The sequence below is a fragment of the Xenopus laevis genome, chromosome 2L, assembly GCF_017654675.1.
Source record: "Xenopus laevis strain J_2021 chromosome 2L, Xenopus_laevis_v10.1, whole genome shotgun sequence".
Classification (NCBI taxonomy): domain Eukaryota; kingdom Metazoa; phylum Chordata; class Amphibia; order Anura; family Pipidae; genus Xenopus; species Xenopus laevis.
The window spans coordinates 116080976-116153064 of record NC_054373.1 but is presented as its reverse complement, the minus strand read 5'-3'; the positions used below and the strand labels follow the sequence as shown (position 1 = coordinate 116153064).

The 72089-nt window shown below is 38.2% G+C and overlaps 3 protein-coding genes across 3 annotated transcripts in view; 1 reads left to right on the top strand and 2 right to left on the bottom strand.

Moving 5' to 3' along the window:
- Positions 1-1420, top strand: part of tgfbrap1.L (transforming growth factor beta receptor associated protein 1 L homeolog) — a 15998-nt gene extending 14578 nt beyond the window's left edge. Inside the window, exon 12 of the mRNA XM_018247086.2 lies at positions 1-1420. This exon is cut by the window's left edge and continues 1565 nt beyond it. The gene's annotated coding sequence lies outside the window, so the exon portion shown is untranslated.
- Positions 1421-11527: 10107 nt separating this feature from the next.
- On the bottom strand, positions 11528-16898 carry gpr45.L (G protein-coupled receptor 45 L homeolog; the record flags this gene model as incomplete). The annotated part of the gene is given in 2 exon segments (NM_001085814.1): positions 11528-12924; positions 16880-16898. A coding segment is annotated over 1 exon segment (1119 nt). The 5' UTR covers positions 12839-12924; positions 16880-16898.
- Positions 16899-20525: 3627 nt separating this feature from the next.
- Positions 20526-67527, bottom strand: mrps9.L (mitochondrial ribosomal protein S9 L homeolog). The gene is given in 11 exon segments (NM_001097048.1): positions 20526-20732; positions 21638-21807; positions 23458-23566; positions 25663-25831; positions 29054-29129; positions 29450-29535; positions 35724-35803; positions 39696-39726; positions 41329-41391; positions 53475-53654; positions 67412-67527. Coding segments are annotated over 11 exon segments (1155 nt in total). The 5' UTR covers positions 67511-67527; the 3' UTR covers positions 20526-20640.
- Between the last annotated feature and the right edge of the window lie 4562 nt (positions 67528-72089).

Genomic DNA, 72089 nt, shown 5'->3' with positions numbered 1-72089 from the left:
AAAAAAACTAAACATAATTCTATTAATATAGAAATCTTCACAAGGCAAGCTTTTAAGACTCCTTTTTAAGTTTGCTTTGTGTATTTCTTTCGGACACTTCTTCTTTGTTCTTCCACCCGATTGCAAAATTACATTTTTTTTTATTTACATTTAATTTTTTATTTTTTTTTTGAGTAGAAAATGTCTATATATCAATCAAGTTTCCTGAGGCCTCCTTTACCTTATAAAGTCAACATGGCCTCACCCATGTGAAACATGACTACTTAAATTACAGCTAGGAGTACAGATACCCACAAGCATAACTATTTTAACTTTTCTACTAGGGATGCACTGAATCCACTATTTGGGATCCATTGTGAATGATTCGGCTGAACCGAATCCTAATTTGCGAGATTGAAAATATTTTTTCCCTTGTTTTTCATGACAAAAAGTCACATGATTTCCCTTCCCGCCCTAATTTACATATGCAGATTAGGATTAGGTTCAGCCAGGCACAAGGATTCGTCCCAATCCAAATCCTGCTGAAAAAAGGCAAAAAAGATTCGTTGTATACCTGGAACTGGAATGTAGTATTTTGTCTTAGAAATATAGTGCACATGATATATAGTGAGTAAAGTACCCCCTAGTGTGAAATATAAGGATATTATAAATCACAGAGGCGTCCCATAACCACACAAGTGCTTTTATAAGGGTCATGCAACGCTGAGGTGACTTCTAATATGCCCATATTTAACAACAGGTGATACATTATTATAATACACAAGTTTCCGTGAGTCATTTGACAGCAATAACATCACTAAGCAACAATTATAGTTGATGACATCAGTTATAATTCAATTAAAGGATATAATTTACAGGCTATATAAAAGGCTATATGAATGGCTTTTGTGTATAATATTAGTATAATTATCATGGATGGGGAGTCAGAGGAGACTGGCAGCTGAGATGGACTCTGTAAAGACATGTTGCAGCTGTTGACTGGAACACTCCCATAAATTAGATAATTTCTCTATGGTGGGGGAAATTGTTCTCAACCCCCCCCCCCCCCATCGGTTTGAAACAAGTGCATCATTTTATTAAATATAAGTAACTTATTTATTTAGAACCCAATGGGAAATGTATAAGGACATATCGTGCTCCTGTTCTATTCGATTATTACACTTCATTGATTTGTTTTTCTGTGTATGTAAATGCTGTTTTTGTCACAGTTGATAAGATCTATTCCAATGGTAAGGCAATTTAGATAATAGGCATCCCGTCCATAATCTGTTAAAATAAAATCTGTTATAAAAAAAAATATGATATACATGATAATAATATAAATTCTCAGTCCCAGTCTCTGGATTTTGTATGTGCTTTCAGCTGGGTCACATAAAACAAACCAAAAAAAGCAATTGTTGTAATTAAACAATGTATCCAACTTTTGTGTCTATTTCACTATTGGATGAAAAAAGTACAATTGTGAATCTCATACAAATTCATGATTATGTGCCTTATTTTGGCCTTCAAATAGGAGATGTTTAAGAAAAACGAAAGTTTGACTGAGTTATAGATCCAGTAATGCCACACAAACAAACGTGCCAGCTTTAAAACAAAACTATACTCCACAAATGAATACTTTTTTTATAAACAGATAGTTTATAGTTTAGATAGTTTATATCAAATTAAGTGGCATATTAAAGAATCTTACCAAACTGGATTATATATATATTTTGCCTTGAGCAACCATTTCGTGATGGTCTCTGTGCTGCCTCAGAGATCACCTGACCAGAAATACTGCAACTCTAACTGTAACAGGAAGAAGTGTGGAAGCAAAAGACACAACTCTGTCTGTTAATTGGCTCATGTGACCTAACAAGTATAGTTTGTTTGGTTTGTTTGTGTGCGCAATGAATCGTACAATTCCAGGGGGTGGCCCTTATTTTTTAAAATAGCAATTTACTATTTATGATTACCCAATGGCACATACTACTAGAAATTATTATAAAAATGGTTTATTTCCATGAAGCAGGGTTTTACATATGAGCTGTTTTATGCAATTTCTTTTTATAGAGACCTACATTGTTTGAGGGTATAGTTTACTTTAAGAAAGAGTGCAACCAAATCCCTCAGCAAACTCATGGCATTTCATAACCACCTAACCCGTTGTTTAGCTAGTCCTGCTTTTTTCGGTACATGCCGTAGATCTGGAGTAAGTATTTTAAAGGAGAATTCAACCCTTTAGCAAAAAAAATAAATAAAAAACCCTACCCCCCAACCCATGTTTTTTTTCACCATGTCCCTTTCTGCCTTTCATTGCCCTCCATAAAGATCTGCCTAAAGGAGATGATGACTGGTGGCCTATGACTACAACATACTGAATGAGAGTATGTGAACTTTGTACAATCAGTCATTGCCATGTTTCCCATATTATTCTATAAAAAGGAGTGAGAGGCTAATAGGGGAATCCTAACTTCTGCTGGTTTCCCTTATTACAGCTAAAACACCGCATGCCTTTACCCCAAGAGTTAATTTTTGTAATAAATGACAACCAAAGAATCACTACTGGTGATTACATAGTTATATCTAAGATTGGAATGGTGGCAAATGTGTGAGTTCAATATCTATAAACCCATAGTCATGAACCTAGCCAGGCATGTATTATCCTCTTTCCTGTTAAAGTTTTCCATTTGTTTGAGGTGCCCCACATATCAGAAGGAAACATTCTTGGATATAATATCAGCATTCTTAAATGAAGCCTTAGTAAGCTCAGGACTACCTGAGATAAGATATCCGCTTCCAAGGTTACATTCACTTTGTCCCTAACCTGTCCCTTGCAAAATGATATTCTAGACCCATTATTATTTTTACTCACACATAATATTCTGCAGCTCTGTACAAAGTATACACAGTACATACATCATACAGATTACATGCAAAAAAATACAAATCGTGGAGGCAAATAGGGCCCTGCTCAGTGGAGCTTACAGTCTGGAGCCTTACACCAGGAGCCATGCACACACAGCTCTAAAATTCTCTTGCATTATTTACCTGATACAATGACTTAGTAAAAGCTAAAATCTCTAAAAAAAAAATACTGGCAATTAAAAATAATAAAAATTAAATTGTCAGAGTTGCTGACTCCTTAATATTGTCATATGACTCTGCTAAGGTAAAAAACAGCAGGTTTTGGGATGTTTTGCACAGCCACAATAAATGCCCTATTTCTCATAGTTCCAATATTTCTTTTGGCTTCTCGCATCCTATACCTATACTATTCCATGTGGTATTTTTTTTAATTTCATTGTGCTCCCCAAGTCCTGTATCTTCTGAACTGGTCATTTACTATGTTCAAGGCAGAGAGCAAAGTGCAAAAAAGTGCAGGAATAATACACCATGGGACGCATTTACTAAAAAGCAAATTGTGTTTTTCTGACGAAATTTCACTAAAAGACAAGCAACACACAACTAGCAAATTACCTTGTCGCTTTTGCTGTGTTTCGCCAGGGTCGAAAATCTGCTAAATCTGTTTGAAAATTTCAATTTGGTTACCCTTTTCACCAAAATCTATTTTGCCAGGTTCTGGCGAAATAATACAATGAAGCTACATCCTCAACAGTTTTATGTCCATGACATCATATCCTGTATTCCTAAAAAAGCCATAAGCAAAAGTCAAAACGCTGGCGTTATTTCATATTTAAAGTGGGATTATTCTTACAAGTTGGTGGGCTCATGGCCTAGGACAATAGAGGATCTCCGTCTTCCTTCTGCTTCCTTGGACATTTTTAATAAGAAGTGGCCACTTCCAGCAATTTCACCACCAGCACAAATAAACACACACAAATGACCATTTATATACCCACTGAATTTAAATTGATGTAGGTTAACAAAGTTTAGCTAGGAAGGAATGCTAGAGAAAATTCTTCATGGAATTTTAACTTAGTTGCACAAAGTCTGGTGGAGACTTCAGAAGCAAAAATTTGCACGTAGGCAAATATGCCCTCGGTGTGTTTTGCACTTTGCACACTGACTTGTATGTAAATGGATTGCGTGGGTCACTGTGCTCCATTTTTTAGAGCAGAGAAACCTGCGTGTTTTCCATGAATACAGTGGCGCAGTCATGTTCATGATGGGTGGGTTGGGGGAAGAACATAGACATCCTCGTTCATACACACAAGTTATGGAACACTTGCAGACATAGGCTGGAAAAGTTCCCCTTAACTTACTGCTTGCCCTATGTCAGACAGTAAGGACAGAGCTGCTTTTGGAAGATGTATTCTAGTTCATAAATATTGCTTACTCAATGACGATTAACAAAACTATGTAGACTTTACACAAGGGACAGGAACAATCGTTTCATACCATGAAAGGTAAGTTTAATGGTGACCTAGACAATGCACTTAATTTGTTTTAAGTTAAAAATTGTGTGTTTTCAGTCCAGAGCATTTATTTTGCCCATGCCTAGAGATGCGGCCCATTTATTTGGGCAGTAACAGGGCACACATGCATTGCACTTGGGTATAGAAATGCTGATTGCCGTCCAGCGAGGAAACAAAAAATAGGTGCATCCAATAGCAACAGGAAATTCAAAGCACACTTGTGTCCTAAACAGAACAGACATTCCCAAAGATACAGTTGCAAGATACGGGGGACATTATATTCATTAATATTGTAGATACCTGTTATAATTATATATACTTTTATTTTGTTGTCATGTAATTGAGTTCTGTACTTTTACTAAGTGAGCCATTATTGATTTGATGGAAAAAATTGAAGATCGTGGATGCAAAAAGTCCCCATAATGTGCAATTTAATTTTTCTTACTGTGAAGAACAGCTACCTTTTATACATGGTAACTTTCCAGCGTTTTTCCATTGTTCGTCTTTAACCTTAACGTTGGTGATGTGAGGAAGCTGCTGGCTGTGTCGAAGCAGTCATTTTATCATGTGTCCAGCTGTGCTAGCTCGCCTGTTCATCTTGTGCCTGGTTATATAGCCTAACACTTATCTTCTAGTACAATGGAATGTAAAAATGTAAATATATTGATTTTATTAAAATACATTGCTCTGTAGTTAATCTGTGTCATTTTTGGTATGTTGTTGGAGATGCCAACCGTATTTTTGTCTCATTCAGAAATATAATCACCATTTTACATTTTTTTACACTTTTTAGAGCAATAGATACTTTTGTCCATATAGTATATAGAAACTTCATCTAAAATGACATACTCTGTTGGGATAAAAACTAACTCTCTAGGAACAATATCAACACAAAGTTTGGGGGTTTTTGGGCTTAATCAAGGGCGAAAAAAACATCATCTTGTAGCGATGTACATTGAACATATAAGTTTACATACACAGTAGCCAATAACTGATAGAAAAGGTAAAGAGGACCCTGTCCAATAGAGCTTACAATCTCAAGATTACCGTGACCAGTGCCTGGCTGGATTGGTCACCACCATTGAACTCTGGAGTGATAAATAGCATTTTACCATCTGATAGTTTGCCAAACCCAGACTTTGCTGTCACATACCAGAACACATTTCACTTATAGGGGTTGTTTGCCTTTAAATTAACTTTTAGTATGATGCAGAGAGTGATATTCTGAAAAAAATTGCAATTGGTTTTCATTTTCAAAGTAGCAATAACAATACATTTGTAGCCTTAAAAAGCATTTGTTTTTTTTAGATGGGGTCAGTGACCTCCATTTAAAAGGTGGAAAGAGTCATAAGAAGATGGCAAATAATTTATAAATTATAAAAAGTAACCAATGAAAAATTGAAAAGTTACTAAGCATTAGCTTACTCTATAACATACTAAAAATTAACTTAAAGGAGGACTAAACCTTAAAAATGAATATGCCATATTTTTATATACTGAATTTATTGCACCAGCCTAAAGTTTCATCTTCTCAATAGCAGCAATGATCCAGGACTTCAAACTTGTCACGGGGGGTCACCATCTTGGAAAATGTCTGTGACACTCACATGCTCAGTGGGCTCTGATCAGCTGTTGAGAAGCTAAGCTTAGGGGTTGTTGCAAATTATCAAGCAGAAAATGAGGTTGGTCTGTAATAAAAGCTGATGCTACAAGGCTAATTACATTCTCATGCCAATTGCACTGGTTTCTGTGCTGCCATGTAGTAATTATCTGTATTAATTACTAATCAGCCTTATATTGTGACATTTCTATTCTATGTGTACTGTATATTGTTAGTGGGTCCCTCAGCTCAGTAAGTGACAGCAGCACAGAGCATGTGCATTGAATCAGCAGAAAAGAAGATGGGGAGCTACTGGGGCATCTTTGGAGGCACAAATCTTTACTGCTGAAGGACTGTGGTTGCCTTGGGCTGGCACAGAGGCCCAAAACATTTCCAGCCTACTTCTTTAGTTCTCTTTTAAATGTGAACCACCACTTTAATGTCAAAGATAAAGTTTTGTAAAGGGGTGATATTTGGTCTAGGGATGGATCCAGCGGTTTGGCTAGGGCGTCGGCTTCCAGTGACTGCAAAATAAGGCTGCAGTGCAAAATTCAGTGTTCTCTGCTTTGTAGCAATAGTTTGTGTGAAGTCTATTTGCATCTTTTTAACATAAATTGTCTCCCATGTGCAGCACGAAAACTATGGGACATTACCACTAACCAAAGCAAATTGGAACAAAGACTCTTTGTTGAAGCTGTAACACAGCTGAAACACAATAATATGAAGAGTGGGAACTTCCATGCAAGTAAACTTTGGGAAGTGATTTCTATTAACAGCATAAAAATTAGAACGGACCTATGACAGTCGTGTTGTATAAACGCTGCAACAACATCCGACATTGCTATTTCTTACCTTTTTTTTCGTTGCATCCGACTTGACACCAGCGTTTTGGCGCGTCGGAAACGCACCAAAGTCGCCCATGAAGGTCTACCCTTAAGGTCTGGTGATCCACATTATGGAAAGATCAAATATCTGAAAAAATCCCTGGTGCTAGTCATACTGTATAATTTCCTGAACCTGTAGTAATCACGCTACTGTGGGGCAATCGACCCATTGGCTAATGCAATCTCACACAGTGGTTCCCTACCATAAATATACTTACTCCATTCGAGCACAAAACCTGTCTGTTTTCAGTATTTGAATTGCTTTTAAAGGAGAACGAAAGCATATCTAATAAAGTGTGGCAAGAAAATTCTAATTATTTTTTTAGGCTTTGGTACTATACCAAGGTAACCACAGCCCTTTAGCAGTAAAATCAGTGTCTCCAAAACCTAACCTTGTAGCCCCCTATCTTCCTTTCTGCACATTCACTGCACATGCACAATTAGCATCAAAATGTAATCAGACCTCTAGTATTGCTTTTTAACAGGTGGCCATTAAATTCTACCTGCTGATTGGTTGTTACAGGTTACTTCTCCTGGGCAAAACGTAGTGCCTTTTATTACATAACTCCTTTAGTTTGCTTAGGAGCAGTAACCCATACCAACCAATCAGCAGGAAGCGTTACCTGGTCACCTGTATAAAAGTAAACATCTTATTGTTAGCTATTGGTTACTGGGGCAACTTTTACCCTTTTATTACATATACATACATTAATGTGCTATGGCGGCAATAACCTAGGCCACCAAAAAAGCATTTCATTACCTTATGAAAGCTTCTTATTTTCATTTGTTTTCAGCAATGTTTGGGAGAACAAACAGCCATTCACCTCTAATCAATCTAACTGGAATTCATCCTGGCCCCCCTCATCATTGGATTTATTTAATCTATCCTTTTCATGTTGGCTGCATGACATAATGTTTAATTTTTTTAAGTCTGTGTCTTTCTCTCCTTTCCAATTTGTGTGTGTGCAATGATCTTTGATCTTGCTTCACAGTGGTACACAGCAAGCCTGGCCATTTAAAGGAGAACTAACCCCCTTTAGCCAAAAGTCCTCACTGGCCGCCCTCCCTACTGTACAGTATTACACCAGAATTGTGTCCCCTCTGGAAATACTGACCGCACATGCAGAGTCAGCGCAGCGGAGCTCACGGACGCCATCTTTGAGTCTTCTTCCTTCCCTTCAGCAATTCCCGTTACTTTCAGTCGCAAACTGGAAGAATGCTCCAACTGTGCATGCACAAATACGTTGCTTACTTTATGAAAAGCTGCCGACAGATAAAAGTCTGCAATTTATTGGGCATTGTATGGGGCCCTCAAAAGGCTTTCCCCAATCGATATCTGGCAAAAAATCAGGCAGATGTTGATTGGGCGGGTTTAAAAATCCCGTCGGATTGAGGACAGTAATTATAATATAATGTACTGTTGCTCTTCACTGGTAAAACTGGCGTGTTTGCTTCAGATAGACTACTATAGTTTATATAAACTATAGTAGTCTATCTGAAGCAAACACGCTAGTTTTACCAGTGAAGAGCAACAGTACATTATATTTTAATTACTTTAATCAGTTTTGGTGTTACTGTTCCTTTAATGTACTAATGTAATTTCCATGTTGATTGATAGAAGTTAAGTCCACAACATACAAGCCATTTTATCACTGCTAAAACTCAAAAATATTACCAAAGGAAAACTACATAAACCAAACATAACTGTAAAAACCTAAAACCACTTATATTTTAACTGAGCATATATCTGTAGTATAGCTGTTACATACAATACAAAATGAACTAAAGTATTGTTCTTAGAAAAAGAAATGTTTATACCTTAATATCTCATTTGATTATTTTCAGTGCTTGTATTTAAAGTTATTGGGAGTCGAACATTTCTGGTGACTCCGACTCCAGATAACCCAACATTGCTTACAACTCCACGACACTGACTCCACAGCTCTGCATACGATATAAAGAAAGGGAAATAAAGAGAGAGGAAACTTTGCAGCATTGACCTCAATGGACAAAAGCATTATCATTATCCTTTATTTCATATAGTACATTCCGTAGTGTTTACAAAGATATTTCAGTGGAGTGACGAGTGACATTTGCTTTATGCCCGGATTCTGACAGTTAGTTAAACACAAGAAAATGTCAAAGGCACATTGTGAATCATGAAAGACAAAAACGTAGTGGTGAATTAAGGTGCAGAAAACTGGCTATGCATCTGTATTTATTGCATGTTTTTTAACATTCAAAACAAATTGCTATTGCTGAATTTTACATTTTATTAACATAAAAATGTAAAAACAAGTTGGAATGGTGGCTTTGAAGGCATAAATGGCAGGGCTGATCTAGTTGAGCCACACCTTTGAGTCACAGGTTGATTGCTCCTCCTGGGAATTGGAAATCCAGCTCCTCATAGCTGGAACAATTCTGTAAGTGACATATGGACTACAAAAGAAAGTGACCTCTTCCAGCTACTGTACTACTACTACTGTAAAGCAAAATGATACAATCAATGATACAAACATATTCCATTCTGTATTAAGTCAGTGGGACTGTAACTCACGGACTGATAAACTAATAAAGTAATGCTCTGTGCACACAATAATGAAGGTTGCCACACAATACTGGCTATTAAATGATAATACATTGTGGGATAGTGTGTGGAACATCACTAATGAATCTTTTTGACCATATTACTTTGACATCATAAGATAAAAGTTGGCACACATAAGGGCCAAGCAAACAAAAACAGCTGTCTAGTTTCTTTTACTTTTACAATAAGTGTAACTTATTTCTATGGCCATGGTAATCCCAAAAAGGTTTTTCTTATGCCATTATTATTATGCCAGTGCCAGTCTGATGTCTTGTCTAATACTGTATACACAGTTGAATGCATATGTTTGAGCATCTCTTGCCAAATTACACATTTTGTTAATTTTGTAAGTGAAAAAGTAGGAAACAACCACTGTAGGATACTTGAAAATGTTTTACATTGGAATCCAAAATTTTCTGATATTTAGTGGAATTTGTTATTTCGTTTATATTTGCTTTCAAAAAGTAATGGCAGATATTATCAAAACTTTGTGAGAAATTAATTTATTGGTAAACCCAGCAAGCATCCCAATAGTTTCATTATTTTATAGGGTGCCTTTTTAAATACAGTATGTTTACTATACTTAAAAGTTCTGTTATTTACAGTGGCCAGAGGTTCAGGTGCTTGGGAACTCATACTTTAACTATACTAATAGGGCAGCATGTATAGCAGCACTTCATACAATTAATAATATAGAAGAGAGAAAGGCAGCAGAACTTGCCATTAGTGTTTGCAGTCAGCAGAAAAATACATTCTACAGCAATCAAGGCCCTTAGAAGCAGGGAAAACCAAAATAATTCCCACTTACTGAGGCTGTAGACTCAACAACAAAAATAAATTAAAGGAATGGTCCAATGAAAGAACACACAAATATACCTTAATTTTCCACTGGAATACAACTTAACATTTATTATCCAATATGTAAACAGTAGTGGCTGACCAGCAACAACACATAGGTTTATGCCTGATCTCAGCCTGCACAAAAGCATAGGCCAAGAATCAGCCCCAACACTGACTTTGGCTTTCTTATTTGCCTGTACCTGGAACTCTCACATTTTTGCACCGAAATCTACTGTGTATGCCTGTACCTGGGCCAATGCAATGGTTCCAAGCACAAGAAAAAAAGAAAGCTGTCAGCATTGATCTATGAGGTGGCTATCCCAGCTGTAATTAACATACTATAATGTAAAAAAATTGTCTGTAGAAGGCTAGCCAGACACTATTTTTGTACATTAGATATTTAATAAGAGATGCTGTATATATTGGTACTTTTCAGAGACTTATTGAGATACTGTAGTACTGGAATAGCCATTAGGAACAGAATTGCAAATAAATGGGCAGATCCGGCCATCAATAGGTAGACTGACCAAAGCATAAACTTGAAGTAATGAAAGTGAGATTTATCAAAGGTCGGATTGTAGTGGTTTTAGAGGTTTTTTGAAAACAGAACTAAATTCACTAACTAACATTTATTAAAAATCCTGAATTAAAAAAAAAAATATGAACGGAAAATTACGCTGAACAAAGTGCTAAAAAATACGAATACATCCAAAGATTCGAGTTTTTCTGACAATTCCTAGTGGAAAAAAAACCTCTAAACTCCCATTGACTTTTATAGGACCTCAACAACTTTGACTTGTTGAAGTTTTGTATTAGGGGTTTTTGTGGTTTGTAATAAATTTCTAATTTTAGAGCTTTTTAAAAAAAAATAGGAAACACCAATTATTTAGGGATTCGTGGAAAAAAAATTTAATTTAGTTAGTAAATGAGCCCCTTAGTGTGGCAGCCAGAGGTGGTCATCTCCCACTTACTGAACAACATTGCACACGGACAGTCGCACACAAACACAAACATACTCAAGCACAACTCAGTCTCTCTCAAACACAGGCAAAATCACAGACCCAACCAAATTGCTCTCACACACACTGAAATGGAATCAGCGACCCCACTTGCTTCCTGGCATGGACACATTTTGATTTCTGGAAGCATTAGAACATAATGATTAATTACTATATTATTTCAGGCAACAACTGAGGTGGAGAGCTACTTGTAGTATATTTTGTTGGTGTTATTCAGTAACCATGATGGCAATGCCCGTCTGCTACACACCTTACCATTATCATCCCAAAACTGTGCATTGTTATGAAATACAAAACAAGAACGTGACCTAATAAGACCTGTGATTTATAATCAGTTATTAAAAACCAAAAAAACATGAAAATGTAAACCTTTTTAAAATGGCAAACCACACTGTTTGTGCTCGTTTTACAAATTTCCTTGAAGAGGTTTCTTAAACAGCTGACTGATGTTCCCCACACACATAAATTGTGCTTGGACGAATCCGCCGTCTTGTCCTTCCTCGTACATTTGGAAGGATCTTAAATGTTTTGGGCATGAACTCCAGACAGGCCTCACGGAACTTCTTGATCCTCCAGCAATATATAACAGGGTTGAAGACAGACTTCAGGTAAGTGAGCCACAAGATACACGTGCTGATGCTGTAAAATGAAGAGCTGTAGTAAAATGTCCTGCTGAATACTGAGAGTAAGCTGAATACTGAGTGAGGAAGCCAGCAGAGTGAAAACCCAATGAAGAGAATCAAAATAGTGGTGAAGGCCCTGGTTTTGAAACTCATGTCCACATTCATTTGGTGTGGCCTCTGAAGTCCCATAAGTCCCAATTTGCTTACTTGGCTGAGACACAAGCTGTCGGCATGAGTGTGAATTCTGACAGCATTTCTTCTAACAGTGTTCAGGATACACAAATACGAGTACAACATTACACTGAATGGAATGAAGAAGACTGCTACTATGAGCATGACTGCATAAACTCTGTCAGCAGAAAATTCTGTATAACCGAGAACACACTGTGGAGCACGTGTAGGCACCTCCACTAACGTCCACCCAACCACCGACGGTAAGGAGATACAAAAAGACAGTACCCAAGAAGCAGCAATCATGATCTTGGCACGATGTGGGTTCAGTTTGTCCTGCCTCTGTACAATAATAAGGAAACGATCCACGCTGATGATAAGTAGAATGGCCACGCCTTCTAACACGAAAAACCAGTACAGCATGGCTGATATCTGGCAAAACTGAGTTCCAAAGAGCCAGCTCCCAGTTATTATTGTTACTGCGGTAAAGGGCATACAGAAAAGGGACAACATGATGTCAGAGAATGCCAGTGTTGCTAGGAGAAGATTGATTGCTGAACGCATGGCTGGCTTCTGATAAACAATAAGGCAAACTATTGCATTGCCCAAAAAAGCAATAGCAATCATCAGTATCATTATTATTGCCAACAACATCCTGAGTGGGGTGGAAAATGCAAACCTCGAGTCTAGAGGAGCAGTAGCAATGCTGAGATTGGGAAGCATGCAATTGTCTAGGGCAGTATTATTGCAGCCCATTGTTAGAAGCCTGTTAGCATGGTTCTTCTCGCGATGCCTTCACTGTGCAGGATGCATTGATCCTTTCTTCCCACATCTTGAAAGATCTAGAAAACAAGAGAGCGTAAAACAAAAATATAAATGTGGGAAGCATTGAAAAACTTTACTTTCTTGCAGGTCAAATGCAAAAGTTCTGAAATGAACCTCTTGTGTTATGTGACCAATCAGCCTGCGAGCCAAACGGACAGATAGAGCACGATGGGCCAGACATGGTATAGCTACCTTTGTATTGTTCCAATTCTTTGGGCAGGCAGGTGGATTAGAACTCAGGAAATGATGAAGAGCTGCAGCTCCCCTATGATATTATTATTCCGTATTTATATAGCAGTGATACATTCCCTAGCCATTTACAGTGTATCATTCACATGACAAGCATAGTAGGGATGCACAGAATCCAGGATTCTTTTGAGATTTGTCCTTTTTGAGGAAGTTTAGGCCGAATCCAGGTGGCTGGCCAAACCGAATCCGACAAATCACGTGACTTTGTCACACAAACAAGGAAGTCAAAAATGTTGAGTTCAGAAGTTCTCTTTCCCCCTTGTTTTTCTAATTTACATAAGCAAATTAGGGTGGGATTTGGTTCGGTATGGAGCCAAGTCATAAAATAGTGGATTTAGAAAATCCCTTATGCATAGTGACTATATTAGGTTACATTCCCAGTCAAAGTTGCTCATCTTTAGAAATCTATTTTAAAATCCCAAACATTATCTGTATTATGTTTCAGTCTCGCTTTTTTATATATAAAATAGATTTGTAAAGGGAAAATACTAGAGTGTAATGAATGTATAGAGTTTAATGAATACATAGAGTGTAATGAATGTATAGAGTGTAATGAATGTATAGAGTGTAATGAATGTATAGAGTGTAATGATTGTATAGAGTGTAATGAATGTATAGAGTGTAATGAATGTATAGAGTGTAATGAATGTATAGAGTGTAATGATTGTATAGTGTAATGAATGTATAGAGTGTAATGAATGTATAGAGTGTAATGATTGTATAGTGTAATGATTGTATAGAGTGTAATGTATAGAGTGTAATGAATGAATGTATAGAGTGTAATGAATGAATGTATAGAGTGTAATGAATGTATAGAGTGTAATGATTGTATAGAGTGTAATGTATAGAGTGTAATGAATGAATGTATAGAGTGTAATGAATGAATGTATAGAGTGTAATGAATGAATGTATAGAGTGTAATGAATGTATAGAGTGTAATGATTGTATAGAGTGTAATGTATAGAGTGTAATGAATGAATGTATAGAGTGTAATGAATGAATGTATAGAGTGTAATGAATGAATGTATAGAGTGTAATGAATGAATGTATAGAGTGTAATGAATGTATAGAGTGTAATGTATAGAGTGTAATGAATATATAGAGTGTAATGAATGTATAGAGTGTAATGAATGTATAGAGTGTAATGAATGTATAGAGTGTAATGAATGTATAGAGTGTAATGTATAGAGTGTAATGAATGAATGTATAGAGTGTAATGAATGTATAGAGTGTAATGTCTAGAGTGTAATGAATGATTGTATAGGTGAGGAGTGGAGAGGGATAGTCGGAGCCAGTTAAGTTAGATGTAGCCTTTAGCCCGCAGGTTGGTAATATTCTAAATGAACAAAAAAGACAACAAACAGCTACACTGAATACTGGAGAGTGACACACCCATCCAGATCAGCTGCAGCCAGCCAACCAGTTCAAGCAAAGGTTGCTACAAAGTATTAAAATATAACTTTTAATTCAAACTATTTAAAAAGTATTGTTCGTTTGGCCACACCAGCATACACACTCACAGCGTGAAAAAAACGCTACGCCGTGCGGGACCATGTCCCTAAAATAACACACAATTAAAAACTCAAAGCGTAGGTAGGAAAGGTGGTGGGTATGTACAAAGTATTTAGTAGCAGGTTTAAATACCCATTGTCAGTACCTGCTCAATAGGAATAATCATCAGTATACCACCAAAAAGTACTGGTTCCCACCCTTCCCCCAGCAGAAGCGAGCTGCTTGTCAGCGAAACGCGTAGGGCGGCGTAGGTGGAAGGTGGTGTGAATAGCTCCCACTCTTCCCAACGTAGCTAGGTAGAAGATTCTGCTGGGGGAAGGGTGGGAACCAGTACTTTTTGGTGGTATACTGATGATTATTCCTATTGAGCAGGTACTGACAATGGGTATTTAAACCTGCTACTAAATACTTTGTACATACCCACCACCTTTCCTACCTACGCTTTGAGTTTTTAATTGTGTGTTATTTTAGGGACATGGTCCCGCACGGCGTAGCGTTTTTTTCACGCTGTGAGTGTGTATGCTGGTGTGGCCAAACGAACAATACTTTTTAAATAGTTTGAATTAAAAGTTATATTTTAATACTTTGTAGCAACCTTTGCTTGAACTGGTTGGCTGGCTGCAGCTGATCTGGATGGGTGTGTCACTCTCCAGTATTCAGTGTAGCTGTTTGTTGTCTTTTTTGTTCATGAGGAGTGGAGAGGGCCTGCAATGTACCAGTGCAGCAGATGAACTCGTATAAATATAATGTACATATGTATGCAGGGCCGGACTGGGAGTATAAAGCAGCCCGGGCAAAAAAATCAAAGCAGCCCACATGGAAACGCGATGATAGCCACGCCTATATATTGGGTTAACCCTTTAAGCATCACAGATCGTAGCATCTACGATCTGCGGATAAAGGGACTCAAGTGCCACAGATTGTAGATTTTACGATCTGCTGCACTTCTGGGTTGGGGAGCAGAGGCATGATCACAATGGGCTGTAAGGCAGCAGGCACATAAAATCTACCTAATCAAGCAAGAAGACAGATGCCTTCTCTTCATGGGACCCGAACAGCCCCCCACCCCCCAAAAAAAAAATAACAACAATGATAATAATAAGAACTCCAGCAAAATCATGTGATAGCTCCACAAAAAAAGTCTAAAACACACAGTCCAGCCCAGGGACTGTGCCAGTCAGCATGCCTACCAGTTATCTCAGGCACAAAAAGGTTGTATGGGGACACATACACACAGAGACAGACAGACAGACACATAGACAAACAGACACACAGAGACACAAACAGACAGACACACACACAGAGAGACAGACAGACACACACACACACACAGACAGACAGACAGACACACACAGACAGACAGACAGACACACAGACAGACACACACACAGAGACACACACAGACAGACAGACAGACAGACAGACACACAGACAGAGACACTCACAGACAGACACACACAGACAGAGACATTCACAGAGTGACACACACAGACCTCTCTTAGAGAAAAACTTTCTCCATGCACTCGCACCTGCAGTGTAATGTTTCAGGGACGCCCCTCCCCTAATGTAGAAGCAGCTCCATATGTCATGTCAGGCTGCGTGCCTGGCCGGGAAGGAGAATGATTATACAAGGAAGGGGGTGGAGAGAACGAAGAGAGAAAAAAAAACCCACTGCGAGGCTCTCTGTGCTTCCAGCACTTCCTACTAAATCAAATGAAATGACGGACTTCCTGCCCCCTGCTTGCTCTCCCCAACGTAGCCTGGAGACGGAAGAAGCAAGCAGGAGCTGAAGTCTAAAGCTACGATTGGAGCGGAGGCGGAGCCAATATTGCGAGCGAGCCGGCCCATTTTAACCATGAGATGAACGGCCCATCGGGCAATTGCCCGAACATGTACATTGCCAGTCCGGGCCTGTATGTATGTATCTAGCACAAAGCAATTGTAAACAGATTCAGGCTGCACAAATGTAAGAAATACATGGTGTGTATACAGTATATATATAACAGGAATGGGCAGAGGCTGAAGGTTTGCATTTATAGACGCCTCCTCCTGGGGACACATCTGTAGGAAAGTGAGAGCATGGAACGGACTGGGAAATGGTTTCTGTGGGGATGAAAGAAGCAGGACACACACGGGATGGAAGCTAACAGGGAGGCTTTCTGCCTCCTTCATGACTGGGAACTAGGAAGAAGCCACTCGGGGCTACATTACCTTCCAGCCGGATGCAGCGGTCCGTGCCGATGAAGGAATAGGATACGGATGGGACCCCCCTCCCGACACCACAGATGTGAAGCCGCCCATAGCGGGAAGATGTCACCGGCGGCTCCTACAGTGACCGCAGCTTTAACACACACACGGCCGCCTTACATCTCACCCCCTTCCCTACTGCCGTGTACCCGCGTCGACCACTAGCCTCAAGGGGAGGGACCACCTCACTAGTCACTGCTTAACCCTTACGACGCCTTTCTGGAACACCCAGAGGTGCACCCCATGCGGGAGCTGAACGAATAGACTCGTGTAGGCCCACACCTGACCTCCTTTTCCCTGCAAGGCGTTACTTATACATATGTCAATGGGCTCTGGGCAACTGCTGCATTTGTGTTCCATGCGATTATAAGGGACCGAGCGCAGAATAAGTGTAAGCATTTTATGGGGTTTGAGGGACAGTGCTCCCCTCAAGATGCTGAGTAGAAAATGTGGCATGAGCGGGCAATAAAGAGGTAGGAGTAGACTTCAGTCCAAGCACAGCTGTTTGAGCTGTGAAACAAGGTGAGAACATTGCCTCAGAGCAGTGTCGGGGACACCAGGGGCCCACCAAAAATTCTTACACCAGGGGCCCACTCACAGTACTGTTTTTCTTCCTCTCCTCACTCAACCTTTATTCTCCTAGTCTCTTTTATTTACATACAATAATCTATTGTTCCATCTTTATAGCCTCTTTGTTCTCATAAAAATAGGGAATGGTCATGAAACAGGCCAAATGTTTAGAAGCAGGAGGGCCTACTGACACCTGGGCCCACCAGGAGTTTTCTTGGTATCCAGGTCCAGTGGCGTAATTAGATGTTACTGGTCCCCACAGCAAATTCATTTTAGGGCCCCCAACATATCCAGAGGTTGTCCTGTTTTACCAATATATATTGAAATTGCTTTTAATTAGGTCTTCATGGGGCCCACTTGCATCCGCAGGGTCTGCTTCCTCTGCTAGGGTTGCCACCTGGCCGGTATTTTACTGGCCTGTAAAAATGATGGTTGATCCCACTGTTATTATTAGGGACAAAAGAAAAATATATAGGAAGTAGGGATGCACCAAATCCACTATTTTGGATTCAGCCGAATCCTTTGCGAAAGATTAGTCCGAATATCGAACCGATTCCTAATTTGCATATGCAAATTAGGGGTGGGAAGGGGAAAACATTTTTTATTTCCTTGTTTTGTGACAAAAAGTCACGCGATTTCCCTGCCCGTTCCTAATTTGCATATGCAAATTAGGATTTGGATTCGGTTCGCCTGGGCAGAAGGATTCGGCCGAATCTGAATCCTGCTGAAAAAGGCCGAATCATGGATTCGGTGCATCCCTAATAGGAAGGCCGGTATTTTTTCCAGAAAAGGTGTCAACCCTAGCCCCTGCCCCAGACTGAGTTTTACCAGAGTTGGAATTACATTTGGTATAAACCAGAAATGTGTCTCCCTTAGCGCAAATTCACTCTCTACCCTAGCTAGGGTTGCCACCTTTTCTGGAAAAAAATACCGGCCTTCCTATATTCTTGCTGTTTTTTCCTATTAATAACATTGGCATCAAGCATCATTTTTACCGGCCAGGCCGGTAAAATACCGACCAGGTGGCAACCTTAACCTTGTCCCACAGTTACACACTCTAAGCACATGGTGCATTGGGTCTGCAGTCTCAGGCAAACTGTGTGATACTACTGGGGCCAGAAATCACTTGGTTGCACAACTTACTTGCTAAGAGCTGTACCACCCTTACTGCATTCACCAGTGCAGGAGGTGGGCAGTACTGTTCATAGGTATTTTTGCCCGACTGGTGGGACATGGCACAAGCAAGGCTTTAGATTTGAAGCTAATGATTAAGGGATCCATTCCTGAAACGCGTAAGGCGATTGTGATCCTCAGGACCCTGCAATAAACCTGCTTTTTTCCTGGAGTGCCGTCCTTTGGTTGTGGAAATTGTGTGGACAATGTGGACGCTGTGGACAGAGCACCCAGACATTTATGGGGGAGCAGCTACAGGAGCGTGAATTTTTAAGCGGTGCCCATTGTTTCTTTTAGATCAGTGATCCCCAACCAGTGGCTCACAAGCAACATGCTACTCACCAACCCCTTTGATGTTGCTCCTAGTGGCCTCAAAGTAGGTGCCTATTTTTATATTTCTGGCTTGAAAGCATAAAGATGCAGTTTTATTCCAAGCAGAGCTGTCTGCAGACTAGCAGTTAACTACCAATTAGCCAATCACACCCCTTATTTGGCATCTATATGATACTTGTTTCATACTTGTGTGGTGGCTCAGCAAGAGTTTTCACATCTGAGTGTGGTTCAAGAGTAAAAAGGGTTGGGGGAACCTTGCACTTTACTGGGCCTTGTGATCCTGACAGCATTAGAGATGTACCCTGTGCCAGCTTTTAATCTAAGACAAGGTTCAGTTTGCACTTTAAATAAAACCAAAGATAAACAACGTGAGTTGTCTTTGTGCTTACAATATAGTTCTAATAGTAAAGAAAGCCAATGTGGCTGAAGTAACAGAGTCCCACAACTAAACCCCAGTCTATGGATTGGCCAACCTATGGCATGTTTCTATTGGTTAGGTGGATTTTTTTGCAGCGGTTTATATTTATTTAACTGGATAATGTATTCTTTCTTTTGATTGGCTACAGCACAGATAAAGAGTCTGTACGGGGGGGGGGGGGGGGGGTGAACACTAGCCAATGTGTAAGTGCCCACATTAGGCTATGTCCTAATAAAAAATAATAAAAAGGTTTTTTTTTTTGCCCTATAATTGGCAAACATGCTTGCTTGGGTAATTGGAGAGGTATAGAAAAAGAGAGAACTACAAAAATAAAGAGCAACTGAAAAATTAGCACCACTTCTCAATACCATTTGATGAACAGTGGCTTGCCAGCTTGGGTTTAATGACAGGAAAAATGCCTTTTGATCAGGCTATTCGCCAGGCTGATTTATGTATTAGATGCTATGACTGCATGACAATTTAAAAAAAATATTTCTTATAATGTAGAATTCAATTAAGATGCTTGTGTGTATATTGTAATTTTGTTACCATACAGAGATGTAATATTGTCTTGAAAATATAACTAGAAGATACTATAAATTGAATATTCAACAGGCTCAGAGGACATTGAATAAGTTTAGTTTCTGTCTGACTAGTACTGTACAAGGTTTCCATCTAGTGGCCAAATTCTGCAACTGCATTCAAACTAATCCCCTGGCAAGCTGCATCTCCTCCACCATTCTCCATCTCTCCAAAAGCAGTCTTTTAAAATCTTAAAAAAGTATTCAATCTGGAAAAATGGGAACAATTATTCAATATGCCTTTTTTTGCTATAAATAATGCCATGGGGCATGTAGGGTGTATTTTACAACAAGAATAAGATTTTAATTCTCTTGCTGTATCAGACTAAAGAAAGTGCAATTGGGTTCGAGTATCTCAGGCCCTGATATAACTGACTTTTAAGAACGTGAAAGTGCTCTAGCTTGTAAGCTTCACTGCCCAATCAGTAACGTAAGCCCTGTAAAGGTCTGTGGTATATGTCAGTGATGTATAAAGAATAACCTAAAGTGCCAGAACACTGGATGAGCTGTTTACAGAAATGCAACTAGAGCTATCACTGATTTAATGAATAATTTTATTATAAAAAAAAAAAACAGCACTGTGCAAACAACAGATAATGTTATCTTCTCAGGAAAGCAGGCGGATTTACATTGCAGTACAGTTGTGTAGCCTAACGTTTCTTCCATGTAAACTTCCTGCGAGCTCCTTCCTGGCCAGGTTTTTTCCGTTCTTTCACACGTGGATCTGTAGTGAGCAGTCCAGCTGGAAGACAATACATGGTCACAAGTGTTAGTTTTTCACTTGGGAGAGTATTAAATTGTTCATACATCTATAATAAAATGGATCTTTGCCAAATATATAACACATGGACTACATACACATGGGCAGATGTGTCAGTCACAAAGATTTTCTACAACCTGGACTTGATAACTAAATTAACCTAATTAAATGGCATTTGGAAAATTATTCTCATTTTCGTCTTGCAAGAATCTTTGGGCTGCCATTCAGTCAAGAAAGAGCAAATAAGCAGCCTGTGTAATGGACACTTTAAAACAAAGTCTCTTTCATGCTGCCTCTTGTACCAGGAGGTTTTCCTTCTGAATAATTAATACTGATGTTCTTGTTCATTACTGTATTATGATATTAGTTTGTCTTTAACACAAATCATTTGGAATATAAATTATTTTCAATATGGCCTCCTACACAGAACAGACTTGTTTAGATTTGAGCCAGTTGATCTTTTCTTTTGTGACTAAATTTGATGCATCAAAATATTTATGCCACTGAATTCTAATTGCAAAAATCTCTATTGATTGAGGCCTTAATCAAAATAGTTATCAGATTTAATCAGGCCAAGCATTTTCTCTTGTGCTACACAAAACATTTTTAAATTCACAGACAAGTAAGCTGTTGAGCAGTGGTGGTGCAATCAGTGGTAAACATCAGTCTGGAATAAAGTTTAGATTTATATCTTGGTAACACTACTAGGAAGCTTGATCCAAAGCTCTAAATTTGAATGTTGGCATCATATTCATTGATTATTATTGACAATACTCCAATATCTAATTTCATAGCTTCTAACTTTTTCCATTCACGTTCAGAGAAAACCTATAAACCATATCAGAATATAAACTTGGATAGGGTTTGTACTGAACCACCTAACTTACCTTGCCTCATGGCTTCAATTTCATTCTCAGATACAAAGCTCAGCAAGGCTCTAGCCGTGGCCAGGCGGATGGCACCAGCCTGTGATGACTTCCCTCCTCCAGCCACAGTGCACTCTAAGTTATGCTTTCCAAGCCGGTTGAGGAATTGGATTGGGAACATTAGCTGCTCTCTGGAAAGTAAAAGCAGAAAGGTACCTCTGTCAGTATGTCTGTACAAGCATTTTTCAGCGTTACTGTGTTTCAGTGTAACACGCCAAATAAAAACATTAAACCTGTATCAGTCTAGGAGGCTGATGGGTAATGGATAGGTGTTTCTTTTAACACCCCTTTCAAGTATGTTCCCTACAATTTATGTTACTTTTTGTATTTGCAAGAACAATTAACGATTCATTATTCTGCTTGGAAATAATAATGTCATATTTATATCCCTATTAACACTAAGCTAGAACCCTGCAATGCTTTGGGTACTCACAGGGTTAATGCCTTCACAAATGCAGGTAGAATTTGTGGGTGCTAGTACAATTCGGAAGGTCAGTGGGTTGCAATATAATCATAACTCACTTCTTTTTTATCTTGCCATGCCTTGGCTTTTAAAGGAGAACTGAAGCTTAAATAAAGAAGTAGCTAGAAATGCTGTACATTATGTTTTGGGCTTCTGTACAGAACAAATACAAGAGTCCTCTGCACTCAACCCATTATCAATATATTTAAGACAGAGACATTTTGTGCATACTGCTACTGAAAAATGCCTTACCCTTTAAACAAAACAGGGATTGTTTGTCCATATATTGCAATATATTTAAGCTGGCCAACTACGTCAAAGTCATCCCATATCTGGCCAGTCCTATGCTCAAATTTCGTACTATAGTCAGGTGATCCCACTGGTGTCTAATAAAAGGGCAACCAAGTTTGGGAGTTTTACTTTGAAAGCAGCTAGTAAGTTGCAGGTAAAACTTAGTCCCTTTGTAAAATGTATAATGAAGCAATTGAATTCTTAATGAATCAGATGAAATTTGAGCATAGGACTGGCCAGATATGGGATGACTTTGACGTAGTTGGCCAGCTTAAATATATTGCAATATATGGACAAACAATCCCTGTTTTGTTTAAAGGGTAAGGCATTTTTTAGTAGCAGTATGCACAAAATGTCTCTGTCTTAAATATATTGATAATGGGTTGAGTGCAGAGGACTCTTGTATTTGTCTATATGTATTTTGTGGTCACACCCTCATTGCACCCCCGCCTAATGTTTTTAAAAATTAGTGGTGAGCACAACTTTCCCTTGTCTGTTCTGTACAGAACAAGGCAACCCCTGCCTCCAAAGAAACCCCAGTAGTTCCCCATCTTCTTTTCTGCTGGTGCATTACATTCAGTATATAAAATGTAGCATTTTTAGCCATATTCACTATTAGGGTTTAGTTCTCCTTTAAACGGAAAACCATTTTAAAGCTTGAATTCATGTGCCTTGGAAAGCTGTTTATTATTACACCGTCTTTTGTGATGCAAAGAAAATGTGTTATTCCTGTTACAGGAAGAAAGTGAATATGTTGGCACTACACATCCCATGCATTTAGACTTGCTTTAGACTGTGCAGCCATATGATGACAAGCAGTACACAAAGAAATCTTTACCCATATTCCCAGTAGGGGATGCTACAGACACACTTACAAACAGCAGTACAAGGTATTTAATAGACTTATTTTTTTTTATTGCTACTGCAGCTGAGTTTTAAATAGATTTTTTTATACCAAAACAGTAGTAGGTGTAGCAAGATATAATCAAAGGATGCCATAGTTCATTAGACAGTAAGTGGTATTTACCTGTCCTGGAGTACGGTGAAATATTCTGAATAATTTACTCCATTCACGACTACTGTTCCATTCCCAGTTTCATGAAGCATCACAGTTGCCTGTGCAGTTTTCCTCTTACCTTCAGGGGAAAAAGAGGTTTTAGGGTTTATATAAATAACAAGTGGTCTAAGATATGGAATTCTGCAGAAGGATATGGACAATATTTTTTTTTTTAACTTTATTGATGGAATCACTTTTCCACATGTAAATAAGCAAATAATATAATCTGATGGATTCAGAATGAGGCAATGGTTCTGAATTAAATTTATATTCAGTTTCAGTTATATTACTCTAAATGGTATTAGAGGATCGCCCAAATAATTTGTGAGATTCTTAAGGCCCCCATACACGGGCCGATAAAAGCTGCAGACAGACCGATGGGCTTCCCCAATCGATATCTGGCCCTCTTGATCGGCAGGTTAAAAAATCCCATTGGATTGCGGCCGCATGTGTGCGTTTATGCGGTCCCGCGATCCGACCACCCGTTTCGGATCCATTATGATCTGATCGTTGGGCCCTAGGGCCCACGACCGGATCAGCCCGATATCGCCCCCTTCATGTGGGCATAGGATCTCTACGTCTATGGCCACCTTTAGTCTAATAATTGTTCTCCTTCTGCAAATCCCTCAGTCATGCTGTGAGTCTGATTCCCCTTGTTTAAAAGATGATTCCAGCACAAATCAGCAGTTGTTTCTTGCAGCAGGGAACATAAGATGGGCAGAGGGAGTGCAAGAATAAATGGTTTCTATCTTTAAGAAAATATCCTATAGTTTGGCTTTCAATTTTATGACTTTCCCAGCACTGATAGTCATGCGTTTTTCATTCACACAAATTGTATTGTCTACATCCAACATTGCAAATGACAAGGGTGAGATTTGCAATGTTGTCATAGTAACCCTGCCTAAACTTACTGTCCAATGCTTTAGCAAGAAGAGGGAAAGGATGTCTTTCACACATTTGCAGATGTACATGAGCTGCAATTCTTGGACCCAGGAGCAAGATCTCTTATGTAAACCTTAGTTTTAATGGCTTTTGAACATGGGGAGGCACATTTATCAAAGGTTGAATTTATGCAAGTTTTTTTAAAACTCCCATGAACTCTAAATTCGACCAATCGAAATTTATTAGAAAAATCAATTTTTTTCAACTCAGGTGAATAGGATGGACCCAAAAACTCAAATCGAATTTGAATCGAATTCTATTCGAATTTTAAAAACTCAATTCAAGTTTGTTCTCCAGAAAAAAAATCGAATGTCAGGAAGGCTGCAAACAAATCCAAAATGATCCCTGGACGTCTTCCATTGACTTAAACAGCAATTCAGCAGGTTTTAGGTGTCGAATGGTTGAATTTGAGTTCTTAAAGGGCCAGAGTATGATAAATCTAGAAAACGGAATTTTAATCTTTTGAAAAACACGAATAGAATTTGAATAACTCCCTAGTTTTGACCATAAAAAAAAGCTTGAAAATTCGAATTTGCTATTCGACCCTTGATAAATCTGCCCCGTGATGTGTGGTTATAAAAGTTCACTTAATATTTTTCAGTAAAGAGAAAGTCCTCTGCACTCAACCCAATATCAATATATTAAGGACACAAACATTTTGTACAGCTAATAAAAATGTCCTCCCCTTTATACAAAACAGGGATTGTTTGTTCATATATTGCAATATATTTAAGGTGGCCAACTATGTCAAAGTCATCCCTGGTATGGCCAGTCCTACACTCCACTTTCATCTGATTCATTAAAAATTCTACTACTTCATTATAGATTTTACACAGGGACTAAGTTTTACCTGCAACTTACTAGCTGTTAAGGTTAAATCTCACAAACATGGTTGCCCTTTTATTGGCCACAACTGGGCTCACAGTAGACACGATTCCTATACAGCGCACACTCAATGGATCAGCAGACGGCAGTAGGTTTAAAACATCTTTATTCACCTGCTCACCTGACTACAGTGGCCAATAAAAGGGCATCACCTGTCTGTAGTCATGTGATCCCAGTGGTGGCCAATAAAAGGGGGACCATTTGGGAGTTTTAACCTCGAAAGACAGTAAATTGCAGGTAAAACTTAGTCCCTGTGTAAAATGTATAATGAAGCAGTAAAATTCTTAATGAATCAGATGAAAGTGAGACAAAAGTGAGTACACCCCAAGGGTGTACTGAAATGTTTACCTTCTCCAGTACTGAATGCCCTTCCATGTTCATCATACTGCAAAGGGTTAACAACCTGCTTCTTGGACTGAACCTCGAGATTCTTACGGAATTTAAGCACATATTCTTCCTCTATGCTGCAGTATGGTAGAATCAATAAACGTTCCAGCATCTGTAGAAAATGCAGGTACTGCAGGAAAAAAAAAAAAAAAAACTCATTAGGATGTGTTGGTGTAATTGCCTTTGCTACAGTCGGAAGCAGGAGCCAGGCAGTGCATGTCTCTCATTGACATTCCCAGTCAGACTGACACCTTGGCATACGGACATTCTTTTTCAAACACTGGAAGACAATACACTGCTATGCTCCACCACATTTCCCAGACCTGCTCGAAAGACAACAATGAATCAGAGGCAGTTAAGCTACTCCTGAGAAATGTAACGGATCTAGCTACAAACCAGTGCAAATGATATAAGCCCGTCGAATTTATCTTCAGGAGCCAGATGATTACATTTGCATTCTCTTTCTGACACATGCTACAAATATTGCGTATAATAAATCCTCACTGTGAAGACTGTATTATACTTTTATGTCCTTGAGAAAGAATATGATTTTCTTTGGGAATGCCAGCACTGCGTCCAATGCAACTGCCCCAAAGAGAATCAAATGAAACAAAATGCCTTAAGCCTTATAGTTGTGCAGTTCAGTGTTGTAATATATGTAGTAATATGTCCCAAAATAGAACTATTAAAAGATACATGTGCAAAATACATTAATTTTGCAGTAGTCTGTGTCAATAAACATGGCTCTAGAATTTCACCTGACACTAAAATCTCAGCAAAGTACACTGGGAAGCGTGGAAATGCATGTTGTGAAAATTCAAATCAATCTCTTAATGCTTATCATAATCAAGAGAAGGACATACGATGAGCCTGAAATCGGAGTTACGTTAATATTTATTATCTCCTCTACAAAGAGACAATCAGGCCTTTTAAAAAGATAAGAGACACTTGGTGCAAAGGGCAGCCTCTTGAAATAAATGATCTTTCCCCACTTCATGTTTTTGCTCTACATGCGCCTGAACAACTAATTGGTATACATCTCAGTGAAGCCGGGTGGTAGCATTCTGCATTATGGGAATAAAGGCTCTGTTAAAACTTATGCTGACTGGGTCAGGCCAACATTAACCCCTTTATAAGGGGCTGAAACTGATCACAAATACCCATACCTTGCAACCTCAACAGCCACAGCATCCAGCAAACTGGATATTTTTCATTTATAAAGGGGTTCTGCAGTTTGTTTCTATCTACACTTGATTTTACAAGCATAGTTTCAGTGATAAACCTTTATTACAGACTGGACACATGCCTATTTACATCTTGTATTGGCGTTTCATATGTAAATGAGAAATGGCCTATCCGTTATCAAATTCACTGTCATTCTGCATCATCCAACCACTCCCATGTGAACACTCCCAAAGTGCTAACTTTACTAGTTTTGTGTATCACACATTAGTATGCTTTATAAGCAAACATGCTTTATTACAGAACTCACAATTATGCTTTACAAAGACCACCTAGTCATGTTTATACTACAGAGATGAAACTATGATGCTTATCTCTAGAGACTAGTGGCAGTATAAACACTCAGGTTCTATAATAATGAAAGGATTACAATATGTACAGTAAATGCCAGATAACAGATTTATTTTAATCTGTCATAATGTATTTAGTATATAATCTATATATTGGAGAACCACACAATAAACTCTTGCGTGCCTTATCATCAGTAGATCTTTACAGAGGACAAGTGGGCATTGCTTGAGATCAGAAGAGGTTTCATCTTCAAATGTGAAAAGGAGTTTTTTTTTATAGTGAAAAAGGTGAAGTGCAATTCTCTCTCTAAAGAGCAGGTACTGTCTAAAACATTAGCTAATTTCAAGAAAGTACTCAATGCAAGTGAGAAAATACAGGTTTTCTATACTGCAAGCTTTATTGAGCAGGACCCTTTATACCTCTTGTACCAGTTGGCGATGTTTTAATCTGAATGTATAGGGTACACACACTTGAACAGTGATGTGGAATTGGTTGGTGCATTATAAATATGCATGAATTATATTTCAATATCTTGGTACATTGTTAATCCCTGTACTGGTCAGCTTTGCCTTTTGCAGCCACAAAAAGTCTTTCCCCCATTCTGAGAAAAACTGGACACAGCTTCAGATGCATCCTTTCATCTTCCTCTGGATCATCTAGGAGTTTGGGCAACTTTTCTTGGACAAACTTGAGGTTGAAAACAGACATTTTTTCATTAAGTTCAATCAAGTGCTATGCCATTAACTATGTAGCAGGAACAAGAACACCGCAGCACCTCTTTGTTGAAAAAAGTGAAAACTTGGATTTATTAGGTCAAACAACCAGGCAACGTTTCGGGGTAACTCTTGCCCTTTCTTAAGCCTGTCTGGTGATACAATGTACAAACTATTTTTGAGTGGGAGTATACCACACCAGAACCCGCCCCCTTAGCACACATAAATCAAATATTGTAACAAGTGTGATGAGTCCAATTGTATTCAATAGTCTCTTTAAACAGTCCATTAAAGTCCATTGCTTCATCTTTCTAGAGATGTGATAGTCCATTATTCATTGTGTCCTGGATAGACATAGTGCATACCCATCTCAATTATTACAATATTTGATTTGTGTGTGCTAAGAGGGTGGGTTCTGGTGTGGTACACTCCTACTCAAAGAGGGTTAAATAGTTTGTACATTGTATCACCAGACAGGCTTAAGAAAGGGCAAGAGTAAGCCCAAATCTTTGCCTGGTTGTTTGATCTAATAAAACCAAGTTTTTAGAGGTTTCAAAAGGTGCTGCAGCGGTATTTTTTCCTGTAGGTCTATGCAAACATCTGGCAAGGGTTTCCGGACTGCTTTGCACCCAACCTACAAGGTTAAACAAGGTGGTTGAAGCACACACAATATTGTCTAATTTGATTAACTATGTAGCAGAACTTGCTATTATTAGACAGAACAGCATTTTGACTAAAACAATTATGTGCCCGTTCAGATTTATTAAATCTCATGTGGGTGAGAGGTCGAAAAGTGAGGAATATCATTGTGTTGGTCTCAAATGGGCAAAACGTTCAGCTTCATCCAACATCACAAACCATGCTCATCCTTCTGTATTTGTCCACAGAATCAGAAAAAGAGGTGTTTTTTTGGATACCGTTTATTTGCTAATTGAAATGTGTAAGGAAGCACGCTTTTGAGAAAAGAATTACAAGAATTAAACAAATTTCATGGTAGCATCATGAAAATGTCTGATGAAGAGATGTCATTTGGATACTGTGAAACTAGAAAGTACAGTTCTCCACTATATAAGACCATGTAGTGATACAGAGGCTTCATTACTTACATCTTGGTCTGACAATTTTTCAACTAACATTTCCTCCAATTCTTCTTTAATCAGCCAGCGACTGCCAATCAGGTCCCTGTTCAAAACAAATACACGACATAATGCATTCTCTAATTATCCTGGCAATTAGAAAGGCATCACCTAATATTACTAATATTAGCATCTGTAGTTTGATAATATACCAAAAGGCTGCAGAAAAATCTCAATTCCAGCTTCTTACTATAAATAGCCTCTCTGTATGGGGTTTGTTCTGTCCCACTGATAGCAGTATTAGATGACAACATATGAATGTGTGCTCCATATAAAAAAAAGTGCTTGGGCACAAATACTAAAATAGCTTTTGGGTGAATTTTGAAAAAAAATAAAATTTTGAAACAAATTTCAAGTTGCACTTACATCTGCCTTTTATCTTCTGAGTATAAACCTTTGCTTCGTATTTGATCTTCATATTGCTGTATAGACAGGAGCTTGCCATAGAGTTCCTTAAAAGAAAAAAAGTACTTATATTAGGTCTAGCAGCAGCTCTTATTTAAGCGGATTACGACATCACTTACTATATGGAATATAATGTACCAAGGGCTTTTAAACTATTTCCAAGCACACTAATGAAAAACTCAATCACTAATTTAAAGTGATAACATATGGGCCTTTGGGTCTAGTGCTTTCCTAGGACCTGTGACACTTCTATCTTAAAAATGCTTCCATTGATTGGTATAGCTGTCTGAACACTGCACTTTTAACATGTAAACCTGTCAGACTACAGTCATAGTATGTGTTCTAGCATTCCTTAATGGCAGAAGGGCAGCATCTGCCACTTCACCAAAGATCCTGGTGATACATTAAACAAGTGTCATTAAAGGAACAGTTGAGTATAAAAACTGGGTAAATAGATAGGCTTTGCAATGTAAATAAAAATTATAATATAGTTAGTTAGCCAAAAATATAATGTATAAAGGCTGGTGTGACTGGATGTCTTGCATAATAGCCAGAACACTACTTCCTGCTTTTCAGCTCTCTAACTGTGTGTCAGTGACTTTAAGGGGGATCACATGGGACATAACTGTTCAGTGTTTTTGCAATTGATCCTCAGCATTCAGCTCAGATTCAATGGCAAACAGTTATGACCCATGTGGTCCTCCCCTTGCACAGTCTATTTACCCAGTTTTTATTTTTATACTGAACAATTCATTGAAAGGACATGTAAACCCTTTCCACAGCCTCTTTGAAATCTTTAAATACCTGCCACTCTGGTTGTTAAAAGGTTGACAGTAAGACTGGAGCCTCCCCTTAATCACATAGAATTCCTTCTACTCCTCTAACCCACTCAGCCCCCTCCCTCAGGAATTTATTTTGGCTGTTGTTCTTCTCAGTTCAGATTACTAAACACACCCTCCAGTCTAACAGCCAGTGAAACTCTAGCTGTCTGATCCTATTTTTCTCTCCTAACCACCTCTCCTGAGCTCAGCTTAACCATTACAGTGCTCAACCCCAGCAACTTTTTATCAACGTATGTTGTGACTGTGTAAACCTACATTGTGCATTGCATGAACTTTACTTATAAACATATCCTGTTTGCAGATGTCAGGGTTATTGATGATGTGTCAGAGGGAAAATGGCCGAAAATGGCCGAAAAGCTGCTATTTATTTTAGGAAAATGTGATGGTGCTGGCAAATGGAGGGGGTATATGCAGTACAAATGATCTGGCTTGTGTGGGGAAGATATGCCCAATTTATATACATGGTAGGAAAATGTAGGCTTTACATGTCCTTTAAATTCCTTTAAGAAAGTCACTTGTTAAAGGGAAACTATAACCCTTGTACTTTGCAGGTCTCTATAAAAATATATTGCATAAAACAGCCCAAATGCTTCTATTCAAATAAATATACATGCCATTCGATGATCATAAATAGAAATTTTAGCCTTGTTTCGCCGCAAAAATGACGCCTATGGACTTGTATGGCATTGTGCGTCCAAAAAAAACCAAAACTACATTTTGTGGGCGGCAAATTTTTGGCAAAATGGAACAGGTCAAATTTGCTCATCCCTACTACAGACAATTAAAGGAGACATACAGCATAACTAAAAACCCCTCCACTCTTGTTGGCAATAATGAATAATATGTGGTGCTGGTTTTACATCTGCTATGGTCTCTGTACATGTTTCAAATGAGGGGTAGGTGTGTCCTAACGGTCCCTGCCTGAAGCATGGTAGGAGGTGTATAGCCAATAACAGCCCTGCAGTCACACAGAGACATGCTTCAGTTCCATATCAGGTCAGCCTAGCTGCTGATGATTAAGCTGATTAAGTATTCAATCTAAAGATAATTTTCCTTTAAAAATGTACACCAACTTTTATATGAAACCTACTTCAGTAGTTCTACAAGAGGTGGTCAGGTACAAAAATTTAATTTTGTGGGAATATATTTAAAATAGTCTTAAAACATTCAGCGTATTTCAGGTATCATCAACCACTTTGTTTAACACAATGGTAGAGATGGTGAGGGTGAAAAGAAAGGAGGAAAATATTTAGAATGTGAGCCTATTGTTTTACCATTGAGCCCCTGCCAGTGATCCACAAATATCCACCAATCTCTTGCCCTCAAATCTATTGGCAATTGTTTAAGATACAAGGCAGAGAACATACCAAGAACAGCAGGACAGCTTAACAGCAAGCAACAAGGAAGTCTCTAACATTACTAATAATATTTAATGGAAGACAGCCCAATTACTACTTTCTGGAGACCATAAGTTCTGATCACAACCAAAGGGACAATAAATGGGGTAAATGCTGTTCTGTGTACATAAATAGAAGAACTATAAAATGCAGATGTATATGCAACACATAATCCGTGAACTGCACTCAATAAATGTCCATATGTTGCACAAATGTACCAATATAATCTACCAAGCTCTTTCTGCTGCTCATCTCTCTACTAAAATCAGTATTGTAAATTGGTCTGTGCAAATACAGGCACAGGCCACTTGATATAACAACAAACAACATAATAATACATGTGTGCGTACCCAAACCTAAAATGATTGATAAAATGTAACAAAAAGTCTTAAACTGTATTAGAAGTACCAAATCGGCCTTTTCTATTTCTTCTAATACAACCAGCATAACTTTATCATTTTAATATTAAATGTTTTACTCAGTCTATAGTCGCCAGTTCTCCATAGCTCTGCAAAAGAATCACTGGAGTGAGCTACAGTACCTTCTAAGCTCTGAAACCCTCCATTGAACAGAGGAAAAACAAGAACAATGATTCTGTCACAAGAACAGAAGCCCGCAGAGGCCGGGAAGTCAGATAGCATAAACTTCCATATTACCCATGATAGCATGTGTGGAAAGGGTGATTTATAAACACTAGGATAAGGGCTGTGCTCCCATTGGCTTCAGACTAGCACAAGCCATCGAACTATGGAAGACATACTGTGAAACATAACTAAATAAATGACAACATTTATTTAAAGAGTCAAGGGTGAAAAGAGGGTCTTTGCAAATGGACATAAGTACATAATAAATGCTCTAGCCTTTGCCAGAACAAGTAATTGCTAAACCAGCCACTGTGTGACGTAGAATACTTTATGGTCATGTCTTTCTTACGGTCTGTTAAAAAGTCTTTACACAACTATTATATTGAGTAAGAATGGAGGAGAACCAGTCAAAATGGCATAGAGATTATACAGGCAGAAACTTTTAGAAAAAAAAAAAAAATGTATGCCTTCATACATAATGTACTCCCATCCAGTGTCCATATATATAGCTGCACAGATTCTTTTTTAGAAAAATACAGAAATGACAGGATGCTGGGAGACAGCATTTTAATGTATAGAATGCCTTTTGATATTTTACGGTTACTGGACAGTGCCCCCCATTAAAGTTTGTACAAAATCATTGGTGGTTAGGTCCCCCATAAGTTAAAAAAAAGTTGGCACCAGGGCCCCCATAAAAGTAAAAAAAAAATAAAAAACACATTGGCGCCAGGGTCCCCCATAAAACAATGGAGCCCAAGAGAATATTTTTAAAAAAAACTTTGGTGGCAGGGGCCTATAGGGTATTAAAATATTACATTGGTGGCCAGGGGTTTAATAGAATAAAAAAAACACATTGGTGTTAAGTAGAACTGAACTTGTGACTTCAGCTTTGTCTCCTTTCACGGCTTCAGGACTTCAACTTTGGCTCCTTTCGCGGCTTCGGGTCTTTTAGAGGGTTTGGCTCTTCGGCAGGTAAAACGGTACTTATCTAGCTTTCTTAGTGTTGTTGTAAGATACTGTACATTACTACAGCACAGGCATCATTATTTATCTTCATCTCTTTTGCTCCAACGACAAACTAATCACAGTATAAATGGAACCATACCGGAGACTGGTCAGCAGTTCAGGAATGGCTACAACTACTCATTTATTTAATATATCACAGTCTGTGCTTATAGATATGTGAAACAAAAGTGAATTTCAGTGGTATTTTAATGGCAGCAAGAATAATTGTGAACACACACCAGCTGCTTCAAGATTTGCCAAAGAAAAAAAGATCAATAAACATTCCAAAAATGTAGGCCCAAGAAATGGTGTAATGTCACACCGCTTTCTATTGCTATCCTAGTGGTGTTAGGTTCTGCCACAACAATCTTGTCCATATAAGTCAACTTTCATATTTTCCTCCAAAATTAGGCAAAACTTAGGTGCAATTTGACTTCCTCTTCTGTTTTCTTGCATCTGGTCAAATATTTCTAAGAAAATCATTGGTATGATTCATAAATATGAACTATTAATATTAACAAAGGACCTCTTTTTTGAGAAAATAAACTCTGAGAAGTCTTCCAATGTGTTATTTAGTTATGAAGTTATTTGTTTATGAAGTTAAGAATGCCGACGCCTCTGATAACCATCCTCATATTTGGTACAAATATATCAGAAAGAGGTAATATTCATATTTCACTATATATCTTGTTTGAATTTGTCAATGCCTGGGGTTGCTTTCCGTAGGTGATAGACTTAGGTAGTCACAGCCTCCTTCACAAATTGTGTGCTACACACCGTTTCCAGAGGTGCTGGGGTTAAATAATATTGAAGCACAAACACTAGAAATAAAAGCTTTATTCACTTGAAAATGTGTAATTTCTTTATTATGATGGAATGCAACAAACGCATCTTGCCCTTGGGTTGCTCTGTTTCAGCCAAAACAATTGCAAATGGCTCATGGGATGACAGCTGTTTGATAAGGCCTCCACAAGACCTGCATGCTAGACTTTTTCTATTTTTTTTCCCCGTGAAACTTGGGATGAAAGGCAGAAGGCAGGAAGAGAATTAATGTAGCATACAGTCTAAAGGCAATGCTACAACCGTGATTAAGTAGAAAAGTTAAAAGGCACAGGTTTTCCACAGCCTCGCTGCGTGCAACCCATCCGTGTAACGAGTTGACAGGCCTAGCGCGTCCTCTCCATCATCCACTCCGACAGCTAAAACGCAGCACTGCATTCTTTTTCAGAGGAAATTTGCATCTGCACCATGAAGCGTTGTACATTATTTCTTAGCACTGCGGGGGGCTTAAGTCCATATGGAACCTTCACAAATATTACCACAGATCAAACCGGCGGCGTCTCCAGGCAGATTTGACATACCTATTTAAATGAACAGCAGGGGTCCTGCGGCTGCCGGAGGCTGAGCAAGAGAGAGAAAAACCTCGGTGGAAAGTGTACCGCAGCTCCATTACTCAGCAAAGACACTCTCTGCATTTATCACCCGTTTCATTTCTGCCGGGGCAGGGAAACTCATTTGCTCAAGGTCAATGATAACATCGAACAACTTACATAGAAAGCATCATACAAGCACGCACAGGCGTAATGTATTTGTATTGTGTATGTTCTGCTACATGCTCAGAATCTCATACACCACAAAAATGCACCTAATAGAATATATCTCAGGTTTTTTTCTTAAATGCACTTTAATAAATCACTTTTCTGTGCTAATTCAGGTTTTATATTTCTCCATAGTTTGTGCAAACATTTGTGATATCCTAAAAATAGTTCATTTTCTTATCAAGCACTTTTACAGGATACGGATTACCAAAAATGCAGCCAGGCAGCCCTCCAGCTGTTAAACAAACCCCCGGCAGCTTGAGGTATACAACTGGGCCATTTGGTAAAAACATTAGGCAAAGCAAGCAAGGGGTATTCTTCAGAGCAAACACAGATAAATGTAAGAAATGGCACCAAATAATTTTTAAGGAACGAGGCCCCACTGGACCACCCAAATCACACCACACACTCCTTAGGCTAGGGGCCAAATCAGCCTGCTGAAATATGGAGACCGATTTCAGCTCCAGCCGTGGACAGTAGCCTACTTCTTTCGCATCTGGAACTATTGTGTCGGCTCCTAGTGCGAACACACGTGGCAGATTCCAGTTTGAAATGCAAAGTCTTGCATTTATTTGCTCAAGTCCGCCAAATGTGTTTGCGTTGCAGCCAACAGAATGGCAATGGTTGTGAACAGAAGAGGGAGGCTACTGCCCTCAGGAGGGGCTTACATTTCAGCTGGCTGATTTCGGCCTGTGTGGTCCTAGCCTTAGTGTTCCAGCAGACTCATGGTGGCTTTTGAGATAATTATTTTTTGTTCTGACACATTTTCCTCTTTTAACCATTTAAACCATAAGGCTTAAACTACTCACGTGCATTAATGAGTAATATGACTGTTTGCCGGTATAGAACAGGAAATGGAATGGACGGCCGTCTTCTCCCCACTGAATTGCTGATGAAACAAACAAAGCAATATGAGACATTAACTTAACACACAATTATACCTGTTCATATTTTTGAAACTAATGGGTCTTAGCACATTTTTGGGGCTACTGAATGTTGCAACAGACCTGTACTATAGTCAATGGAGGTGTAAGTAATTGCCACTTTTGCTGGACAGCACACAACATACAGTATCACCACCGCCTATTAACTCACCAGCTATGAAGGCAGGAATAATAATACAGACAGATACCTATGCTCCCTGTGTGTGCCATACTCTGCCTGGCCTATGATCCCTGTGTGTGCCATACTTTGTCTGCCCTATGCTCCCTGTGTGTGCAATACTCTGCCTACCCTATGCCCCGTGTGTGCGCCATACTCTGCCTGCCCTGTGATCCTTGTGTGTGCCATACTCTGCCTTCTCTATGCTACCTGTGGGACTTGAGCCTCGTAGGGTTTGTTCTGGGGGCTTGTTCGCATTTGTAAATTGTTGTTTAATCATGTGCTTGGGGGGGGGGGGGTGCTGTGTTCTCCACAGGGGAGAAGGAGGCATAATATATGATTTAAAATTTCCTCATATGAGTGATAGCCCTGCAGTGGGCACCAACCATTTGGTTTTTTGTGTGCTATTACCATTAATGTGGACATGCTCTTAAAAGCTTTTGTGGTAAAATGGTTGTGGTTTAGAATGGGTATGGTTTAGAGTGGGTCAACATGGAATGGCCAACACTGGCTTCCATTATTGACCCTCCACCATATAGGCTATTACAATTCTGGCCCTTGGTACCACAGAAGTTGGACAGCACTATTTTATCACAATATTTTAGCTTGGCTAATTTGCAACGTTATAGTTCACCAGAGCTTACAAACTACCTGAAGGCCTCTTATACACAGGCATTTGATCCTGTGTTTCCTTACCTCAAGGGAACACAGGACTATATTTTTCAATCAAATTGTTCTCACTGTAGTGTAGACAGGCATTTAATACAGGTGGAACACATCAAGTTGCATTTCGCCCATGTTTGGGGCTTGCTCATTTCACAAGAAGTACAGCCTAATAGCAAATACAGGTCTCTGTTTCTTCCTGTGTTCCAGTACAGGGGAATTCAGTAAAAAAGCTCACCTGTTACAGCCCTAAACCAAGTCCCAGCTTCAGTGTTTCTGTGGTTCACATGCAGCCAAAATAACTATGCAACAAAGGTGGATTCGGAGTACTTCTCTTTATTCTAGGTATTGCAGGTTTTATAGCCATTAGGGAATTAATTTATTGTTATACTGATAACATAAGAGTGGTATGCCAGACTTTCTGGTACTTTGTTTTGGCACATTCTGTGGCACTTCCATTGATGGTTATCTTGTCCTTAAGTTAGTGCTTGTAGTGGCAAGTGCTTGTGTATGTAGGCACTGTAATGTCTGTAATGCACAATTTTTCAATTGCTTTTAACATACAGGTGCATCTATGGATTTTAGGTTTTTTATAAACTTCAAGGAAAAAATCTTGTGGTGGCAACATATTTATTTTATTTAGCTCTAAAATCCTTTCTTCATGCTTCCTTTTATGAGAAGTACCCTTAAGGTTTGGCTAACACTTTAACTGGCACCAGGCTAGCCTCCCTTGCAAAGCCAACAGTCTGGCACATAAATGTGCACACATGATGTGCTCAGTAATAAATCCCGGCCTTTAAGTGGGGGAACACATGCACAGAAAAACAGTGACGAGTAAAAACCAGATAAAATGTCTTTTCTTTATTTTGCTGCCAGCATGTTACCAAAGTCTGAGTTTTGCTCAGTATGTAGAAAGCTGTTTCATTTATCTCTAGGCAATATCCACAGGATGAAAGATGGCAAACCCTGCACTCTGGGGAAGCAGCATGAGGACACTTGCACAATCCATGCATCAAACTATTGGTCCAAGGTTGTAAATTCAAATAAGACAATGGTCTTGCTGCCCACACAACACAAAGAGACACTCCGAGAGGAGCACCCTGAAAGCTTTCAAAACAATAAATTACTTGAAATAAGGGGGATAAAAATAACCAATAAAAAGCATTAAATGTTTTGCGTGGAATTTCTTGCAGAGTAAAACAATGGTACTACCACGTCCCATGGGATGCTTCTTTCAAACACTATTGTTCTGCAAGATCCATGACACATTCAGGGACATTTTTTTAATATTCCTAAAATTATATCACCATGTGTAATAAAAGGCACTAAATTTGCCCAGGGGCAGTAACCCATAACAGCCAATAAGATGTTTGGTTTTAAACAGGTCACAGGTAAATTCAACCTGCTGATTGGTTGTTATGGGTTACTGCTCCTGGGCAAACAGTGCCTTTTATTACATAACTCCCACGTTTAAAATCAGACTATCACCACCCTTTACATTTGGCCTCCTCTAGTACTGGTGTTTTTCAGATGAGCTTTCTTTATGAACAGGCCTTGCTGCACTTGCAGATGACCTTCCCTGCCCGCGTGTGCCACATTTGCATTTTAGAGCTACCATGCGTGCTCCCTCTCACATGCATAAGACAAATATAGTTGAACCCCCGTTTTAGTTTTTTTTTTCCAGGGAACCAGACAAAATGGTATAGTCAGTTAACTGTACAGAGTTAATGGGACAGTATATGCAATATTGATGAATATACATTGGAAATAAACTAATTGGAATTTAATATTTACAGAAGACCCAGGCCATTTTTTTAGGGAAAACTATGCCAAGCTTTGAAGTAAAATGCTGGGAAAAAAGTTTAAATCCTTGGAAAAGCATTAAAATACATTATATATATACCACAAGAAAAGGTATAACATTCAGGAAAGTAAAATTAAGGTATGACTGTATTTAAGTAACTCATGGAGCAGGAAAAAAGAACTCACTGGGGGTGCCAAATTTTAGGGACCCCACAGTGATTATAATCACTTACCTGATAACCCAGGACAGAGCTCCTGTTATCACAGTATTGTTTGAGTGGTAGGCACTCAATGAGCAATCCTCCAGGCAGTTGTAGTTAAAAAAAGTATTTATTGAGGTACAAGTATGGATTACAGCCTTACGCATTTCGTGTTCTCACAACACTTAACCATAGGCTACTGGTGAAGTTACACATACCAATCACAGTTATACTCAATTTGAATAGTTTAAATATCTTGTATGTGTAACTTCACCAGTAGCCTATGATTAAGTGATATGAGAACACAAAATGCGTAAGGCTGTAATCCATACTTTAATAAATACTTTTTAAACAACAACTGCCTGGAGGATTTTTACAGACAATACGATGATATCTGCTCCCTAAAGCTGAAGGCTCGGGCAGAGCACCTGGGCCTCCTCATATACGTGGTGAGTCTCTTTAAAGAAACAATTTTTGATGATACAGCGCTCCTTTTAGCAGAAAACAGCACCGGCCTGGGCTACTTTTGAGCGAACACCATAAAGCGATTGCCTTCGCCACTTCTAAATTTCGATGGCCCAGGGCTAGTACATAATCAAGTGTGAAAAGCTGGATATTTGCTTAAACTTGGCTTTTCACACGCGCACCTAAGGCAGAGAAAGAACCAGGAAGAGGATCTCTCCATGCACAAGTCCAGTACCTCTGGTTGGTGCAGTTTTCTGCTTACGGGAGCACCGCCCGGGGTATCAGGTAAGTTTTTATAATCACTAGGGGGTCACTAACTTTCCTACTATTGCATGGAAAGAATATTTTACTGTGCTATGCTAACTGCATTGTACATGCAACCATTAATTGCCTTTTAATATAAACTACAACAAGAATTTTCTGCAAAAATGTACATAATTTAAAAGGAAAAATTACCCTGTTGGGTTATTGTACAATTGTACCCTTTTTACATCAGCCCAACTGAATGAGCTGACAAGTACAAGTCAAAAGTAGGAATAAACCGCTTACCTCTCTGTTTTGGAAAAATGTCCTCTGGATGCTATATAACAGAAAGCAGTACATTAGGACAGCAATGATAATCACAACACAATTTGCAGTATGCGCAGTGTAAAAAGTATGCTGCCAGTTACCACCTTTCTGCATAAAAAAAAAGAAGTGTAAACAGATTTTCATGCAGAGAACTCTGACACGCTTGCCTGCTAGAGGTTTCTGGATTTATTGAGTTAATTGGCAAATGAGCTTAATTTAAATTTGCAGAAAATACGTAACTGCTAAATCATTTTTAAGGATGCAGCTTTGGTTAGTTGACAGTTGGACATGGTGGTCAAGTTAATATGTTACCATAAAGCTACTCCAATGAATCTCATTTTCCTTCCCAAAAGCACCATTTTGACTACAGAATACATTATAACAAGACTACTATGGGCATTATATGGAATGAACACTACACTTTTATAACAGGGCTATACGCATAATGTGATTTTTTTTTTTGAAAATGGGAACTGGATAATGCATTATAATAATATTAAACAAGGCTGTAGCTATTTTTTTACTCTGATAAATATATATTTTTTTTCTATAAATCTAGATCTTCTAGTGTCCTTTAATGGGCAATGTTTTTTGCCTTGTAAAAAAAAAGAAAGTTCTAGATGTAAAAAAAAATCTCCTGCAAACAACTGTACACTAAAATCACACTCTCATTGACCTTTACTTAGAGTATACAGGACAATGAATAATTGTTCTCTCTGAACCTGAATCTCACTGGCCTACACTAGACATTGCTTTAAACCCCTTAGGGTTGCAATCAAAGTTTGAGAATATCTTCTAGAGATGGATTTGGCATTATATAAATAATACTTTCATAACAGGCAGTATGATGCATCTTTGGTTTTTGAAGTCTTCTGACTACCATCCATTTTCAATAGAATATCGATAATTGTGAGTTCTTCCAAAAAATAACAACCATAAATGTAAAAAAATACAAAATATTTATTAAGACATGAAACCTAACGCGTTTTGTGCCTGTTGGGGCACTTACTCAGAGGTTAAATGGCACACCCCTGTACACAGTATATAAAGGGGCTGTGACCAATCACAAAAAACAACAACACATGTTGCCTACTATATATTCATGAGAAGCTTACATAGGCAAATGAACCTGTATGTAAATAAGTATTTAAATCACTATGTCTCCTTTGATTGTGTTAACAGGCATGTGTCGTTTTTTGTGATTGGTCAAAGCCCCTTTATATTCTTTATACATTTACGGTTTACTTTATTTTTTGGAGGAACTCACAATTATTGTGGATTTGCACCCTGGGTGAACTGTGAGTATGCCCTCCTGTGAACATTAGTTTATTTTCTTTTTTGGTTTCAATTTTCTATTATATTTTTTCATGGTAGTACTAATATTTTGGCCTTGTGCATCATTCAATTTTTGTACTCTACCAAGTCCATTATCGCCTAACAATTATCAGGTTATACAGCTCATTAATACTTTTTTTTTTAGAAATAACAAAAAAAAAACCCTACGAGTAACTATATTATACTGTGGAAAGTAGTTACTTGCTAGACATTGTTACACACATCAGTACTACTTCCGCTAAGAGAAAAATGATTACTCATTCACTGCAAAAATTACCTTCATAATTGGTCGTGCCTTCTTATCAAACAAGCCAGAAGGGAAAAGATATGCAATGGCTCTCTGAAAAAGAACATAATTACACCATCATTAACATCATGACATTCCCTGAAAAAAATTAATAATTACTTGTCTGTTAATACAGTAAAATCAAAATGTATTTGCTGCATACCTTAAAGTGACACTTGGTGTTAAACTATTCTTTTATTTTTTGCAAAATTCTTACACCTTTTACCAATGCATGATAGAATATTATGTTAATTACTTTAAATGCTTTCATTTGTTGGTGTTACTGATCCTTTAATGTACTAATCTATTTTCCATGTTGATTGAAAGAAGTTAAGTACACAACATACAAAAGGCATTTTATCACTGCTTAAGTTCAAAACTATAAACCACATTTTATGGTAATTCTAAACCAAAATCAAAGTTAATCTACATAAACCAAAAACAACTGGAAAACCTAAAACATATATTAATTAAACCTAGCATAGCTGTAGAAACAGAATTGCTTCTGCCATATCCTCCTTCACAGAAGCTCTTAAATCTGATTTGATTATTTTTAGTGCATGTATTTAAAATTTTTAGGAGTCGGAACATTTTTGCTGACACCCGACTGAAGATACCCAAAATTGCTTGCAACTCCACAGCTCTGCATACTGCATAGATTTCAACTTTATTTTGTCTTGCTTACCCTTTTATTAAAGGGATACTGTCATGGGAAAAAAATTTTTTTCAAAATGAATCAGTTAATAGTGCTGCTCCAGCAGAATTCTGCACTGAAATCAATTTCTCAAAAGAGCAAACAGATTTTTTTTATATTCAATTTTGAAATCTGACATGGGGCTAGACATACTGTCAATTTCCCAGCTGCCCCAAGTCATGTGACTTGTGCTCTGATAAACTTCAATCACTCTTTACTGCTGTACTGCAAGTTGGAGTGATATCACCCCCTCCCTTTCCCCCCCCCCAGCAGCCAAACAAAAGAACAATGGGAAGGTAACCAGAAAGCAGCTCCATAACACAAGATAACAGCTGCCTGGTTGATCTAAGAACAGCACTCAATAGTAAAAACCCATGTCGCACTGAGACACATTCAGTTACATTGAGAAGGAAAAACAGCAGCATGCCAGAAAGCATTTCTCTCCTAAAGTGCAGGCACAAGTCACATGACTGGGGGCAGCTCGGAAATTGACAGAATGTCTAGCCCCATGTCAGATTTCAAAATTGAATATAAAAAAATCTGTTTGCTCTTTTGAGAAATGGATTACAGTGCAGGATTCTGCTCGAGTAGCACTATTAACTGATGCGTTTTGAAAAAACCATGTTTTCCGATGACAGTATCCCTTTAACTACAGTTAGGTCCATAAATATTTGGACAGAGACAACAATTTTCTCTAATTTTGGTTCTGTACATTACCACAATGAATTTTAAATGATACAACTCAGATGCAGTTGAACTGCAGACTTTCAGCTTTAACTCAGTGGGTTGAATAAAAAGATTGCATAAAAATGTGAGAAACTAAACCTTTTTTAACACAATCACTTCATTTCAAGGGCTCAAAAGTAATTGACTCACAATTGACAATTGACTCAAAGGCTATTTCATTGGCAGGTGTGTGGAATTCCTTCGTTATGTCATTATCAACAGCCGACAGCGTTGGACTGGGGGGCCCTGGGCCCACAGGGACTGCTGTCCAGGGCCCCTCTCCAGCCCCCCCCCACCCCCCTACTTTGACGCGCCACTGAGCGGGCATGCATGATGGCGCCGCCTGGCCCCGCATATATGAACGGCGCAACGCGCATGCACCAAACAAAGCAAATTATTATTTTTTTTAAAACCAAGTATTGGGAGAGGAGGTCTGGCCCGGCGGGGGCCCTTCTTTACAGAAAAATAAATACATTCACTTTAATTTCTATGTCCCTGCACTAAAAACTCACATCTCATTTTATAATTGTTTATGTGCATCTCCACCAAAAAATAAATGGAGAGATTTACTTGCTCCCATTCCTGCCACACTTGTTATACCATACATATGTTAAAACCTGAAATAAATCTAATAAAAAAAATTATGACAAATCTGGAAGACTATTATAAAAATCGAATTACATCTTCTCTACATGAGTTCTTCTCACATTTTTTGAAGCTGGTTGTAATTACAGAAACCAGGCTGGCTCATTCTTCCTTGGAAGCTGCCTTATCCATAATGGACTTTACTTCGCAAAATAATAGCAAAATGAAGTAGGTTCTTCTCTAGGGGGTTATTTATCAAAGTTTTTTTATACCTCAAATTAACTCACAACTCGAATGGTTCTTAAAGGAAAAGGAAAGGCTTCGTGCACTTGGGGGTGCCAAATGTTAGGCCCTCCCAAGTGATTGTATTGACTTATCTGAAACTCTGGGCCGGTGCTCCTATCAGCAGAAAACTGCACTGGCCCAGGGTTATACAAATGAGCACCATGGAGTGATCCTCTTCTGGCTTTGTTTATCTTGTCGTGGCTGCGCATGCATAGTAGAACGAAAAACTGAACTTTAACTAAAAAGTCGGCTATTTCGTTGCACTATGCATTAGTCAGCCCTGGGAAATTTGAAAAAAGAAAAAGCTGAAAAATAAGCGCTCCGTGGAGCACTGGCCGGGGGTTTCAGGTAAGTCAATACAAAGACTTGTGGGTGCCTAACATTTGGCACCCCAAAGTGCACAAAGCCTTTCCTTCTCCTTTATGTAAGAAAAAAACTTGTTTCAGCCGGTTGGAGTTGCGAAACCCAAAAACTCGATTTGATCAAGTTTTCAGAAAAAAAAAAATCAAATCGCTCAAATTGATGAGTTTTTGGGCAAAACCCTCTGAAAAAAAACTCGATCATGAAGGCTATTAACATCTTCAAATGGCTCAAGGGACCTCTGCCGTTGACCTTGACAGGTTTAAGATGGTGTATTTTCAGATTCGAGCTATTTCCACAGTCTTGGTATAATAAATCTAGAAAAAATTGAGGGTTAAAAAAAAAAAACTTGAAAAATGTTATATTTTTTTTTTTTTACCTGAAACTGCCTTGCACTTTCATCTAATACTATCAGAACTAATATAAAGTTATTTTATTGCATATACAGGCTGATTTTAGCATTATCTGACTTACATTCCCACACTTACATTCATAATGATACCCACTTTTGTTGCTTTCTGAGTCTTCATATTGTATATATTTTACCCAAACAAACTTTTTAAATTACTCTATACTTTACTTATGTTTTAAGAAAGACTTTAATGTTTTGTGCTTGGAATCAACCACACTACAAAGTGAAGACCTTAAAATCCTGAAAAGTGACTTTTTTATTGTGAGTTATAACTCAATTGGTTAAAACAAACATTCCTTTGGACAGAAATATAATCTGTGTGCTCAGTCTGCTATAAAGCTAATGACTCATTCAAACAAAGAACAAGTATTCGTATATCTTAATTGAGACTAAAGCGCAAGATGTGTTGAAAAGACAGAATGGTGCTACAGACAAAAAGTGTCAAAGATAACACAGATTTTCCAAACACTGAAATGTTCCTCTCTGTGATATTCTTACTTCAAAGCTTTGTTCAAAATAAATCATAAAAAAAAAAAATATGTAAATGAATTTGCTGCTTCTATTGATTTTCAGTCCCCAAAGTTATATTCTGCAGGACCACCTCAACAACAACCGCTTAAAAGCTGCACATGTATGTGACGATGACTTGACGATGATATGTGCAGCTTCTCGATCCTGACCAATATCCATGCACTATGAAGATCAATTGGTTTGGGGATCAAGCAGGTCTGTAAACCATGATTGTCATTGTGGCACATGAAGAAGTAAAGCCGCAGTTTCTCTTCATGTCCTGATGCACCAGTTTATGCTGCATCGCTGTATGCTGTAGATAAGGAAGTGAAGAGGAGCCACATCTATGTCTGAAAACCAGACAAAAAATAAGTCTTTATTGTAATACAGTGAGCACAGATTATTGAACTTTTGGGGATACAGTTACTTTATTTGAATTTGTTGATCATGCATTTTGGGACTACTATTCTGCACTTTTGAAGTTTGGTGAAGGTGGAGGTGGAATAATATTCTGGGTCTGCCTTCCACTGAAATCAAACCTTAATGGAGAACAAAACAATTGTCCCAAAATGAAGATCGTCTCAAAATAATTGTTAACAGCCCCTCCTCTGGTTGAACCCAAGCTGCTGCCATTTTGCATACCCAAGCCTCACTTCCCCTCTGTGTCTACTCAAATGCGCATGCTCCAAACCAAGTCCACCCCTGGCTGAACGTCATTGCTGAACACAAAGTTCAGATCAGATATGCTCATGCATCAGCACTGAGAACCAAATTTTTCTTCATGAGAATGAACGTGGAGATTTTCGATTATGTTGGCAATAATTTTTGATTGCAGTGTGCATACAAAGGGAAGGTTGATGACAGGCAGTCTGGTGGCAGAAGTACACAAAACTTTTAGCTGCATTCGTTTTTCTTTTAATTTCATGACTTTTAAGGCCACTACAGTGTCTATAGTAACATGCTTGACAATTCCATGTTTTTTTTCCTCTGCTCCTAAAGAACATTTTATGTCTGTAAGATGAATAGGAGAGGGCATAAATAGAAATACAGGTATGGGACCTGTTATCCAGAATGCTCGGTACCTGGGGCTTTCTGGATAAGGATCTTTCCGTAATTTGGATCTTCATACCTTAAGTCTACTACAAAATCTTGTAAACATTAAATTGCCTCCAATAAGAGTTAATTTTATCTTAGTTTATCAAGCCAAACTATGCTTCTGACTACTGATTACACTAGGCGGAAAAAAAAGCATTGATGTTATTGGTTATATTGGATTTTAGTGATTTTATTGCATTTCACACTGCTTTTTGTTACTTGTTTTTGCCCATTACTGCTATATATCCATGGTACACCACATAATTTGGTAAATTTATGCATATTGGGTATCAAATTGTTCAGTAGAGCCCTGACATTAATATTTATCAAGTTTTAGGCCTATACATTACGAAATGTGGGGCATATAATGGGTATAATACAAGCTTTGTGACAATTTTCAGAAATTAAAAGCGGCTTAGTTCAGCATAGCTTTACAGTTTGCTGGGTTGCCATAAAAATACATATTTACCCATTTGTGATTCGTCAGAATGTGTACTTTCCGAAAATATATGGTTTTCTAGGGTCTCCCTGCTGTTATGATGCTAGAAAGTGGAAGCTTTGAGGTGATTTTCAGGTATTTCATCAAAATCGTCACATTTGGGAAAGCATAGTTTGGAGTAGAAAGACATGGACACCCATTCTGGATTTGACTGAATGTGTACATTCCAAAAATATATGGTTTTGGGGTCTACTTATCTTTTTGTGTTTTTACCCACAAAAATGCAGTAATTAAAAGTATTGAGGTGTTTTTTCAGAATTTTTTTTTTCATAGAAACCGTTCAGTTCAGATAAGCTTTGAAGTTTGGTTCTTTTTTTTTGGTATTTAGATCTAAATCTTGTTCTAGAAGTGGAAATACACAAAAACTCAGGCTGATTTACAAAGCTAAAACTAAATATCCCCCCCAGGAAATGCCCCTAAAATAAAAGATCACAAAATGTTCAAAAATGAAATGGGAAATTCTGCTGGCATTTAAAGGATTAAAGGTAATATTAACTGAACATCCCTTTTAATTAAATATTGTGTTAGCACATATGTAAATAAATGTGTAACATTAGATTTAAACCACATTAAGGCATACAGTGTTTTAGCATTAAACTTTTGTACCTTATTTGCAAACACAATAATACAGAAGGAATTCTCCATAGCCACAAGAATTTTTTTTTTTTTAATTGGATGCGGTCCCAGTGCATTGATATATAATATGCTGATTTATGATAATGACTTTTAGAATAAAAAATTTGGCATTGACAGATAAGTGGCAAGCACAATTCAATCATACCCAAAAGGAAATTATGGATTAATTACATAGCAATAAAAGTTGACAATTACAAATTTGTGATTATCTACTCTTATGGAATTTAGCAAGTCTGAGTGCACAAATACATCAATGTCTGTAGCGCATGTATTTTTCCATGCCCTCATCATTAGAAAAATGAGCAATTAATAACTTAGTGTTGTAGGATGTAAAAAGAAAAAAGGAGGTACAGAAACAGATACTTGTATTCCCTATTTAAATGCAACAGCCTGTTTCTCCCATGATCCAGATTCCCCTATTTAAAGTAAAATGTGTGTACATATGGGCTAATTGTCATATTCCATAGGCTATACTGTTGTAGTTTTCACTGAGAACATCTGTGCTGAATTTTCAGTTTGGCAGGTCCTATTTATATGTACTGTATAAACACAAATGAATGTTTTTACACAATCAATAATTTAAGCTCTCATACTCTAATAGTACAAGTTTTCCATATCCAGAAACCGGTTATGCAAAAAGATTAGACTTTCAGGCCCTCTTCCATACAGCCCATTTTAAGCAAATAAGTCCAATTTTTAAAGGTGATTTCCCTTTTCCCTGTAATAATAAAACAGTATCTTGCACTTTATGGTAACTAAGCTGAATAAATATGGACGCCAAAACAATACTATTGGGTTAATATGTAATATTTAAATGATTTCTAGAAGACTTAAGTTAAAGAGATCCCTTCGCTTGAAAACCCCAACAGGGTTGGGGCTGTATTGTTGGATGCAGTGGTATTTTTCCGGAGGCCTCTTCAGAGTTCCTAACCTACTTAATGACCATCAGTCTCTTTTGAACAAACAATTTATATGTGGTCCATTTGCCATTGACACATAAAAACAGAGTGGGGCTAATTTATAAACACTAGGCATATTTTCACCTGAGCAGTAACCCATAGCAACCAATCAGTTATTAGATTTATTTCAGTCAGCTGCAGGTGGAACAATGGAAGCAAACATCTCATTGGTTAGCACTGGTTACTCCCCAGGTGAAAATATGCCCAGTGTTTAAAAACAAGCACCAGTACCTTGTACTTGATATAAACTAAGCTGCATAAATCCATGTTCATAGCAGAACAATTAATTTGTCTTCCTAAAAAATACACACACACACACATTATATATATATATATATATATATATATATCCTCTATGTATGTGCCCTCTATGTTGCTTGCAGATCCTCATTAGATTTACAGTATAATTGGATACAGACAATTGGATTCAGTTCCAACAACAATTCTAACTTGTAGGATCCAACTACAGGACAGAAGCATCATCAGAAGGTCTGTAGCACACACATATACTAATAGAACAACCAAGAGCAGGCAAATTTTTAAAACGTGCAACTTTCGCCCTGAGGGATGTGGCTTGGGGCCCAAAAACTTGGCTGAGGACGTTGGGTTCAGTTGCAAGTTTGACATTTCAAAGCAAGGTCCTGTGGTCATTTGTGCCAGTTTCTGTTTGCTACGCTGTTTATTGTTTCCCTTTTCTATTCTTTATAGCCTTGTGGAAAACCTTGGCCTCTCAGAAGACTATAATAATGATGCCACATATAATTTACACCCCTAAAGCATTGGAATTTTAGAAGACTAAAAGAATTTTGTGGAAAAGGTTCCTCAGTAAGATACAGAACATATTGTGTCAAGGTTGCTATCCAAAACAGATTAATAAAGGATGTTTCGTGTCTGAAGGACCATTCACTGCTGCCTACCCAACAGCATAGCAGCAGCAGCAGCAGGGGAAGTTGAGGGTTTGGACACAACATCCCAACATCAAGAGCGATCAGCCTCAGGAAAGCAGCAGGAGAAAGAGAAGCAGCAAGTAGTAAAAAATCAAAAACGCAAGTGGCTGGAAGAACAAAAAGTAGCATTAAAGTCTTGTTTACTTTATGATCTGTTAAAAAAAAAAAAAAAACTAAAGAAAATAACTGCATCCATTGTAAACTGCTAGTTTCTGAACTTGGAAGGAACCCATGTTCAAGTTGGTTTAAACCCAGTATTGCGCAAACTGTGGGGGAATCACAACAATATTTTAAATTTCTGATTACCAATCAAAATGTATTGGGATATTTGGTGTGCTAAATATTTATTTGCCCGGCGGCTGTACAGATATATATATGAACTTGTATTTATGAGTATAAATATGCTGCTTCTCATAATTATCCACACAGTTACGGAATGCTGTAAAAATATTAAAAAATAAAGTACTGTAATTATGAGACAATATCATATCCAGAAATTGGATCATATACACTGAGAAGCTGGTGTTGCTTGATGCAAAATCTTCAGTTCCGCCTCTTAGGGAATTATGATGTAAAGACCTCCCTAGTGAACAATATAGCATATTCTGGGGTTTCAAATTGTAAAAGAACTGCAAGTAATGCATGCGCACAATTTGTATGACTTCTTGTTTTCAACCCAAAAATGTAGTCATGCTGGAAACCACCTGTACCAGTGATGAGAGGCAGTATCCATTATACTCAGCTGGGGCAGCACTGGTGTTTTTTAGTTAAGTGCGGGTTGTGATTCTTACCCGCCTGCAAAGAGGGGTACGCAGTCGGCCCGAACCCGCGTGTCCTGTGGTCACTAGTGTTTTTGGTCCTTTTGTAATTAGACAACCACCCAGTATATTAAATGGTTTATTTGGCATTAGCTTAAGTTGATAAGTGTGTCAAGTTCTTATTTCATGGCTAAAGTTGGATCACATTTTACACTTTTGTGTGCCATTTTTTTTTTCATTTTCTTTTTTTAGGTATGCTGTTGCATAAAATTATTTCTCCAGTAGGACTATTACCCTGCCCTTGCCTGCCTGTATTAAAGTCAAGCCGAAATCCCCTGTTGCAATATATCCTGGTAAATTTCTATATGGAATTTCTCTTATAAGTAACACAGTCATTACTATATTAATAATAGTGTATATATATATATATATATATTAATTAAAGTTGTTGGTATTGAGTGGATCAAACCAACTCTAAAGCAAACTCTAAACCAAACTAAAATAGTCTTCTCTAATGTGGACTTGATGAGTAGTAAACATACCGAAGCTGCTAACACTAATATATTTTAAGCAATGATCTTTGCTCTCCATTAGTGGGTGACTTGATATATTAATAATTATGTCTTCTTCTCTACTTTTCGGTTGGTTTGATGACCATAAAGACATTTGCTAGATCTGGTACTTCTTTGAATTCTCCCAGTGGGATCAAGATTCTACCCAAAAAAAGTGGAGACAGGATGCTGCCGAGTTGTCTACTTTCTCTAAAGAGCTGGGTCTTTGTTGATAGGGTTTCCGCTTGGCTCTTACGGCTACACCCAAAAACCAATGGATAATGTAATTGCTCTAAAAAGACTTGAACCTTTTCCACTATACAATATTTTAAAATCCTCCAGATTTCCAACTATTACACCATATATGTATAAATTTGAAGGTGAAATGTATAAAATGAAAGATTTGGTATAGTGTGTGTATTAACTAAATTACATCACCTTTATTCCAGATGTGTGATTTGAAAAATTCATGTGGAGAGGAAAGGGTTGCATCAGTTTCAAAATGACAGCGTATACGGAGTATACTGCAATCTATGGTCTTAGCAAAGCATCAGGTCAGGACTGCTATCTCTATTAATTAGCTATCCCAGCTGGGCAGGGGGTAGGCAGCTGTTTAAAGTGATCAATGACTTACCTAAATGCCATCTCGACTGATTCGCTTAGAAATTACCAGCAAGTGAGACTAATGTACAGGTGCTAATTTTTTTTAAACTGTTCTCTGCACTTTTACATAGCATTAGAAACTGCATCTGGCACCTAATGTTAGCTGTCAGTTGTACTTAGTCATGCCTCTTCTAATGACTCTGTTCATTAGAAATGAGCACAAATTATGAAATATTTTGAAAAATGATACAGCAGATAAAATGGACACAGCAAATCAATTAAGAGAAATGTTCCTGCAGAACATTTACACCTAGCAGGAGGAGAACATGCAGGTTTCTGAACAAGAGCTGCGATAACAATTAAAAAGCAATTGAAGAGAACTTGGCAGTATTATTTATCAATCTGCTCACATTGCGGTGGTGAAAGAAAGTATCGGCAGGTTAAGAGAGAGAGAGGATTAATCCCCTCCCAGTGCTAAAAGCTTTCATTGCCAGCATTCTGGAGACCCCTACTGTGACACAACTCTTGTTATGACGTTTTATCCTTTTATACAGGCACTAGTCTAGGAAAAGCCATTTATTTCATCAATGGTGAATAACATACTAACATGCAAGGGCAGAGAAATAAGGGGACTTGCTTTTCTAATCTTACAGTTAAAGGGGAACTAAAGTCTAAAATAGAATAATGCTAGAAATGCTGTATTTTGTATACTAAACATAAACTTACTGCACTAGAAGCCTAATTAAACAAATTATTTATGTTTTCAAAGTTGGCCGCAAGGGACTGTCATCTTGTAACTTTATTAAACATCTTTGCAAGACTAAGACCATGCACATGTTCAGTGTGATCTGGGCTTCGGGATCTCATAAATTATCAAAACAGCACAAATCAAATAATATCTGCCATAGAAGTCGATACAACAAGACTTGTTAATAATCAGAATATGCAGACTGCACTGGGTCTGCATATAGATAAATCTCTACATAGTCACCGGCTGCTTTACAGGGAAACAAACAAAGCTGCTCGAGGTCAGGGAAGTAAGGTTGGGGGGCTCCCCCCTGCTGTTTGAAAGCATGATTGTTTCCCTGCAGAGCAGTTAGGGACCGTCTGAACTTTCCTATCTGCAGCAGTCAGAGCAAGTAAAACTAAGGGAGAATTTCACTGCATACAGTCAGATTTATTATAAAAATCGTGTTTATTATAAAAAACCGTACACATTTTTTAATCAAAGTATATGGAGATATTTTTCTTTTTCATTAAAGAAAGTAAAAATGGGATTTTATTTTTTTGCCTTTACATCCCCTTTAAGTGGGCAATAGATGCAGGGTGATTTGACATGCATTACAGAAACATTATGTATGAATGGATGAGGACAATAAAAGCACTCAATGATAATGACAGGCAGGAAGTTTATTACTATTACCTTTTATTCATAAATTAAAGGGGCAGTTCACCTTAAAAACTATGATTAAGACAGCAGTATTCTAAGACAATCTGCCAGTAGTCTTCTGTTTTTAGTTTTATGTTTTTTCTGTAACTCTAATGCTTGTAATTTCAACTACTATCTGGTCAGTAGGGCTTGATTCCCTTAGCAACCAGATAGCAGTCTGGATATCAGAAATGAATGTGAATAGGAAAGGTCCAGAAAATACAATTTAGAGGAAAAAAATTTGGTTTTTTTCAAGGTCATTGTTCACAATATCAAAATAGCATTCTCTTTTGCAGTCTGGAAAACGTCAGGATTCTAATGACAATCATTACAAAATCAATAATGAAGACTGACTCGAAAAAATTGCTTACAATAGACCAATGTGTATATCATAATAAAATTATAGAACATAGGTTAAAGCAGTTTGTTTTGTTTCAATATTACAAAAATCCTAAAAGCACTATTTTGCAATGTAATGCCTGGTTAGGTAACATCAAACATATAAAACAGGAATAATAAATCATGCAAGTGGGACAATTTGGTTATTCAAACAATACACTGGGGAATGGTATTGCCAGTTTCAATATGGATCCAAGACTTTTAAGTAATAGATGGCATACTTGTATGCGTCTGTATTATATTGTGCTATTCATAAACCCAATGATGTCTACCTAATATTACAATAAAAATTCTAGGTTTTAAAACAATGTTTAGAGCCTTTTGAGGATTTGCTATTGGCTATCCTCAAATGTCAGAGTGAAAATAAAAATAGGAACTGAAGTGCAATTCATTTCATGTACCATTAAAATCTCTCCTGCAGCCACGGCATGACCCCATGATAGAAAGGAAATTTCTCAGTACAGCAATATGACAACATGGTGATAAACTATTTGATCCTGCCTCTCTAATATCAGGCAGAAAGCTGGGCGAACAAATATGCTTGCACTACAGAGCAATGTATTCTGCCTTGTTTCGACAGTTTGATTAAAATTCACAGGAAGCAGAGGGAGAGAGTCAAAGCAGAGTTAAGGACTTTCAATATGAAGCTCCACACTAAATTACTTCTCCAACCAAGCAGTTATACTTACATCAATATCCTCTTGGGTAAATGTCTCTGGATCTTCTCCCATCATGTTGGCTAAATGTCTCTTTCCAATGTTGTACTCTTCAATCTGTTTTTTAATAAAGGCCTCTGTGTACTTTTCACGTCCTGGGGCTGCAACATTTTTCCTGTGTACTGCAGCACTGTTATGTATTAGTCGAGAAGCCTGTGCCAAAATGAGGAAGAGGAAAAGCACATTTTAATCAATTTATCAGTACTTTCTGACCAAACAGGGCATTTTAGGAATATAAAGGGGTTATGAACCAACATCTCTCTTATTTTTCTCTTTATTACAGGTACAATTGCTGTTACATTCACTTCCATCACTGCTGTCTGCATTTTTGCACTTTTATTGGTAAATTTCCTGTTACATAAGTGCACTCACAACCATCACCACTGTTTAAATGTGCTATATTTATGTATTGTTAATGTCCCACTTCTAAACCAGTCACATTATATTGATTACCAGTTATCCCTATAGTCTTGTAACTTGTACATTTTACGGCCCCCCTATAAACTTTGTGAGTCACTTTATCTCTGTATTCATCTTCAGTCTTGCTTTGCTCTCATTCTCTGTCATAGCTGGTTGATTAGTTTGGTGTTTGATCAATTAGAATCAGTGCTGATTCCCCAGACCTGCGTGCAGCAGTACCCAGCTTCTGCTCTCCCTATTTATTTATATCTTTAGGGGTGAGCATTTGCATGGGCGATTCATTTGCATGGGTGATTCATTTCCAAGTTTAGCAATGAGTTTAACAATAAGTTCAACAAGGAAAGCTACAAGGAGTGCCAGTACAGAAGACTCATTTACTACAATAAATTGACAACTTAAAATTTTAGAAGTCATTGTGAGGTACTTCTGATGATCTTACCTACCTGCTGCAGTCATACTCCACTGAGGACATATCACTACAATTTACCTGTCAGTAACAGCAATGGCAAAGCTAGTCACATTAGTACTGTTTGCATTTACAGTTACTCCTCCAACTACTAATGATGTTACCCATATCAACGCCTTCCGTCTTGCTGCTCCTTATATTTGGCATGCCATTCCTGAATTTCTCAGGAAAGAATCCTCCCTTAATGTCTTCAGATCTAAACTCAAAGACTACCTCTTGGAGAACTTTCATAAAACCTGAACTGGGAACTGGCACTTATATAGCAATGTCACCCCCTGTAACCTACAGCACTTAATAGCAAACCGATTTGTGTCTGTAAGTTACCCTTCCATTTAGATGTCCTATGTGGCAGAGACCTTTTGTCCATCCTTTTGTCTCCTTTACACTAAGCACTTAATCTGTATTGTAACTGTACTTTATATTTATGTGTATTGTATTTTTGTACTTATTTGTACTTATTATTGCAATGGCCCCCGGTTTGTTCAAATAATTTATTTATTGACCTGCCAGACAGTGCTTTGACCTCAAGGAGCGCTATACAAATAAATATGTACATACATAACATACATAAAGGATAGGCAGCCCTCAACGTGATATGAGGCATAAATGGAACACATGGACAAGGTACAAGGAGTTGGATTCACTGAAGAAGTAAACATTGCTCAATGATTTTTTTTTAATTTTCATTGTGCACATCAACCCTCATAAATGTTGGCATTCCCATCCAATGAAACAATGTTCTCAAAAACAATATTTAGTTAAATGTACCGTATATACTCGAGTATAAGCCGAGTTTTTCAGCCCCCAAAATGTGCTGAAAAAGTCTACCTCGGCTTATACTCGAATCATGCTTTTTTGGTACCTAGCTGATCGACGTGAATGGCTGCGCTTCTGACCGGAGTCCCGTGCCCCTGATCGCGGCTTCTCCATGGCGCGTTTCGAGTGATTTCACCGGCTGCGAATTACATGAGACATCACCGACCAGCACATGCTTGTTTTCCACTTGATTAGCCCCGCACTCACTCCCAGGTAAGCTCTGCTCGCCACTCTCACACAACAGGCTTATATAACAGCCAACCTACTGCATGTCAACAGTTGCTGAAACAAAACTCCCAGCATCCTGTCGCTGGGTTCTATGATTCAACTTGTGAAACATTGATATAATATCTTTAAATTGTACTGCTGACAACTTTCCCTGCTATATCAGCTATATCCCACAGTTCTTACCTTAGCTTTGTGGCACAAAACAATGCACATTTTTACCATGTTTTTGAGCATTCACTTGCTCTTTCAGCTAAAAAACTGCTGCATTTCTCACCCTAGGCTTCCCAGTTTTCGTAGGTAAAATTAGGTACCTCGGCTTATACTCGCGTCAGCTTATACTTGAGCATAAACAGTAACTATTTAAGTTGTTGCGGACTGTGTTTTTAAAGAACCACAGCGGTTGCTATAAAGCTAAGAGAATCAATATCAGTGGAGCTGTATACCTCAGCATGTCAACACGTGCACTTTTGATTTTGTTTAAAGTGGACCTGTCATCCAGACATAAAAAGCTGTATAGTAAAAATCCTTTCCAAATTAGACGTGAAACCCAAATTATTATTTTCATTAAAACATCCATACTTGTTATAAATGTATTTAAAGGAATCAGCTGTCAATCATATATTGCCTGCCCCTCCTCTATGAGGCGGGGCAATAATTATTTTCACTTTCCATTTTGCACTTCGTACATGTTGCTACACTCCCCACATTGCCCCTCCCTGTTCACAGTCTATAATTGTGCAGCAGTCTATAATTGTGCAAAGGCATGGGCATCAGGTCCCCCATTCTGGTGTATAAACAGGATTTTGAGGTGTTACAATGCTTGTCTTAATAACAGCGTCCATAAAATAGCTGCTGCCTGCTTGTTGTGGTGGTAAATTCCAAGGCTGACTGCAAGCAAGATTTAAATAATTTATATAGTGTAAATGAAGTATATTTTGCTTAATAAACACAATAGATTAGAATTCGGAATAATTTCTTTGGGTGACAGGACTCCGTTAAATTATGTTTCTATCAAGATCAAAGCTTGAAAAAACACTTGGGCTCTTCATCCGATTTGATTCAAATCTAAATTACTGGGGGCTCCTCTCTAGCAGTGACCAGTGCAGCAGGAGCAAAGCATCTTCATGAGCTACCAATATAGCCTGGGAAAAGCTCACTATATTAAGACCCAACTTGAAGAGTAAAGTGCAAGTAATAGAAGTGACAAGTGGTTGCTTCCAGCCCTCCAGGCAGCAATTTAGGGGTACTTACTTTGTTTACTGCCATAGAATCATAGGTGTTTTATTTGCCCTTAGGGATGATAGATTGCCTATTATTAGAACTGCTGACCATGTCCTGAATGCAACCATTTACCTAAACGTGACACATTACAGACAATTTATTTAATAATTGATTCCAATAATGGAGCTCTTTTCCTTATTAGGATTATTGTCACCACAATTTATCTGAGCCCATTAATGAACTAGGCAATGGATTGTTGATGATTTAAAGGGTCAATATCGCTTAAATCGTTAACAATTTGGCTCAAAGGCAATTCATTATTATGATCATTTATAATCATCTTTGATATTACACAGGCTACTTTTCAGTGAGGTACATTGCAATTCATGTATCAAGAATCCCACCCCTTTGTGCTTACAGATTGATGCCATGCCGGAGGCTCAGGGACCATAAGAACTTCACTAATTAGCTATAACCAAAACTGAAGCTGAATCAATTTTTGGTAAGTAAACCACAGTGCCACCCTCTTTCTTTTTTAGTAGTCATTGGTGGAATTGTAATTTCTAGCTACACATTTACACACTGGCATCATCAGAACATTTCATTCATACCACATAGAGAAACAGAATTTTGAGCTAGGAGAGCAGACAATTTCTAATTCATATATATTGGAAAGTTGTTTAGAATTAAGTTTATATTTACTATGCAAATATATGGGTTGCATATTTGTAAAACCCAGGTGTATATAGTGAATAAAGTACCCCCTCTTGTAAAATATATTACGATATTACAATTAACTGAGGAGTTCCATAACCAAATCAAAACACAAGCCTTTTAATATCCTCATATTTTGAAGCAGGGGTACTTATTATAAGGATATCATTTACAGAATATTCATGGCGCTTGTGTATTATAATAAATAAATTACTCCCTGTTTCAAAATATAAGGAAATTAGAAGTCATCTCGGGGTTCCATGACCTGTACAAAAACACTCCGCCTTTGGCCTCGTATTTTTATATGGTCATAGAACTCCTCTGTATATATATATATTATTATAATGTCCTTAGATTTCACAAGAGGGGGTACCTAATTCACTATATATTCACCAAAAAGAATCTCAGCTCTTAGTTGCCCAGAGTGCTACATCCTTGCAGCTGGAATTATTGACCTGTATAGTTTTGTGCTATTGCCAGTGATACATTACTTACAATGCCCTTTCCCAAGTGATTAATGTGCACATTTAATAAAAATAGACCAAAATACAAAACTCTGCAGCACCCAACTAAGATCCTACTCCAAGTACAGAAAGTACCATTGATAACCAGCCTCTGTACACATGTAAATATATATTCATGTAGTGTTTGTAGCCCAACAGACCTTAGCTTACACATATTGTGATATGTGGTACTGTATCAAAACCGCTGAAAAATCCAGGCATATCACATCCACTGCAACTCTACTGTCCTATTCATTCATACTTCATCATAACAAAACAATTACATTGGATCTGTCATTCACAAAGGCATACTGCTTCTTACAGCATCATGCCATTCTCCAGAACATAATCTTGAAAGTGATCCCTTGAAGGAGAACTATAGCTTAACTAAAGAAGTAGCTAGAAATGTTGTACATTATGTTTTGGGTTTCTGTACCAGCCCAAGGCAACCACAGTCCTTTAGTAGGGAAGATCTGTGTCTCCAAAAATGCCCCAGTAGCTCCCCATCTTCTTTTCTGCTGATTCACTGCACATGCTCCGGGCTGCTGTCAATTACTGAGCTGAGGGATCTACTCAAAATATACAGTACACATAGAATATAAATGTCACAGTATAAGACTGATTAGTAATTAATACATATAATTACTATATTGAAGCACAGAAACCAGTGCAACTGGCACCAGAATTTAATAATCAGCCCAGTAGCATCAGCTTTTATTACAGGCCAACCTCATTTTCTGCTTGATAACTTGCGAAAACCCCTAAACTAAGCTTCTCAACAGCTGCTCAGAGCCCACTGAGCATGTGAGTGATGCAGACAATTTCCAAGATGGTGACCCCCTATGACAAGTTTTAATTCCTGAATCATTGCTGCTATTAAGATGCTGAAACTTTAGGCTTGTGCCATAAAAACAGTATATAAAATGACATTTTTAGCCATTTTGTAGGGTTTAGTTCTCCTTTATAAAAAACCTCTAATTACTTTCCAACCACTGATGTCAAACTTTTGGGCCTACTACCAGGATGAAATTCTGTAAAAACAGTACTGGAAATACATGAGCTTTTCTCCAATCCATGAAAGGGATAGGGAAAGGGAAAACAGAAAAGTGGCTGTCTGAAAATGAAGGAAGAGCTCTTTAAGTATTTTTAAGTAGAGCATTAAGGATAGAGGGTGTTTTGCTGACTGCTTGAGAGTACTTATGCAGGTATTGTAAGTCACAGATACAATAACAGTGCCAAAATAGAAATATAGAGGACCAGAAAAAATACTGGAAATCCACCAAAAGAAAGGTTCATTCTTTTGTCAGCAAATTACCCAACGTCTCTCTGCCTCCAAAAAAGAAAATCAGATTGTAAGCTCTTTGTACTAGAAGCATTCGATACCAACTACGGTATGTGTAGAATTGGCAAAGATATGATTATTTCTCATGATAGCATATTGATTCCATGAACTATAGAAACTTCAATAAGCCATGTCTACAGTATTACAGGCTGATAGTTCAGCACACCCTTTTCTCATTATACATGTATTCCCTGGGAGCACAGTATTCCGCTACTGCAGGCTGGCTATATGCTGGTTTCCAAAAAACTGGGATTAATTTTACTGGGAGCCTGAAAGCATGTGCTTCAAATTTATTTCCTCTGGAGTTCCTAAAGAGTTGGTTAGTTCCACATGGCAGAAGGCTGCTTTTGGTGTGGACTAAATCTAATAATATCATTCTGGCTTTCTTTCTAATAAATCTTTTTATTAGAAATTCTAACTGAACCCTGTTACACAACACCAATTAAACAAGTAGACAGGACATCACACAGAAGGAAAAGATTGACTCCCCAAGAAATCGAAGGATTATGTTATTCTGTTGGGAATTCTTTTTAAAGATACACCGCATCTTCACACAAGGTCACACAGATGACATGTAAGGTAACGGCAAACAATCAGCTTTGTGAACAAAATACAAACAAGGTTCTTAGTTTAGGTTTGCCGCAACTGTGTCCATTACTGAAACGTTTTAAAACAGAAATTAAATATAAATTGCAAAAGTCCTTAGAGAAACACATTCATTAAATTGCACCAATTCATTTTTGGAGGGGTTTCGATTCCCTTTAACGAGTCGTTCACTTTTAAATTAACTTTTAATATGTTTTAGAATGCCCTAACTTTGCAATTAATCTTCATTTTTAATGTTTTATGTTTTTTCAGTTATTTTTTTATTCTGCAGCTCTCTAGTTTGGTGTCTCAGCAGGTATCTGGTCGCTAGGGCCTTATTTACGCTACCAACCAGGCAGTGGTTTGAACAAGAGACTACAATATGAAAAGAAGAGGGGGCTGAATACAAAAGGTAACAAAGGAATAAAAGGTAACAATAAAATTGTAGCCTTACAAAGCAATTGTTTTTGTCTGCTAGGGTCAGTGACCCCATTTGAAAACTTGAAAGAGGCAGAAGAGGAAAAAGTGTATAATTAAAAAACTATAAAAAAAATTATGAAAACCAATTGTTAGGAATGGCAGATTATATAATATACTAAAAGTTAACTTAAAGGTGAACTACCACTTGGCCTGTATGAGGCATCATGCTCACAAACAAGGAAAGAATGCTTGCTAGGTTTTACACTCACAATTATTACTTTTAGAATGCACAGTACTTTTTTTTCTTGTTAGGTGAGGGATGGTGGCTCAAGGTAAATACCTGTATGTTAAATGGAATATTTACTGATCACTTGTGTCCAACATTTCGGTCCACATTAGAACCTTGATAAAGTTGGACACAGGTGGTTTGTGAAATCGTTTTTTGTTTTAAATTGAATACAAGAGAGTGCTGGTCCATACCAACCATATGCATCCTTAAAGGAGAAGGAAACCCCCTGGGCGCAAAACCCCTCCCCCCCTCCCCTGTGCTGCCCCCCCTCCCTCCTCCCCCCTGGCCTACCTGTCCCCCTGGGCAAATGCCCCTAACTTGTTACTCATCCCTCTACGCAGGTCCTGTCCACGGAGTTCACAGTCGCCATCTTCTCCCACGTGCGTCTTCTGGCGCATGCGCAGTAGGAAAAGTTACCGGTACGGATCTAATGCGCATGTGCTGAATGTCACAGAGTTTTTTCGCTTTGTGACATTCGGCGCATGCGCAGTAGATCCGTACCGGTAACTGTTCCTACTGCGCCAGAAGACGCCGGTCAAAGCAGGAAGAAGACGCGCTTGGGAGAAGCGCTTGGCATTTGCCCAGGGGGACATGTAGGCCAGGGGGGAGGAGGGGAGGGGTTTTGCGCCCAGGGGGTTTCCTTCTCCTTTAACTGACCATGCACCTCAACTGCACAGGTACGAACATTTTGCCTGATTTGGACAAGGCTGGGGGTTTAGTGGTCTGTATATATATTTATTTCAACAACTGGTTGCTAGGGTCCAAATTACCTTAGTGAATATGCACTAGTTTCAACAACTGGTTGCTAGGGTCCAAATTACCCTAGCAAATATGCATTAATTTAAATAAGAGACTGGAATATGAATGAATAGGAAAGGCCCTGAATAGTAAGATGAGTAATAAAAAGTAGCAATAACAATAGATTTGTAGCTTAGAAAAAGTTAGAAAGTTAAGTTAGAAAAAGGCAAATAATGCAAAAACTTAAAATAAATAACGAAGACCAATTGAAAAGTTGTTTAGACTTGGCCATTCCATAACAAAAAAAAATAAAGTTAACTTGAAGGTGAATCCCCCTTTTTTAAATCAAGGAAATAACTCAAATATATAAGTTTATACTAGGGATGCACCGAATCCACTATTTTGGATTCGGCTGAACCTCCGAATCCATCGCGAAAGATTCGGCCGAATACTGAAACAAATCTGAATCCTAATATGCATATGCAAATTAGGGGTTGAAAGGGGAAAACATTTTATTTGGGTGCCTTAGGCATAGAGGCAATATTTGATTGACAGCTGATATGTTTAAATGAGTTTACAACAGCTATGAACGCTTTAATAAAAAAAAAAGAAATTGGATTTCAGATTTAATTTGAAAAGGACTTTTATAATAAAGCTTTTTATGTCTGGGTGACGGGTCGACTTTAATGTGTGAAAATCCAAATTATGAATAGATCCGTGAATACGGAAAACCCCAGGTCCTGAGCATTATGGATAACGTCCCAAACTGTACTACATGCTTTAACTTGATATAATGGTTAACCAGTTGAAGGCCCACAAGACAAATTGTATTTTAACTGCCAAACCTTAAAGGACCAGTAACACAATTTTTTTTCAAGTTCAAAATCCACTCTACCCTTTTCCACCTCCAGATCCATCTCTCAGAAATGGTACTATGATTAATGCTTAATAAAAAAAAAATACCATTATAAAACACAGCTTCCGGATGTACTCTGTCTTTCCCAAAAGGCGACTGCAAGATCCAATGTGCGTTGCTCGACATCTCCTCCTTGCCAGCCTTCTAAACCGGAAGTTCGTTTTGCCTGCAGGCAGTGTAACTTCTTTGGCTTGATTTATTTCTGTAAGAGCAGGCGAGTGATGGACTGCACCAGGTCAACAATAAATCTAAAAATGAACGAAGACCCCTCCTAAATCCCTGCGTGCAGTTCTTCACCTCTCCCCTGCTATTTCAGAAATAAATTATGCCGAAGAATTTACACTGCCCACCGCCAAAACAAACTTCCGGTTTAGAAGGCTGGCAAGGAGGAGATGGAAGCTGTGTTTTATAATGGTATTTTTTTTTTATTAAGCATTAATCATAGTACCATTTCTGAGAGATGGATCTGCAGGTGGAAAAGAGTAGAGTGGATTTTGAACATAAAAAAAATTTGTGTTACTGGTCCTTTAATAATAGCCAACAGACTTCAATGTTGCAGTATCATTTTAATATAATACAGTCTTTGAACAATAGAAGATGGCTTTCTAGAGACGTCAAAAAAGTAGTCATAAGCAATGGAGCAATATGGCACCTTTCATACTTTCTATTTTAAAAAAAAAAATTAAATTACTTATACATTGTTTTAAATGCTATTAGATAAGCAAGGACATAAGTAAGGCTGGGCATACATGAATTTTTAAACCTGCTCAATAGATATCTAACTGAACCCTGGCCAGATATCAGTCAAGCACACCATTGGCTTGGCCCCATACATGGGACTATAAGCAACAGATTCTAGATGAACAGAGTCTGCAGTAAATTGTGTCCACGTATGGCTAATTTAATGTGGGAAAAGAGGGATAATGTTTAACCCCACTGTACATAAAAAGCTTTTTACAGAAAGCAGAATTCAAGAAGAAAAAAAAACTAAAGTTTGATTCTTTACCTACACAGATAATTTATTGTTGTTTTTCTGTGACATATTGTGAATGGTTTCTCATTGGCTGATGAACATTATTATGAAATTCCCTGCCTGTAATAATGCAGAATATCAAAGTCCCACTTGACATAGAATTGTCAATAAAACCAAATCTAGCAGCCAGTCCAGCTTTGAAAGCTACTGCTCATCTTATTTCAATTCATTTACAGAAAACAAGAAGAGAAAATAAATCTGACCTTGTGATGATATTTTTCCACACTGAAAATAATAAATGCTCTATCTGGCTCAGCCCTTATAAACGGATGCAACACATTCTGATCAATTAATAATAGGGATGCACCGAATCCAGGATTCAGCCTTTTTCAGCAGGATTCAGATTCGACCGAATCCTTCTGCCCGGCCGAACCGAATCCTAGTTTGCATATGCAAATTAGGGGCGGGATGGAAATTGCATCACTTTTTGTCACAAAACAAGGAAGTAAAAAATGTTTTTCCCTTCCCACCCCTAATTTGGTTCGGATTTGGTTCGGTATTCGGCCGAATCTCTCGCAAAGAATTGGGGGGTTCGGATTCGGTGCATCCCTAATTAATAAAGAGCTGCACACATTGTTATGAATTAATATGGAGTCTACTAACACTAATAAATTCCCTCATATCTATAGTGCAACAAAAACGCAGGTACAAAAAGATGATTTTTTTGTGTGGTTTGCAAAGCAACAGTACATTCTTCAGTGGAATAAATAAAAAAAAAAAAGAAGACCATGGGGGTGATTTCAAGAGTTTTGCTTATATACTTTGAAGGTATGAAGATACTAGCAAACACAAACAAATTACCCCCAGAAATACAGTGTAAGTAGCAGGAAGAGTTCTTCCAGAAATGCAGCATAGCAACAAGCAATAGAGAGCATAGAGACTTGTTATCCAAAAGAAGGAATGGGCAATAACAGTGAAATATTCAAAGTAAATATTGCTTTACATCATGCAAATGCATGAAACCCTTCCCTACTTATGTTTGAATAGAATATATTGTTTCCTGAGAAATAAACGCATGTACAGCAAACTGGTAATACAGCAAGGAAATGACACAAAATCAGCAGGATACTAGGTTTTCAAAGAAAGAGACATCAGAAAAAGCAGAAAAGGTATCCGTATCTCATTATTGCTGGCGAGTCCTCCCAGTTTATTTCGTTTTACTGTTTGAAAATCAGATAGAAATCTCCCTTAGAATGTTTTTTGAAATAATGAAAAGCATCACCTTCAAAAACATTGTTCTTAAGCACTTGAAAAAAGCAGGTGGAACTTCTCTAGGAACTGTTGCTGCTAACAGAACCCTATCAAGCAAGCTTAGTCTCAGTTTTGCAGCTTTTAAATACTGAAACTTGTCTCTTTTAAAGAAAGCTATTTTTTTTTACATAAATCTGCCTAGAAACACTTGCTACATGGATCTGAACCTACTATCTGCTCTATACTAATTCCAATACAGAATAAAGCATTTCACAATGTGGATTACTGGGACCTTATGCAATTTTTGGCTTACTTCACTGTATTGGCCAATTGGCTAACAGTGTACTCAGTCAAGTGGTCAGGTCAACTGATCAAGTCAGCCCTTATATATCAAGCTATTAGGCTGCTGCATATGGGGAAACCAATCTTATGTATTAGCAACGACTCGTGTTGAGCATTTGTTGCCCTTTTAATTAATAATAAATATAACATAATAAGACATTAATTGCATTATTAAGCTTACCGCACCTGGGCAAACTTAGTTCCTTTTTTATACTAAGTCAGTGCTGTCCAACTGGCGGCCTGCCTTGTGTGGCCCCCTCGCATGAAAGTCTACCTGCTGTGTTTGCTTACCATGCGTAAACTTTACCACTACTGAGATTAACTGCCTCCTGCATTGTTTACACCTCAAATTCAGACTGTAAACTCCTGCATTGTTCACACCCTAAAGCCCTGTACTGTTCACATCTCAGATCCAGACTGCCCACATACTTCACCTATTCACACCTCATACAAAATGCTGAAGGGGAACTAGCACTGTGTCACTTTATGTAGCACATCTTAGAGTGGTCCTGATAGGTTTCCTTGTCCCTGTGTGTGCCATACTCTGCCTGCCCTATGCTCCCTGTGTGCCATACTCTGCCTGTCCTATGCTCCCTGTGTGTGCCATTCCCTGCCTGTCCTATACTTCACGTGTGCTGTACTCTGCCTGCCCTACTCTGTGTGTGCCACATTCTGCCTTCCCTATGCTCATTTTGTGTGCCATACTCTGCCTGCCCTATGCTCCCAATGTGTGCCATACTCTGCATGCCCTATGCTACCAGTGTGTGCCATACTCTGCCTGCCCTATGCTACCAGTGTGTGCCATACTCTGCCTGCCCTATGCTCCCAGTGTGTGCCATACTCTACCTGCCCTATGCTCCCAGTGTGTGCCATACTCTACCTGCCCTATGCTCCCAGTGTGTGCCATACTCTGCATGTCCTATGCTACCAGTGTGTGCGCCATACTCTGTCTGCCCTATGCTCCCTGTGTGTGCCATACTCTGCCTTTATTTTACACAGTTAGAAGATGATGCTAAAGTCAACATGAACAGAACTTTCCACCAAGTATCCTGGGCCAGGTCAGGCTGCCTCCATGATTTTTCAACTAAAGAGAAAAATCTCAAATGCTGACTGCTTATTTAAGGGCTCTTACACATGAGCGTTTTTACCTGCGCTGCCCTGTGTTCCGTTTTTCGGCGTTCAGCCGCAGGGGAGCGCAGGAATAGACGCATTTCATTATTTCAAATGGGGCTGTACTCACACAGGCGCATGTAGGCGCCGAACGCAGGTTGAGACGCCACATGCTGCATTTTTCCTGTGTTCGGTGCCTACATGCGCCTGTGTGAGTACAGCCCCATTTGAAATAATGAAATGCGTCTATTCCTGCGCTCCCCTGCGGCTGAACTCCGAAAAACGGAACGCAGGGGAGCGCAGGTAAAAACGCTCATGTGAGCCCTAAGAGAGACAAAAAGGCAAGGAAAAACCCAACCTAAAAATAACCCACTTATGCTTCTATTCACTGATGTGCTCTAAAAGGCCTTAGAGAAAGGATCATTATAAATGTCTCTCTCTTTACATTAAAATGTAATAATGTAATAACTACCTTGTTTATTTTGCCAATTGATACATTGCTTTGTGCAATCAGAGACCGCACCAACATTCAGGGACTACGATTAAAAGGCACAACTCATTAAGCAGCAGCAGCAGCATACATAGATGATCTGCTGTTTATAATATCAAGTCTAATACAAGTTCAATTTATTGTCATCTCTCCTGCATCCTTTCCCATCCCAAAACATACAATACATATCACACACACACTAAAAGAGCATATACTGTAATAAAACATACTGCAATGTACACTATAGAGCGAAAAGTAAATAGTGTAAAAAAAGAAGGAGCCAACATTATCCAGACTGCACTTCTTCAATACGTCTCAAGAATATATATTTTACAGTTCCATTTATTTGGGAAATCACAAAAACCTTTTCTAATAATATTCTACCAACTCTACTAAACAGTGCATATTACTGTACCTTATTGCACCTCCTATAAACTGCATATTATCAAGCCTTATTGTACCTACTGCAAAGTACATATAATATCCAAACAATTAATGACAATACATTGAGCAGGTCATTTTAAAAGTCATTAGATACACATATTAATTACTAATCAATGATTATGAAACTGCATCTCGTTGTAATGGTACATCCACCAAGCTGCTGGTTGCCCACCCACATTATAAAGGCTGTCTGACATCATACAATGCAAACTGCTCTGTAAAGCGGGTATCAGAAGTGGCAAGGCTAGGTGGTGCCAGTAATGGGCAGGGGGGGTAGATTCCAATTTGAAGTAGCGCAACGTGTAACATTTAAAGGCACATTACTTTTATTTTGTATGGATATACAGTATATAAGGTGATGGCAAATAACTGTTCTTGAAACTGTATGTCCCCTATGCCCATGTCCTTAGTGGTAATGATGATCCACTCCAGGCATATGTGGGTTTTTATTTCTTGTTCCCATGAACAGCAATTTATGGTTTTGAAAACGACAGAATATTTACCACCCTTTATTTACCATAATGATATTGTATTAGCAAGAATTAAACGCAGACAATAAACATTTCGTTTTCCAACTAACTAGTGTCCTTCCCACAAGCAGTTTCGTTTACATATGAGCAGTGCACCACGCTAAGTCCTCACCTCGATACAGGCTCCAGCAGTCAATGTCGATTTTCTACTGCAGGTGCCCGCTGCCCGTAATACAGCTGACAACCCAGCACCACGGCATACTACAGCCATGCTGAAGGGTGACAGGGGAAGGGTAAAAAACCGGACATCGGAAACGAAAGGGCGGAGCTTCAGAGCCCGGCATAGAGATTTAGGGGTTTCAGAATAAGGCAGTTTCCGGTTAAAGCGCAGCTCCATGGCGGAAGTTAAGAATATGAAACCTATCTATTGCTTCTGCATGTAGTGTGCACCGGCAAACTACCTCCCTATGGAACAACATAGCCATATGGGTTTCTGCACGAGCAAAATGTAACAAGTAAAATAAGAAAAAGAATAAGATGGCACTTACTTCCAGCAAATGCAATATTATTTTTAGTTTTATGAAGACATCCGCACATCTGTCTGGTTGTAACAACATTCGCGGCGGATCAAATTACTGACAAAATAATTCATTGGGAACAAAATATTCGTATAGCTACATGTTGGTGTTGATGCAGCAGAACTCAATTCTATACACAAAGCCCAAAGAGACCTGCTTATTAACCCTTCTCTCTAGTATGAGTTTTTTATTCAGTGTATCAATACAAACAATACAAATTGTTGAAGGCTTAAAATGGCATCAGAGGTGTAATTAGCCATTTTACCTGCCAGGCTGGTAAAATACAGGCCAGGGCCAGGTGGCAACCCTAGGGAGGATCTGCATAGGAACTGTGTGCACCCCTTCCCTCCCCCCTGCCGATTGCGTGCGTACCTCCCAACTGTCCCGTTTTGAGCGGGACAGTCCCGCTTTTGACAGCTCAACCCGCAGTCCTGGATTTGTACTGGCATTTCCCGAGTTTCTCTTTGTCTGCTGCACTGAACAGCTAGAAAAAAATACAACGTTTCTAACTTAATTGGCTCTTGATAGAGAGCCCAGAATACATACTTATACTTTAATAACAGTTTTAGATAAGATAAGAACGAAGACTCACAGCTTAAAGGGCAATTCACCTTCATTAGCAAAACTGTAATAACATTCAAAAACCATAGAAATGTGTTCAAACTTTCATAATCAAATTTTGTAAAATGGACATGGTAATTAGGTGGTGTGTCCTCAAAAATGGGCGTGGTCAAATAGTCCCTTTGCTCCACGCGGCAAATCTTTTTGTCCCTCTTTCTGTTTCCAAACTGTTGGAAGGTATGCATGGCATGCTGAGGTGCAAGCATGTCAATTTAAAGAAGGGGAGGGTAATTTCAACACTATAGAGCAGTGATCCCCAACCAGTAGCTCGTGAGCAACATGTTGCTCTCCAACTCCTTGGATGTTGCTCCCAGTGGCCTCAAAGTAGGAGGTTTTTTTTTTAATTCCAGGCTTGGGGCAAGTTTTGGTTTCATAAAAACCAGGTGTACTGCCAAACAGAGTCTCAATGTAGGTTGACAATCCACATAGGGGCTACTAAATGGCCAATCACAGCCCTTATTTGGCACCCCAAGAACATTTTTCATGCTTGTGTTGCTCCCCAACTCCTTTTACTTCTGAATGTTGCTCACGGGTTCAAAAGGTTGGGGATCCCTGCTATAGAGGGCATCTGTCAGGGACTGGTAGGGCACCCTCACCCCTTATTTGAAATTTGGGCATGGACTGTAGCAGATTTATATGTAGCTCTAATAAAGGGACCGTTTTTAAAGCTAGGAGGGGGTTTTGTAATGCCATATGTCTCCTTTAATCACTCATTTTCATTCAGTACGTTTTTTTTTTGGTTTCGTTTTTCAGACTCCATGCTGTTTGCTACTAGTGCACTGTAAATAGCTTTCTCATTCCTGAAACAGCAAAGTGACTCAGAAAAAAGGTTAGGCTGAGGGAGTCACAGATTAAATATACAACTTTTAGAAAAAAGCAATACAAAATAATTGTGAAGCAAATGGTTAAATACCCACTACAGTTTGATGATTTGTTTATGACAGCAACTGATATTGCCCTTACAGAACTTTTTGCAGGATTCAGATTCAGCCCATTTATCAACAGTCTCATTTAAGTGGTTTTAGAGGTTTTAAAACCACAAAAAAAAAATTCTAAAACCACGAATGCCATTTAATTTATTAAAAGATCTGAACGTAAAAAACGAAAAGAATGCAGAATGATTTGAATAAGACAACTATTCTAATTCCTTGAATTTTTCATTCAATGACTAGTGGGGAAAAAAAACCCAAAAAAACCCCAAAACCTCTAAAAGTCAGAAATAAAGAAAGTTGGTACAATTTGAAAAGGACAGCTCCCACTGACTTCTATATGACCATGGCTTTTCAAGGTAAAGAAAGTCTGACATGCATCTGCATGCTTGGGTTGCCAGTGCTTTTTTGTGACCAACTTGGAACACATCACAGAATGCTTATAGACTTGAAATCAAGAATGATACAGAAAATCAATACATCCACTGTTTGTTTATATCATGTGTTGCAAAGAAAAGCTTTTTTGTACCAGCATGCCAATTTTATGACCCATGCCTTGATTCATCTAACTACCGGATTCTCTTAAATGGTATGACCAGCTGTAAATGGAAGCAACTGTCTTGCTCCCTTTATAACCACAGAGCACAGAGAGAGCTAAAGTAATTCTTACAGTGATGGATTGCAGAAAGTGACAAAAAGCTGTCAGCATGATGACCGAGGTTGAAATCCTTGGATATGACAGTATTTCTAATAGATAACCTGTTGCATAGTTAAACATAAGATCTTATTGTTCTTAACACATTTCTCTCTGCATTGAGAAAATAGCAATCATATTATTTATTTGGATTAAGACAGGCTGGATAGCAGATGACTGAAGCCTTCCCTGTTTTATGTAACACTGGGTTTAGCTTTGTTGTCAGTCTGCTTGTGAATGCTCCCTACATGATTTGCGCAAACAATGGCCCACATTCATTTCCACTGAAGTGTTTGGCACAGTTAACCAATTTTTTTCTGGCCCAATATATTCTCATGATGTTTACTTTCAACAATCTAAAATATTTGTGTTGGACATTTTTATTCTAGATATGCTTAATTAGCTGTAAATGATATGACTGATTCTAGGGCTAAAATATTGTAACATATTTTGCAGTTTATTCATGAATGGGGCAGTACAGTAAGTGAGTATCAATGAGGGACATTAAGGGGCAGATTTATCAAGGGTCGAAGTGAATTTGAGGGAATTTTCGAAGTAAAAAAATTGGAAATTCGAAGTAATTTCTTGGATACTTTGACCATCAAATAGGATACTATGACTTCGAATTTACTTTGAATTCGATTTGAAGTAAAATAGTTTGAATATTCGAATATTCGATAATCGAAGTACTGTCTCTTTAAAAAAAACTTCGACTTCAATAGTTCGCCAAATTAAACCTGCTATGTTAGCCTATGGGAACCTTCTAGACCATTTTTCCAAGTCTTTATACATCGAAGTAAAATCGTTGAATCGATCGTTGAAATCGTTCGATTCGAACGATTTAATCGTTCAATCGAATGATTTTACTTCAATCGTTCGATGGACAAATTTGGTGAAAAATCCTTCGACTTTGATATTCAAAGTCGAAGTATTTCAATTCGAGGGTCGAATTTCGAAGTATTTATCACTTCGAAATTTGACCCTTGATAAATCTGCCCCTTAATCTCATTTTATAACCAGGCCAGAGATAGCAAAGTACTGGTATGTCTTTCTTAGTTTTCAAAGTGAATTAGTAATAGTAATCCATACCATAAACAATTTGGGTGATAGGGTATATGTTTAATTACCGGAGAAAGAAACTCTACAATTAATTCCTTATGTTTGATGTAGAAGAGTTAAACAGTGATCATTATACTTTCAGATGCTTAAAGGGCATGTAAAGTCTAAAATAGAATAAGGCTAGAAATGCTGTATTTTGTATACTAAATATAAACATGAACTTACTGCACCACAAGCCTAATCAAACAAATAATTTATGCTTTCAAAGTTGGCTACAGGGGGTCACCATCTTGTAACTTTGTTAAACATCTTTGCAAGACTAAGACTGTGCACATGCTCAGTGTGGTCTGGGCTGCTTAGGGATCGTCATAAACAAAGCTGCTTGAGTTCTGCATGGCTGGGAAGTAAGGCGGGGGCTCCCATCTGACAATTCCTATCCGCAGCAGTAAATGAAGGGAGAATTTCACTGCATACAGTCAGGTTTCTTATTAAAACTAGGGATGCACCGAATCCACTATTTTGGATTCGGCCTAACCCCCGAATCCTTCATGAAGGATTCGGCCGAATACCGAACCGAATCCGAATCCTAGTTTGCATATGCAAATTAGGGGTGGGAAGGAAAAAACATTTTACTTCCTTTTTTTGTGACAAAAAGTCACGTGATTTCCCTCTCCGCCCCTAATTTGCATATGTAAATTAGGATTCAGTTTGGCCGGACAGAAGGATTTGGCCGAATCCTGTTGAAAAAGACCGAATCCTGGCCAATCCCAAACTGAATCCTGGATTCAGTGCATCCCTAATAAAAACAGTACACATTTTTTAATTAAAGTACATTGGAGAAAGGTTTCTTTTTCATTAAAGTAAGTAAAAATGGGATTTTATTTTTTTGCCTTTACATGCCCTTTAAGAACTTTTAATATCATATGCTTCTTTCTATATATAACTAAAATTCTGATGCTCCAAAATCAG